General features: G+C 48.4%; 7 protein-coding genes and 1 non-coding gene across 8 annotated transcripts; 4 read left to right on the forward strand and 4 right to left on the reverse strand.

Moving 5' to 3' along the window:
- The first annotated feature begins 2,923 nt into the window (after positions 1-2,923).
- Positions 2,924-8,725, forward strand: MRPS18A (mitochondrial ribosomal protein S18A). The gene is made up of 6 exons (XM_053458577.1): positions 2,924-3,062; positions 6,200-6,231; positions 6,853-6,957; positions 7,419-7,542; positions 8,096-8,165; positions 8,442-8,725. Exons 1-6 carry the CDS (start codon positions 2,945-2,947, stop codon positions 8,584-8,586), a joined length of 594 nt encoding a protein of 197 aa, XP_053314552.1. The 5' UTR covers positions 2,924-2,944; the 3' UTR covers positions 8,587-8,725.
- A 494-nt stretch (positions 8,726-9,219) lies between these two features.
- On the reverse strand, positions 9,220-11,843 carry RSPH9 (radial spoke head component 9). The gene is made up of 5 exons (XM_053458574.1): positions 11,566-11,843; positions 11,089-11,254; positions 10,481-10,610; positions 10,256-10,402; positions 9,220-9,616 (listed from the first exon to the last, which is right to left on the reverse strand). The coding sequence occupies exons 1-5, from the start codon at positions 11,841-11,843 to the stop codon at positions 9,456-9,458; spliced, it is 882 nt and encodes a 293-aa protein (XP_053314549.1). The 3' UTR covers positions 9,220-9,455.
- A 985-nt stretch (positions 11,844-12,828) lies between these two features.
- LOC128482704 (epoxide hydrolase 1-like) lies at positions 12,829-18,155 on the reverse strand. The gene is made up of 9 exons (XM_053458573.1): positions 18,046-18,155; positions 16,945-17,152; positions 16,216-16,396; positions 15,187-15,414; positions 14,490-14,619; positions 14,089-14,303; positions 13,729-13,837; positions 13,260-13,385; positions 12,829-13,061 (listed from the first exon to the last, which is right to left on the reverse strand). The coding sequence occupies exons 1-9, from the start codon at positions 18,072-18,074 to the stop codon at positions 12,860-12,862; spliced, it is 1,428 nt and encodes a 475-aa protein (XP_053314548.1). The 5' UTR covers positions 18,075-18,155; the 3' UTR covers positions 12,829-12,859.
- A 694-nt stretch (positions 18,156-18,849) lies between these two features.
- On the reverse strand, positions 18,850-25,685 carry LOC128482703 (epoxide hydrolase 1-like). The gene is made up of 9 exons (XM_053458572.1): positions 25,619-25,685; positions 22,232-22,445; positions 21,944-22,124; positions 21,511-21,738; positions 21,134-21,263; positions 20,749-20,963; positions 19,990-20,098; positions 19,349-19,474; positions 18,850-19,125 (listed from the first exon to the last, which is right to left on the reverse strand). Exons 1-9 carry the CDS (start codon positions 25,645-25,647, stop codon positions 18,924-18,926), a joined length of 1,434 nt encoding a protein of 477 aa, XP_053314547.1. The 5' UTR covers positions 25,648-25,685; the 3' UTR covers positions 18,850-18,923.
- A 2,131-nt stretch (positions 25,686-27,816) lies between these two features.
- Positions 27,817-35,845, forward strand: LOC128482706 (uncharacterized). Its single transcript, XM_053458575.1, has 6 exons — positions 27,817-27,900; positions 29,528-29,616; positions 33,936-34,093; positions 34,204-34,445; positions 34,901-35,008; positions 35,722-35,845. The coding sequence occupies exons 1-6, from the start codon at positions 27,894-27,896 to the stop codon at positions 35,808-35,810; spliced, it is 693 nt and encodes a 230-aa protein (XP_053314550.1). The 5' UTR covers positions 27,817-27,893; the 3' UTR covers positions 35,811-35,845.
- Positions 35,846-36,190: 345 nt separating this feature from the next.
- On the forward strand, positions 36,191-44,170 carry LOC128482984 (uncharacterized). The gene is made up of 14 exons (XM_053459004.1): positions 36,191-36,195; positions 36,366-36,489; positions 36,654-36,814; positions 36,905-36,950; positions 37,666-37,796; positions 37,878-37,995; positions 38,467-38,897; positions 39,436-39,590; positions 39,990-40,128; positions 40,589-40,669; positions 41,656-42,532; positions 43,453-43,636; positions 43,762-43,925; positions 44,003-44,170. The coding sequence occupies exons 1-14, from the start codon at positions 36,191-36,193 to the stop codon at positions 44,117-44,119; spliced, it is 2,733 nt and encodes a 910-aa protein (XP_053314979.1). The 3' UTR covers positions 44,120-44,170.
- Positions 44,171-44,834: 664 nt separating this feature from the next.
- AARS2 (alanyl-tRNA synthetase 2, mitochondrial) lies at positions 44,835-59,472 on the reverse strand. The gene is made up of 22 exons (XM_053458571.1): positions 59,275-59,472; positions 58,672-58,860; positions 57,258-57,403; positions 56,346-56,537; positions 56,069-56,213; positions 55,570-55,715; positions 54,629-54,737; positions 54,466-54,504; positions 54,269-54,380; positions 53,664-53,791; positions 53,302-53,449; positions 52,741-52,910; positions 52,095-52,208; positions 51,773-51,913; positions 51,269-51,406; positions 50,847-50,956; positions 50,536-50,644; positions 48,863-48,985; positions 47,144-47,254; positions 46,505-46,588; positions 45,874-45,984; positions 44,835-45,081 (listed from the first exon to the last, which is right to left on the reverse strand). Exons 1-22 carry the CDS (start codon positions 59,470-59,472, stop codon positions 44,917-44,919), a joined length of 2,928 nt encoding a protein of 975 aa, XP_053314546.1. The 3' UTR covers positions 44,835-44,916.
- A 9,679-nt stretch (positions 59,473-69,151) lies between these two features.
- On the forward strand, positions 69,152-69,266 carry LOC128488262 (U5 spliceosomal RNA). The gene has a single exon (XR_008353691.1). It is a non-coding gene; the product is annotated as a U5 spliceosomal RNA (small nuclear RNA).
- The last annotated feature ends 386 nt before the right edge of the window (positions 69,267-69,652 follow it).

Here is a 69,652-nt window from a genome sequence, read left to right on the forward strand (position 1 = left end):
GGGCCGCCGGGGGCCGATCTGCCGGCAGGGTCTGGGTTTCTAAATGTAACAGCAGATTCCATTGATCCAATAAAACGGCTTCCAGTCTAGACTATCATTGATGTCAGCAGGAAAGCAGAAAGCTCTGGAGGCGACTTCCTACATGGGCATCTCCGCGTGTCTTCTGCCGGCCCCCCGGACGATGCGACTCGGCGCTGGGGGCGAATTTAGGAAGCAGCTGCCGGATTATCAGTCATTCCGAGATACGAGCCAAAGCGTAAGCGTCCCTAAACCCTCGGAGAGACGCGGACTGGAAACTTCTGCCCCCCCCCCCCGCCCGGCCGGCTGCCTCCGCCGCTCCGTCACGAGTCCATGAGGTCATGGAAAGTGTGGGGACGGATCTGGCAAACGAGGAGACCAACCATATGGAACCAATGGCACCCCGAGTGATTCCAGCCTCCTCTGGTCGGCAGATCCCATGCAGCACCTGCCCCGGCTCATCGCCTACTCTTTAATGTGGGAATCGGTTGGTCATGCGACCAAAACGGCCCTCCTGGCCACATCCTGGCCACATCCGCCGTGGGATTCACTTAAAATGCCCCAAATTCCGTCCAGAATAACGGGTGGGATACGTTGTCGGTTCCTTTGTGTTCCGATGTCTTTGTCACAATGTTGCGTTAGAGCGCGGCTGATGTCCTGCGAGTGCAGAGCGACCGGCCCCGCCAGGCCCCCCGATACCCCCCACCCAGTTTCTTCTGGATAAACATCCCTTCCTGCAGGTTTCAGGGGGGCCGGCACGCTGCAAGCCCCTACTATCCCAACTCGGCAGCTTCCCGCCACCTGCCAGATGTGGAGGCTGGATGTGACCTCCTTTTACCTCTGCAAACATCTGTTGGGTTTCTCTGCGGCCAGAATCCGAGGCGTGGAGACGCGGCGCCCCCTGCGGGTCACCAGTCCCGGCCCTCATCTGCGCTGGAAGATCCCAACACAGGACAGTTAACCCTTTCATTGAAGCAGATTCTACTGAATAACGGGACCTATAGCGAAGCGGGCGGGGGTGGGGAGAGGGGCATCTGCCCAGCGTGGGGACCTCTCTGGGGTTTTGGGGTAGTGGGATCGGCAGGTTTCACTCCTGATTGTATTGGGGCGGGGGTAGAAATCACCATTATTACGCATTTTCTATTTCTGAACAGCCCCGTCAGATGAATTACCGCAGACACAGCCTCCAACGCGGCGGCCATTGCGCCAGATTCAGGGCCGCGCCTCGGTGTGAAGCGAGGGCCAAAAGGGCCAGTATCCGAGCACCATTCCTAGCGGGTCGCCATGATCTGTATTATTGGTTTAACTATAGTGCTGACGTATGCAGTAGAGATGTACAATGTCAGGCAAAACATACAAACTACAACTCCCAGTATCCTTGGCTAGTGTCCGGCACAGCGCTGGCAGTGTTGGCTGCCCCATTGTCATTGTGCTGCGCTATGGAATAGGTTGGTGACAGAAGGTGAGGCTCTTGAATGAATTTAAACCCCGTGAGAGCCACGTCCGGCCCGGCAGTAAATCCCCCCCCCCGTCGGATGACGGAGATTTTCGTGCTGAGAACGCTCTGGGAAGCGCTAATGGATTCCAAACGCTCCCTTCTCTGAAACAACAAATTCCGGCTCCAAACTGTCCAAAAAAAGGATTTCTGAGAAAAATCGTGCGTCTCAGGCGTGCCCTCCATACACTCCGTTCGGGTCGTACATAACCATAACACCCATGTGTCCCTGCTTAGTGCGGCCAGTCCTTTCCCCAAATCCCAGTTTCCTTCTACCCACCCCTATACCCAGCTTTCTTCCCCTGATGCCCCTTTTCCCTCCATAGATGCCCCTCTCTCACATGCCCCTAGGTCACACAGTCCTATTCCTACCCGCTGCGATCATGTATAAGACTCCCAGTTGGTGCCCCCCCCGGTATGTTATGGGTGATATCCCTGCTTAAATGCAGGTGACTCAATTAAGTGTCTCTTTAAATAATGACAAGTCAGGGTTTCCATGACGACCGGTATTAGAGCCATTTGGAGAACACATTTTGTGAGACACTATATAGAATCTTCAATTAAAGGGTTAATATTTCAGTGGTAACGACTCCAACCTTAATCAGTCGTTTGTCTCGTCTTAGATTCAGGAGCCGTATGTCTATCCCATGCATGTTTAATACCCTCACTGTGTTACCCTCTACCACCTCTGCTGGGAGGCTGTCCCACTTATCTACCACAATTGGCTCGGCCCTTGGATATGCCTCGACATCCAGCACTCAAAGAGTTAAATGCCAAAAAAGGGTCATTGTTCTAAAATGTTTTCATTTCAGTGGAAAAATATTGTCCGCTACAATTTGGATCCCATAGCGGGCCTGTCCTCCCCGAACAGAGACACTTGGGATGTACGGCTGGAAGCGGGCACACTGCTGGGTGCCCCCGGGTGGTGTCTGAGCTCCTCTATGGCTACGATGGCGCTATATACATAAAATATATCAGCGTCTACAGGGGGAGGAAGCATCTGCTCAGTCTGCATATAGAAACCCCCAGAGCTTACAATCTACTTGCAGAGGACGTTAGTAATTAGCGATGGTAAACTCTGCCACGCCAAGTACCGGTCACTAACACTCCCATCATGCTCAGCCAGCTTATGTCTGTATACATGTGTGTTGGTCAGGGCCGCCTGCTTTGGTAGTTACTCATGGAGGGTAGCTGAGGGTTATGGGAGTCGCAGCATTGACTGGGAACCTCCATGTATGAAGCTGGCTGAGTGTGATGGGAGTTGGGGTATCGCTATCGCCGAGTGGTTTGTTGCAGGGTGGGTTCTGTGTTGTCTCTGCCCATGGGGCGTGGCTTCGAGTGAGTCTACCACAACAAACATGGCGAACAAGCATATCGGTTGCCTTGGGAGCAGGTGCCGGAAGAGGAAGTGTCAGAGACGTCACGGGGAAGATGGCAGTTTCCAGCTCTGTGCTGTCCCCCGTGTTTCGGTTGCTCCGGGCTGGGTGCGGGGTGCTGACCCGGGGGGCATGGAGTCCGGTGCTGAGCCAGAACCGAGGCCTGCGGGAATGTGAGTGACGGGGTGCGGCGACCCGAGGGAGGCGGGAGAGGCCGGCCTGGGCCACTAGGGCCCAATGTCCTTGGCATGGAGGCAATAGCGTGGGGCTAATGAATGGCACTAATGCCTCGTGCATAGAAAAGGGATATTATACCCCATATATATAACAGGGGTAAAAACACAGCAACGGGGCTATACCGCTGCCCCGTACGTGTAATGACCCGGGGTTATACCGCTGCCCCGTACGTGTAATGACCCGGGGTTATACCGCTGCCCCGTACGTGTAATAACCCGGGGTTATACCGCTGCCCCGTACGTGTAATAACCCGGGGTTATACCGCTGCCCCGTACGTGTAATAACCCGGGGTTACACCACTGCCCCGTACGTGTAATAACCCGGGGTTACACCGCTGCCCCGTATGTGTAATAACCCGGGGTTACACCGCTGCCCCGTACGTGTAATAACCCGGGGTTACACCGCTGCCCCGTATGTGTAATAACCCGGGGTTATACCGCTGCCCCGTACGTGTAATAACCCGGGGTTACGCCGCTGCCCCGTACGTGTAATAACCCGGGGTTACACCGCTGCCCCGGACGTGTAATAACCCGGGGTTACACCGCTGCCCCGTACGTGTAATAACCCGGGGTTATACCGCTGCCCCGTACGTGTAATAACCCGGGGTTACACCGCTGCCCCGTACGTGTAATAACCCGGGGTTACACCGCTGCCCCGTACGTGTAATAACCCGGGGTTACACCGCTGCCCCGTACGTGTAATAACCCGGGGTTACACCGCTGCCCCGTACGTGTAATAACCCGGGGTTACACCGCTGCCCCGTACGTGTAATAACCCGGGGTTACACCGCTGCCCCGTACGTGTAATAACCCGGGGTTACACCGCTGCCCCGTACGTGTAATAACCCGGGGTTACACCGCTGCCCCGTACGTGTAATAACCCGGGGTTACACCGCTGCCCCGTACGTGTAATAACCCGGGGTTACACCGCTGCCCCGTACGTGTAATAACCCGGGGTTACACCGCTGCCCCGTACGTGTAAGAACCCGGGGTTACACCGCTGCCCCGTACGTGTAAGAACCCGGGGTTACACCGCTGCCCCGTACGTGTAAGAACCCGGGGTTACACCGCTGCCCCGTACGTGTAAGAACCCGGGGTTACACCGCTGCCCCGTACGTGTAAGAACCCGGGGTTACACCGCTGCCCCGTACGTGTAAGAACCCGGGGTTACACCGCTGCCCCGTACGTGTAATAACCCGGGGTTACACCGCTGCCCCGTACGTGTAATAACCCGGGGTTACACCGCTGCCCCGTACGTGTAATAACCCGGGGTTACACCGCTGCCCCGTACGTGTAATAACCCGGGGTTACACCGCTGCCCCGTACGTGTAAGAACCCGGGGTTACACCGCTGCCCCGTACGTGTAATAACCCGGGGTTACACCGCTGCCCCGTACGTGTAAGAACCCGGGGTTACACCGCTGCCCCGTACGTGTAAGAACCCGGGGTTACACCGCTGCCCCGTACGTGTAAGAACCCGGGGTTACACCGCTGCCCCGTACGTGTAAGAACCCGGGGTTACACCGCTGCCCCGTACGTGTAAGAACCCGGGGTTACACCGCTGCCCCGTACGTGTAATAACCCGGGGTTACACCGCTGCCCCGTACGTGTAATAACCCGGGGTTACACCGCTGCCCCGTACGTGTAATAACCCGGGGTTACACCGCTGCCCCGTACGTGTAATAACCCGGGGTTACACCGCTGCCCCGTACGTGTAATAACCCGGGGTTACACCGCTGCCCCGTACGTGTAAGAACCCGGGGTTACACCGCTGCCCCGTACGTGTAAGAACCCGGGGTTATACCGCTGCCCCGTACGTGTAAGAACCCGGGGTTATACCGCTGCCCCGTACGTGTAATAACCCGGGGTTATACCGCTGCCCCGTACGTGTAATAACCCGGGGTTATACCGCTGCCCCGTACGTGTAATAACCCGGGGTTATACCGCTGCCCCGTACGTGTAATAACCCGGGGTTACACCGCTGCCCCGTACGTGTAATAACCCGGGGTTATACCGCTGCCCCGTACGTGTAATAACCCGGGGTTACACCGCTGCCCCGTACGTGTAATAACCCGGGGTTATACCGCTGCCCCGTACGTGTAAGAACCCGGGGTTATACCGCTGCCCCGTACGTGTAATAACCCGGGGTTATACCGCTGCCCCGTACGTGTAATAACCCGGGGTTACACCGCTGCCCCGTACGTGTAATAACCCGGGGTTACACCGCTGCCCCGTACGTGTAATAACCCGGGGTTACACCGCTGCCCCGTACGTGTAATAACCCGGGGTTACACCGCTGCCCCGTACGTGTAATAACCCGGGGTTACACCGCTGCCCCGTACGTGTAAGAACCCGGGGTTACACCGCTGCCCCGTACGTGTAAGAACCCGGGGTTACACCGCTGCCCCGTACGTGTAAGAACCCGGGGTTACACCGCTGCCCCGTACGTGTAATAACCCGGGGTTACACCGCTGCCCCGTACGTGTAATAACCCGGGGTTACACCGCTGCCCCGTACGTGTAATAACCCGGGGTTACACCGCTGCCCCGTACGTGTAATAACCCGGGGTTACACCGCTGCCCCGTACGTGTAAGAACCCGGGGTTACACCGCTGCCCCGTACGTGTAAGAACCCGGGGTTATACCGCTGCCCCGTACGTGTAAGAACCCGGGGTTATACCGCTGCCCCGTACGTGTAATAACCCGGGGTTATACCGCTGCCCCGTACGTGTAATAACCCGGGGTTATACCGCTGCCCCGTACGTGTAATAACCCGGGGTTATACCGCTGCCCCGTACGTGTAATAACCCGGGGTTATACCGCTGCCCCGTACGTGTAATAACCCGAGGTTATACCGCTGCCCCGTACGTGTAATAACCCGGGGTTACACCGCTGCCCCGTACATGTAATAACCCTGCCTGTTTAAATCCCCTCACTGCGTTGTGTTGCACGGTGCTCTGCTGTGCGGGGTGTGTTGCGTTGCGCGGTGTGGTCCTGCATGTTGCATTGTGTTGCGGTGCTGTGCATGCGCTGCCTTTACGTTGTGATGTTTCGTAACTTTTTGGTTTCCTTGCAGTGACTGAAAAGAAAGACGGAAACGTGACGGTGGTGAGTGGTGAAACGTGCGATCCCATGTCTGCTTCACGGCTGGATACGGGTGATATAGAGGCACCGGGGCAGAATAATGTATAGTTAAATCAGTGACCGGCCCCTGTATAATGTATAGTTAAATCAGTGACCGGCCCCTGTATAATGTATAGATAAATCAGTGACCGGCCCCTGTATAATGTATAGATAAATCAGTGACCGGCCCCCTGTATAATGTATAGATAAATCAGTGACCGGCCCCCTGTATAATGTATAGATAAATCAGTGACCGGCCCCCTGTATAATGTATAGTTAAATCAGTGACCGGCCCCTGTATAATGTATAGTTAAATCAGTGACCGGCCCCTGTATAATGTATAGATAAATCAGTGACCGGCCCCTGTATAATGTATAGATAAATCAGTGACCGGCCCCCTGTATAATGTATAGATAAATCAGTGACCGGCCCCCTGTATAATGTATAGATAAATCAGTGACCGGCCCCTGTATAATGTATATCAGTCTGTACGGGGTATATAGCAGTATACGCTGCATGGCGGCCCCTGTATTCGGGTGGCTGTTAGTTGCCCCCTCTGATGTGCAGTTACCCCTGGATCTGCCCCTCACCCGCTTTGTTTTGCAGCTGGAGGGTCGGATCAGTGAGGTTACGGCCGCCGTGTGTCCCCCGAACCCGTCCGGCGGGTGCCCGATCTGCCGCTGGAACCTCAAACACAAGTACAGCTACACGGTAAGGGGCCCCGGCCGCTCCGGGGTTAATGCAAAGCCCCACACCGGGTCCTGCGCATGCACCATAAAGGTTAACTCTTTAACTGCTTGGACTTAAAACCGCCATCTTATCGCTTAGAGAGAAAAGCCAGTCCTGATATCTATAGGAGAGATCTATAGGTGGTTTCTTTAACCCTTTGATGTTTTCCATGCACATTGTACATCTGAATGGAAGCATTTCCCTGCCAGTGATTGGCTGCCTCAGAGGCGAGAATCGTCTGACTATGAAGGAGAAAGGGAAGCTGTAGCAACAGAGCTGCAGCTTCTAGCATCTTCCTCTGCTCTTCAGTATAAGGAAAGGAGTTGCACTTTAAATCTTTCTCTCTCTGTCTCTCTCTCTCTCCCTCTCTCTCTGTCTCCCTCTCTCTCTGTCTCCCTCTCTCTCTGTCTCTCTCTCTCTCTGTCTCTCCCTCCCTCCTGCAGGATGTCCTCCTCCTGAGCCAGTTTATCCGCTCCGACGGAGGCATGTTACCGCGCAGGATCACCGGTCTGTGCAATGAAGAGCATCGGAAAGTAGAAGCGAGCGTGCAGATGGCGCACCGCGCAGGTGATGTGTCCCATCCCCCCCATCAAACAGGGTCACCGGTTACTCCCCAGACATCTATGAGATATGTATACGTTATATCGCTATATGTAGCTGTGATGGAGGGGGGGCTCAGAAGATACTTGAGTACACGGAGAGGAGGATCATGGGATACGTAGTCCTCAAAGAGCTCAGAAATAAAACCCTTGTCTTTATAATGGAGCAAATCCGGCATTATTTGCTTTTTGCGGCTCACATTATTCAGAAAAGTCCTATTTCGGTACTTTGGGGTCCGACGCACAGGAATTGGGGGGGGGCGGGTCCAACGCACAGGAATTAGGAGGGGGGGCGGGTCCGACGGGGGAGAGGAGCTGCCGTGCGGTATTATGACTCCCATTCACATTAATAAAAGCCGTACGCATTACAGCAAACCCGGGGAGCGATGTTCTGCGGGGCGCGTGTCTGCGGAGTGCCGAGTATTTATAACCTCGAAATTAAGTGTTTGCTGTAATTAAAGGCAGTCGACTAAAGTGGCCCCCGAGGGCCCGGCCTAAACCTCGTTATCTTCTGCCAGCAGGTCTCCTTCCAAATCACAGGCCGCAGCATTTAGAGGGGCGGACCCTAAAACCAAAGTTTCACCTGAACAGGTGAGACCCCTATGTAACTAGCATGGTGTGTGTGTGTGTGTGTGTGTAAACCTGAGAGGGTGGTAGATACGGGGACAGCATCCCAGCAGAGGTGGTAGAGGGTAATACAGTGAGAGAATTAAACATGCGTGGGATAAACATACGGCTCCTGAATCTAAGACGAGAGCTGGGACTGATTGGGGCCGATCTGCCGGCAGGTTCTGGGTTTCTGTGTCTGATAACGTGGGACAGTGTAACCTGGAATGTTCCGGATCGATGACTCTTCTCTCTTCCCAGGTATCTGACGCGATATTCCGTGACGTCTGTCAAACCCATCCTGAAGAAGGGACTGAAGTGGTGTAAAGTGCGCATGCCCGTCGGACACCCCGCTCTAAAGGACAACATTAACTACAGAAAGAAGCCGCTGTACCTAAAGCACTGAGTGAGGATGGGAATGATGTCCGTGCCCCCAAGCCCCCCCCGGTACCACAGCGTGACATCCGTGACCCCTTTTCAAGGCTGGCGGGAAATCGGCTCGATATCTGCCGGCAGCTCATGAAATAAATCAATGTCGTTTCTCACCTGGGTTTGGCCTGTCGTTTTTGGATGCAGATAGCACCCCCCCACACACACGCTGCGAGGACGTGGATAGCACCCCCCCACACACACGCTGCGAGGACGTGGATAGCACCCCCACACACACACACTGCGAGGACGCGAATAGCCCCCCCAACCCCCCCCCCCCCCGCAGGGAAGGCTGAACACGCGATATACTCTCCTCCGGTCGGCTCCAGCGCTGGCTCAGCAACCGCAGCGGGTGAGGAGTTCAGACCCGGTGCGCGGATTATAACGGGAGTTTCTCCTGCCACTGATTGGCTGTTTCAAGCAGCGAATCAGTGACGGCATATGTATGATCACAGAGAGGGGAAGCTGCAGCTACAGGGCTGCAACTCCTGTGGAAAGTAAATGTCGCCAACGATTTATATATATATTGGCCGGCGGCTTCCGCGCTTCTGGATTTTCATCCGATTACAAATACACGCGACGGAAGGAAGCTGTACTGCGCATTTATTGATACATAACGGGGTAGAAGGCGCTCTGTCCGTCAGTCCGTCCGTCTATATATATATATTTAGATATTTAACGTGTTGGTGGAGGCTCTGCGTTTATCGGCGTCTCGCCCCGTTGCCTGGGTGACGTCTGCATCCTGAATCCTGTGGATTCTCACAGAGATCAAACTCGTGAAATCTCTTCCGTTCCCGGATCCCGCAGAGCGCCGGTGACCCCCGGCCCGTGAAACACGTGGGCCGCTCAGATCATGAACGGCAAGTCGATGTTGCGCTCGCCGGTGCCGACGTAGAGGTAGCCGTGCTGCGGGGTCAGAGGGACGTGATAGAAAGTCATTCCTAACCACAGCAGGCTGCGCAGGATCGTCACGCTGCTTCCCCGCTCCGACTGCAGACTCCACGAACCTGGCGAGAGAACGGCGGTCAGCGAGCGTCAAACACACGAGGAACGCTGCGAGGGGCCGGGATCCAACACCATGTCAGGGTGAGATGGAACGGAGGGGAGTGGATAAGTGGAGCAGCCTCCCAGCAGAAGCCGCTGATACAGTGAGGGAGTTTAAAGACGCATTGCATGGTTTCACTGACGTATTTTCTCCCCGGGAGAAGCCCCCACTTCCGTTCCCACGGTTGGAGAAATATGTCGGGTTGGAACTGCCTGCGCCCGCATAAAGCTGGACACGGAAAGCTCACGCCATAAACTACACGTCAACTCTACTACACGCCTCACCGGCCCCAGCGTCCCGGCACCTGCTTTCCCGCCCCCTCCAGTCTCTCTATCACCTGGATCTGCCCCCCACCCGGTGCCCTCTCTCTGTCTCGCTTTGCGTGGCGTCCCCTGGAAGCGTGTTATATGGTGAGCATAGGATAAAGCCCATTTCCCTCGCTGTCGGGGGCCGGCAGTCCCGCTTTATCACAAGCGCTCAGTCGCTGACCAACTCGCTCAAGCTCTGCCCATGATTGCATCGACAAGCGAATGAGGAGCTCCCATTAAAGCTGGGATGTTTACTGGAAAGGGGAGGAGTTTGTGGCATGCCGTCGGCTCACCTCTGGGGACGTCGTGCTCCAGCGAGTCGAGGAAGTCCATGGATGGGGTGAGATCCGCTTTCTCCAGCAGAGACTTTGTCGGGGGGCTCGTGGTCGGCGTGAAGTGGAAGAAGGAGCTCAGCTTTTTGGCTTCACTCGCTGTCAGCCCTGGGGAGGAATAATTATATATGAGTAACGTGTATTCACTGAGACGGGCTGCGTGCTGGGTGAAACGTGCCGCCTTACCTCGGAAACAGTGATTGATCCTGACCTCTCCCAGGGGGCTCTTAACGAAAGCCCCCCGCGGGACCACAGCGGCCTCCTTGTCGATCAGCGCGATGGTGGCGACGAGACGCGACTCTTCCTTAACGTGCATCTGAAGACAGAAGAGGAATCAGCGGACGCGGCCCCCGCGAGAACAAAGAGGAATCAGCGGACGCGGCCCCCGCGAGACCCAAGAGGAATCAGCGGACGCGGCCCCCGCGAGACCCAAGAGGAATCAGCGGACGCGGCCCCCGCGAGACCCAAGAGGAATCAGCGGACGCGGCCCCCGCGAGACCCAAGAGGAATCAGCGGACGCGGCCCCCGCGAGACCCAAGAGGAATCAGCGGACGCGGCCCCCGCGAGACCCAAGAGGAATCAGCGGACGCGGCCCCCGCGAGACCCAAGAGGAATCAGCGGACGCGGCCCCCGCGAGAACAAAGAGGAATCAGCGGACGCGGCCCCCGCGAGAGCGAAGAGCCGCAAACACAGCCCCGCGCAGTAAAGCGATCCCTCCCCGCTGCGCTCGTGCCAGCGAACCGACATGAAAGGGTTAATCTATAAAATCCCATCAATCCCAGCCACGGACTCACCGTTACTTCCTCCTCGTAGGCGGCATCTCCGTCCCCCGCCTTCCTGCGGACGGTGTACTCGTACTCGTGCGAGGGGTCTCCCACGAAGCGGCCCCGGACCCCCTGGGTCTCTGCGATGATTCCGGCCGTGGCGGGGGGCAGGAGACACCAATCCACGCAATTCAGACTGCAAGAGACGGCAAGAGAGTGAGCGAGAAGAGCGTCTTCACAAGGGACTGCGCCGGCCTGTGCTCCGCGGTGCAGGACAGTCGGCAGATATACCCAGCAGGGGAATGATGCCCCCAACTGGTCACGGGTGGTGGGGCAAAAACGGATATTTACAAAACACAGAATCTGCACCGTTACTCAAGCAGGGGGTAATAACAGTCCTGGACATGGGGTAAAAGCTCTGGGATCAGGGTAGATGCCCTAGGGGTGGGGTAAAAGCTCCGAGAATGGGGTGAAAGTCTTGGGGCAGCAGCCCTGGGTCTGGGGTACCTGTAGAAGGTCTTCCTGCCCCGCAGCTGCTCGAGGCCCTCGATGCCCTGGGCTATGAAGTAATCCCCCCGGACGCCCAGGATCTTGCCCCAGAGAAGCACCCGGCTGAGCTGCATGTCTCTCCGCAGCAGGAGCAGGGAGGTCCGCAGGGCGGCGCTCTGCTCCGGGCTCAGGCCCTGGCCGGACCCGGACATCATCTCCAGGGGCAGCTGCAGGTTCTCGGCATCCATCTCCGCGTAGCACCCGGCAAACTCTGCGGCCTCGGCACCTGTCACCATGGTAACGCGTCCTCACAAGCACGGGAAGATCCATGGCAACGCCACAGACGGCAGCCGGAATGGAACATTCTACATCCGCGAGCTCTACGGGAGCCGGGATGGGACTGTCCGGCAAACTAACCTCAGTGCTGCCCCCGCCTGGTGGTACTGGGAGAAAAACCGTTCATCGATAAAGATTGTGGCCGTTCTCACGGACGTTTGGTGTCTGTCGTGCGGATAAATGCATTAAGGGGTTATTTGGGGGGGGGCAGTTAATAATCCCACCAGTCATGCTTTTTCTATACACATTAAAGGGGCTTTGAGGGCAGTAGAACCCTCTGATACCCTCATACCCCGCAAACATTCTGACCTCCTAGAAAAGAGGGAGGTTTGGGCAGAAAGAGGGACTGGCCAAATAAAACATGGACACTTGGGTGGTAGTTATCAACGTGCTACACCCGGCACTGAATGTGTTAAAGCGCTTTCCATTGCCGCCGATAAAGTCGATAAATAGATAAATGTCCGTTTTTGTTGGATTCTCTGTGGTGATTGTTGCCGTGGATATTTCTTCCTACACTGAGAGAGTGGTAGATAAGTGGAGCAGCCTCCCAGCAGAGGTGGTAGAGGGTAATACAGTGAGGGTATTAAACATGCATGGGATAGACATACAGCTCCTGAATCTAAGACGAGGCCAGAACTTCACATCTCCTTCTATGGCCTTTAATGCCAACTACAGAGAAGAGCGCGGAGCCGCAGCGGCATCTAGTGGCCAGTGTGCACACTGCATGCAGTGAAGTTCTACTTCCATGAGAATGTGTGAAGAAAAAAAAGAAAAGATCCACAAAAGGCATCGATTTCTGCTCCTTTCTGATGGAAAGGTTTTTATTTTATGCATCGCTGCGCGTTACATTCTGTCGGTGATTTTGTATTTTTTGTTACGTGCCGCGGTGTGTGTTTGTATTTTTTGTTCCGTGCCGCGGTGTTTGTATTTTGTTACATGCCGCAGTGTGCGTAACACTCGTCGCCTTCGTCAGCGTTTATTTCTTCTCCACCTTGGAAACAAAGTTCTGGACGTCTCGAGCCAGCAGCTCGGGCTCCTCCAGGGCGGCGAAGTGGCCCCCGCGGGGCATGTGGGTGTAGGTGACGACGTTCAGGAACTTGTGTTTTGCCCACACACGCGGAGTATGAACCAGTTCACACGGAAAAGCGGCGATGCCCGTCGGGACGTAGACGCCGACCCTGCGATACAAACAGAACATATCTGGGTTGCCCATCAATATGGTCCGTAAAGTGCAATGCATGACCGAGCTGCTGCCACGGCTGTGATGGTGGTCGTGTCCCATTTGCCCCCCCTTGGGGTCGATACAGTAAGTGAACACCAAAAAATGAAGCAGGCTGCCCTACATTCACCAATTCTCCTTCGTTTCATAGACTTACTTGGTGTCTGGGGTTTTGGCATAATTCCTGGGGAAGTTCTCCTTGTAGAACCTCATCGAGGACGTGATGGATCCAGTCACCCAGTAGATCATGACGTTGGTGAGGAGATCGTCCAGCGAGTACTTCCTAGGGGTAATTAATCAAATTACCGGCAGAAAATGTGACCGTAAAGCACTGAAAGCGACACACATTCTCCTCAGAGGAGACATCATCTTTGTCAGGGGGGTATTTCAGGAGAATCTACCCCTCCCCCTCAGCATAGAGCCGCCGAGGGACGTGGAAAACATTTACTGGGTGCGTAATTAATCAGCCATCATCAGTGGTTCCGTGTCCAAACACGAGGCCCAGATACCAAAAAGTTGTAACTCCTGACCGCTATTTTAGTTTAAATTTAGATGCTTTAAAGCGTATCGTTTTCTGTATTTATGTAATTTGTTTGTTTGTTTGTTTCGTTTTGTTTTGGTCGAACCTCTCCAGGCCTCCGTCCTCCAGATCCCGGAATTGAGAATCTGTCCATGTGGAGAATTTCTCCAGAATGTAGGCAGCGAGGCCAGCCGGAGAGTCGTTCAGGGCACAGCCTGGGAGAGAGGAGGTCATCTGCGTTAGTTTAGGTTCTGAGCCCCCCAAGCGATTACCCCAGATGTCCTCATAGACAAATAGCACACTACTAGGGGACCTGTCATTGCATCTATGATGATGTAGACCTCGCCAAGACCCAAAGACTTGATACCAGGGATCCTGGCCACCTCCCCCCATTCCCAATACTCCCCCCAAAACTCACACATGGCCCTTGTCCGCCTAGCTGCGCCCTACTCCCAAGGGTCCTTACCTACTGTGTCCGGTTTGGTCGCTTGTATATGTAGATATCCCGACTCCAACAGAACGGCGTAGACGTTCTTCTCAAAGTACGGATAGATACGTCTGGTGTCCTCCTTGGTCAGCCCCACCAACCAGGGCATGTAACGCCCAAGAAGCAGGGAGGTAATCATCCCCAGCCCTCCTTTTGACATCATCACAAAGTTTAGGTGGAGACCCTTCACAGATCTGCAGGGAAGGGTAAGTCGTGGTTAGGGATGTCCGGTGGGACGGTACCCCGAGTGGGTTGGATTTATCATGGCGGGAGACGGAACGCGGATGTCTGAACGCGCCCAGGAGGCAAGACAGGAGCAGGAGAGGAACAGCGTTAAGGTCTCCATACATGATGTTGACTTCAGGAGCTCATCGACTTACTCTGGCTTCATCTGGGAGAGGAGGGTGGTGATCCTGCTGCCCCAGTCGCCTCCCTGGAGGTAAAACTCCTGGAATCCGAGCCTCAGCATCAGCTTGTAGAATATCCGAGCGGCGTCAAAGGCCGAAAACCCTTTTAGATCAATTAAAAAGGACACATTCTAATATTTTACGGGAAGCCCTCGTCCTGCCCAGCACCTCATCAATACCAAGTCCTCCTGGTGGTGAGCTTAGAGGAGAAACGAGAAACCCTATTCACAGGCGTTCGCAGGGTTAATAAAGGGTCTGCTGGGAGCGAAACAGCGTCCGAAGGGCCGAGGAAAACGCAGCTGTCCAGACCTTGTTACACTCACCTATGTATCGTCATTATTATATCAGTATCTGGAATTAATTATTATTAAATTAAATTTTAAAGTGAATTACTTACCTTTAGGAGAAGCTGCAGCACCAGAGCTGAAGCCACTGACTTCTCTGTGGTCCCTCTTTGGCAAGCAAGAGATGTTTTTGGCTAAAGCAGCCAAGGAGGTGGGAGACGCGGAGAGAACCAGATGCATATATGGGGGGCATTGTGCAGAGACCCTCCATGCATGCGTGGGGAGGCGGATTATAATTTAAAGGGGACACTAAAGTGTTAAAGTGCTCACAAAGGTTTTCATTTCGTTGTCACCAGCAGGAGCCATCTCACCCCGACGGGTCTCACCTGTCTTGTGCGGCGCCTCCGAGAAGCCATAACCCGGGATGGACGGACAGATGACCTCGAAGACCAGGTCGGGGTTCAGACCGTGCTTGGCCGGCTCGGTCAGAAGCGGGAGGATTCGGTAAAACTCATAAAAGGATCCAGGCCAGCCGTGGACCATGAGCAGGGGGCGGGCCTTCTGACCGGGGGCAAGATTTGGGGGTTTCACGTGGATAAAGTGCACCTCCAGTCCTGAACAAAAAATAATGAATTTAGATTTATGTTTTACTCTAGAATTTGTTTCCATGGTAACTGAACATCCTGAATCCTGAATATTCTCGAGAACTGTTGGTTTAAAGTCTACTAAAATGTTAACCCTTTCTGTTATGATATCCCGTCTAGATCCGTTACTAACCCCCCTCTCCTGCCTCTCATCACTCCAATCCGTCCCCCCCTGCCGGACTCTTCCCGTCTCCAGGGTGCCCCCAGGTGCTTCTCCTGCTTATTCTACCTTTAAATGCTCGCTAAAGCCAACCCGTTCCTCCGTCCTCCGGCCGCTGACTTCTCCCCGTCTCCCCTCGCTACAATCACAGCATCCTCAGCCGAGCAGCCCCTCTCCTTCTGTCTCACCCCCCCTCAGATTGTAAGCTCCTAGGAGCCTCTCCTTCTGCACCAGGCTGACCTAACGTGCGTTCGTAATAAACATGGCATTTATTTATATGGCGCCAGCAGACGCCGTGGCGCTGTTACAATCAGTGGAATGATATCAAATAACAAACTGCTATAAACCCGGCTCCCCGGAGCTTAGCGCATCGCGCCCCGCGTGGGTGCAGAGAGTTTATCGAGATGGATTCGGGGATTCCTCGTTTCTGCGGATTTGGAATAAATGCCCCCTCACTCCGGATGTTTTTGGGGCAGTAAATACTTTGTATCCTCCACGGAATGTTAGATAAATAACGTTTCATTTCAAATAAATACAGAAAGTAACAGAATGTTTTCGGATCCACGACTCCTCGTCTGGATGACCGCAACGGGGGCCGGGGCCGGACATACCTTCTATCGTGGTTTTGAAGTGAGGGTATCCGTTAATGATCTTCACCTGCTTGTGCCAATCAAACGTGTTCCTCCAATAAGAGACGACCTTCCGGAGGTGGGCGGCGTTAAAACCGTAGTGGAATTTGGAATCCTCCAAAGGTGAAGCAAAGCGAGTTTTATCCAATCGCTCGTGCAGATCCTAAAAAAAAAGTCAAACGGCGACTTAACCCCTCGCGCAGCAACAGAGAAAGACAATAAATACGCGACGGAGAGACCTGGACCTCATTCAACCTGCGTTTATACGTCACAGACCCCCGCGAGACCCCAACCCATCACGCTAATCCCCAAAACAGCCCAACTATCTCCCAAGAGAAGCCCGTCTTCCACCAGACCCTCACGTAAACGGCCCCCTTTACCCCAGGACCCTGCTCCTTATAAATCGTGATATTCAAAGTAAACCAGTGAGGGGTTTTATTGGCCCCTGGGCCCCTCTAGAGGCTAGGCCCCGTACAGTTGTATTGGCTGTAGGCCTCTGATGGGAGTCGTGTCTCTGCACCCACTCCCTGTCCCACGTGAAGCCTTTTTGTAGGGCGCTGGTGGTTCCCGACTTTCTTCTAGAGGCGGCGTGGATGAACCTGAGCCTCTTTTTTGTCTAAAGATGAGACCCTTTCCTAACCTACCTCCCAACTAATTAACTAATTAACTAACTAACTAATTAACTAACTAACTAACTAACCTCTAACGTACCTTCAGGTCATCATCCAGCGCCTCCACGCGGAAAGGTCTGATGCCGGTGTCCTCCTGCCGAGGCCGGTCGCTCGGTCCCCACCATCCATCTCCCAAGTCAATGGATTTGGTCTTCCTCCTGCTCAGCATCCAGCAGGCCAGAGCACCTCCAACCCCGACGGCCGCCGGGACGATGACGCTGGCCGGCCAGTGGTAGTCAACGGCCGCCCTGCGGAGAAAGGAGCGCACGGGGCGTTCGGTGTCCAACCTTTGGCTCCATTCGCTTTTTTGGTAAAGCTTTGAAGACCTCCAGACTTTCCTGAATCTGCTCAATAGATCTCGGGGGGGAGGGTTGGGGGTCTTGTGTCACCCACATGCCACCAATCAGGCCCCCCCCCCCAATAAATCCCCCAGTGCTGGGCATGTCCCCGAATTACCCCACCTGCCGCCCGGTTCCGTGTTTCCCATTGGTTGCCGCTCTGTAAGCTTGGGCTGGCAGCGAACGAATCGTTAATATTTATTAAACGGCCGGTTTACTGATTTTTAAACATTAACTTTTTGAAGGCTGACCGGCAGAGCAGACATAGATTTATTTTATTATTATTATTTTTTTATATTTTTCTCGTCGTTTTGCTGATTTTAAGCCCTGCTTTGAGTTTATTAATAACTTATGAGATGGGGGGGTATCTTATGACGTCGTCCTCGTGGCCGTTACCCCAATGGGTGCCACACGCTGGCCGTATAATTAGCATAATCGTTAAGAATTAAGGATATTTACCATTGGTTGTTTTTCTAGCTCAGGAGGCCGAGAGATTTCCTTGAATTGAGGTGCTTTCTGTTTAATTAACCCCCCATGCGCAGGCGTTCTTAGTAGTTGGACTTCTCCTGTCTCCTCCCCCGGCTGCTCTTACTGGAAGCAGGAAGCATACCTCAGTACACCTTGCAGCAGCCAATCACACGCTTGCTATCTGAACACGCTAGCATACACGCCATTGGCAGAGGTCTTCCTCCTCTAAGTACAGAATGCCTGCACCTGTTTGCATGCAGTAAAATGCATCGGAGTCCACGCAAGATACTCTTCAACATAAAAACACAATGTTTGGGGACGGGGTCTGCTCTCACCTGCCGTGGTCCAGGAGCTGCCTCCACATTTCGGCCCCAGTGCCGCGTTCTCCTGATATGCGCACTTTGCCCCAGCCTGGGAAGGAGATTCTCTGCCCGGCTGCCCCTCCCTGCCTGGCTGCCCCTCCCTGCCTCTGCTACTTCCGGCTTTTTTGTGTTTGTATCCAACAGCTTGAGCAATAACCCTTTCCTGGCAGACACGAATTTGGGCAACTCCTCCCACGTTCCAGCTTTAGAGGGTTGGAAACGGAGTAAATATAACGCTGATTAAAGGCTCGCTAATAAGTTATCATCATGCGCGATAGATATCAGACTAACATCATCCGCAGCTTTTGGGATTTCAACAGTTTTCGGAGAGTTTTTTTGGCAGATTTGTTTGCAGCAGCCATAAAGCGCACCTGCGGCGGTCTCTGTGCTGCTAAGATAACAGGATACACAGAGCGCAACAGAAAACCGCTTCCCCCTCTCCACTGAAAACCGCGCATGGTCAGCGCCCGAAGACGTAAATAATAAATTAGTAGTAAATATATATAAATAGGGTGAAACATTTGGTGTTTTTTGTGAGACGCGGAGGGGCATTTTTTGCCATTTATTTGTTTTGGATACTCAAAATTCGACATACATTAAAAGAAAATCCATCACGCCAAGCGCAATCGTGTAAAAAAAACCCAAAAAACCCCAAAGCACTTATTGAGACCCCAAACCCCAGCCCCCCGGTCATTTTATTGCTATCCGCGTACAAAGTGCACCAAGTCTATAAAAAAGCTACGGTATAATGTGTGAATAATTTTTTTTTTCTTCTATAAATGACATTTTTTGGAGCGATCTCTCTCCCGATGCACGCGCCGTACGTTTTATCGGTGAATATCGGCGGCGTCTCATTTATTTTCCACCCGGGACACAAAGTTCTGGATGTCTTGAGCGAGAAGTTCCGGCTCCTCCATGGCCGGGAAATGCCCCCCTCGTGGCATATGGGTGTAGGTGACGATGTTCTTAAACTTCTGCTTTGCCAAAACCCGGGGGATGTGAGTGAGTTCGCAGGGGAAGGCCGCGATGCCGGTGGGGACGTACACGGCAGTCCTGCAACGCAAAGAACACGCTTAGTGCATACGGTACCCTGACAAAGCCCCCCCCAGACCCTTAGTCCCGGCATCTAATCCTCATTTCCGATACGATGACAACCGGACCACCGGATGGTTACAATTTTGGTACGAAAATCAAGAAAGAAACATTCTGGTTGAAATTGATGTAACAAAAATCCCCCCATCCCCCATTCTCCGACAACCGCTTGCATTTTATTTACCGCGATTCCGGAGAGTTCAGAAAGTTCCGGGTAAAATTCTCCTTGTAGAATCTCATGGACGAGGTGATGGATCCGGTCAGCCAGTAGATCATCACGTTGGTGAGAAGATCATCCATAGAATATTTTCTTTGATAAATGGTGAAGACGACAAATAAATATAACTTTTTTTTTTTGCTTCATTTTCAGTAAATATCTAGATATCTCAGTAGTAAAAACGCATCTTGCGTTCAGGTCTGCTAACAAGTTCCACGTTTACACCGATCAGCCGTAACATTCTAACCGCCCGCCTGATATCGCGTCGGCCCCCGTTTGCCCCGTCGAGGCGCGGACTCCACTAGACCTCTGAGTCTGCGCTGCGGTATCCGGCACGAGACGTTTAAATCCTGTAAGGTGCGGCCCCCATGGATGCGTCCCGGTGCCGCGTGTTCTCCAGCGACGCACCCGGCTCCGCAGCCCCACGCGCCACAAGCTGCGATGCTCTGCGTGTTCTGAGCTCTTTCTATCAGAACCAGCAGACTATCCGTGTCATTCACTTCACCTGTCGGCGCTCGTAATGTTACGGCTGCTCGGTTTAGTTGACTATTTTTAGTGGTAAATTCATCAAATTGCAATAATTTCTATAAATTAATGATTTATCTGACCTGTCGAGGCCTCCATCCTCTAAATGGCGGAACTCGGGGTCGGTCCAGGTGGAGAACTTCTCCAGGATGTAGGCAGCAAGTCCGGCGGGGGAATCGTTCAAAGCAGAGCCTGGGAAATAAAAGCCAAATACCATGACTGGGGGGTCGTCGTAACACACGGGGGCCACAACATTCACGGTTCCGCTACAGAATGTTACCACTTCCTGTATAACGGGGCAATCGCACACCCAATGATCCCATCCTCCACGCGTAAAACCAACCAACGGCCAAATCATTCAACCACAACCCACCCGCCCAACGCGTAAAAGGAAGAAGCCTTCTTCTCATTCTGTGTTTTGGTTCATGAGTGGAAATCTAGTGACGATTGACCAAAATTCAAGGTTCTACCGTATAATATATTTAAACTAAAATAAGTAAAATCGTATCCACGACAGGTCATGTGAACCGATTTCCAGATAGGCGACACATTATCACACTGCTGACGGAAAAACAAACTTCTAGAGAAGAGAAGTTCCTTCACGTCTGCCGCTCATCACTTCTAAAGCTTGGTAGTGAAGATGGCGGCCTCGATCCCGCGGCCTCTCGCATGTGAAGCGCCTTTTTTCTATAACATTATCTATAGGTGACAGAGACTGTTTCCCCATTCAGGTTATAGAATATATATAGAATTATCTTTCCTGGACTTATATCGCCCCGCCGGTCACACTCAAGGCTGGGTTCGGCCCACGACCCGCACCAAACGTAATTAACGCGTCTCACCCACGGTGTCCGGCTTGGTGGCCTGAATGTGGAGATACCCCGACTCTCGCATCACCATGTACACATTCTTCTCGAAAAACGGATACAGGCGCTCGACGTCCTCCCGCGTCAGGCCCACCAGCCACGGCACGTAACGTCCCAGGAACAGGATTAGGAACGTCCTCAGGCCTCCCAGGGGATCAAACACCATATTCAGGTGAAGACCCTTCACAGACCTGAAAGAAGGGAATCTCTGTAAAATTGTTACCGGTATTACATGTCGTCCTTTATATCCATGGAGGAGCCGGTTTGGGACATTCCCGCACTCGGCGCTCCAGTAGCTGTCGGCGGCAGCTGTCCGGAGGGCCGCGGGTAACGTGAAGCTACACTCGAGGCGGTCGCTTACTCTGGTTTCATCTGGGAGAGGATGGTGGTAATTATGCTGCCCCAGTCTCCACCCTGAAGATAAAATTCTTGGAACCCCAGTTTGGTCATCAGTTTGTAGAAAATTCTAGCAGCGGCCACGGCATTGAACCCTGTGAAAAAAAAAGAGCCCGACGAGGGAGGGTGAGAGGTACGGCACCGTCCAACGCCCTATCTGCTCCCACCCGTCTATGGCGTGTCCATTCAATAACATATTACAGGGGCCCTAATCGCAATTATAATTTCATCCAATGGGAAGGCAGATACACAATGTAACTAACACCCCTACCCCGTTGTGTCCATTTTATTCCTTCCCCTGGTCTCCTCCTGCCTTCCCTCCTTCCTTCTCCCGGGTCTCACCTTTCTTGTGCGGCGCCTCCGAGAAGCCATAACCCGGGATGGACGGACAGATGACCTCGAAGACCAGGTCGGGGTTCAGACCATGCTTGGCCGGCTCGGTCAGAAGCGGGAGGATTCGGTAAAACTCATAAAAGGATCCAGGCCAACCGTGGACCATGAGCAGGGGGCGGGCCTTCTGACCGGGGGCAAGATTTGGGGGTTTCACGTGGATAAAGTGCACCTCCAGTCCTGAAAGCATCGCCATAGAAATATCATAAAGATGGTGGTCATCCTACGAACAGCATTTTTATCACATATACACAATATAGGTGAATCACAACTCCATACACAGCTCGGGGGGGGGGGGCCTTCAATGGAGGTTGCCTAATCCATAATCCATAGCTGGATCTCTGGCACGGAAGACCAAACCCAAGCGTTCGCAGAGAAGACGTACCTTCTATGGTCACCTTGTAGTGGGGGTATCTATTGATGCGCTCCACCTGCCTCCGCCAGTCGAAGCTCTTCCTCCAGTAGGAGACGATCTTCTGAAGGTGGGAAGCGTTTAATCCGTAGTGGAAATGCGAATGCTCCAGAGGGGAGAAGAAGCGCGTCCGGTCCAAACGGCTATGGAGATCCTAAAATAAAAGCTCGGCATGAAGCGTATCTGTAGCGGTAGAACTTCATGTAATTCATGGTGGAACCGACGCCGGGGGGATTCTGATGTTTCGGACCCCCAGCGTACCTGAATATCGGCATCGGAAACTTCTACCGTGAACGGTCTCACGCCGGAGTCCTCGCTCTGCTGATGAGGTCTGAGACCCGATCCCCACCATCCATCGCCCATCTCGATGGTCTTCGCCTTCCGCCGACAGAACATCCAGCCGACCATCGCGCCTCCAACCCCGACGGCCACCGGGACGAGGACGCTGTGCGGCCAACGGTCATTGAAGGCCGACCTATGAAGAAATATAATAAACCTACTTAACTCCTTTAATCACCAAATATAGTAGAATTTATGAATTCTGGGGGGGTCTGCTTCAAGTTTTTTGTTCTAGCTCTCTGCCCCCCGACTTCAGACTCTCGGCTTTGGGGGGCACCTTCTGCTACGGCTCAGGACATTTCTTTATACATCCTGATATCGCTAATATTTATCTTGTGTGGGTTGTGGCCGGGATGCGGCTTCCCTCGATGATTTATGTGACCTGCTGAAAGGGGTTTGGGGTTAAAAGAGGTTCTGGCCAATCCAACCAGGGACACTTGGCAGGTATGGATCTTGGAGTTCCGTTTTTTTCTTTGTTGACCCAATAAAGGGTAACGTAACATAAGCTTTCGGGACCCCCGAGGCCTCTTCAGACTTTGGCGAATCGGGGGGGGGGCAATCCCCCCTCCTTTAGAAAGACCGAGGCTTGCACTAGGAGAAGGGATAAGAAGGTCCCCCGAGTCACCTCTTTATCTCCTAAATCTCCAGGAGTAGGCGAGATCGAGTGGAGTCGCGGAGCATCACATTGTGACACCCCGTGGGGAGAGCCGCACCAGAGAGGCTTCACAAGGTAAGCGAGTTGCTTCTATGTATCTGGATCAGTTAGTGAACCTGCGCGTGTGTGTGTGGGGGGGTGCGCGTGTGTGTGGGGGTGCGCTTGTGTGTGGGGGTGCACGTGTGTCTGGGGGGTACTTTGGTGTGTAAACGTGTCATTGGTTCGGTTAGTTTGAGCGCTCGGCTGCGTGTGTTAGTGTGTGTGGGTATCTGTCGGTGTGTGTTTATACATGTTAGTGTTTACGTGTGTTAATGTGTACGCATGTGTGTTGGTGTTGAATGTCTAGTTGTGTTGGTGTAAGTGGGTGTACTAGCATGTGTGTTTGTATGTATGTTAGCGCGCGTGTTTGTATGTATGTTAGCGCACATGTGTTTGTATGTAACGTTATCGCGCGTTTGTATGTATGTAAGCGCTCGTGTTTGTATGCATGCATGTGCGCTTGTGTTTGTATGTATGTATGTAAGCGCGCGTGTTTGTATGTATGTATGCGCGCGTGTTTGTATGTATGCGCGCGCGTTTGTATGTATGTTAGCGCGCGTTTGTATGTATGTAAGCGCGCGTGTTTGTATGTATGTAAGCGCACGTGTTTGTATGTATGTAAGCGCGCGTGTTTGTATGTATGTAAGCGCGTGTGTTTGTATGTATGTAAGCGCGCGTGTTTGTATGTATGTAAGCGCGCGTGTTTGTATGTATGTAAGTGCGCGTGTTTGTATGTAAGCACGCATGTTTGTATGTATGTTAGCGCGTGTGTTTGTATGTATGTTAGCGCGCGTGTTTGTATGTATGTAAGCGTGCGTTTGTATGTATGTTAGCACACGTGTTTGTATGTATGTAAGCACGCGTTTGTATGTATGTTAGCGCGCGTTTGTATGTATGTAAGCGTGTTTGTATGTATGTAAGCGTGCGTGTTTGTATGTATGTAAGCGCGTGTTTGTATGTATGTAAGCGCGTGTTTGTATGTAGGTTAGCGCGCGTGTTTGTATGTATGTAAGCGCGTGTTTGTATGTATGTAAGCGCGCGTTTGTATGTATGTTAGCACACGTGTTTGTATGTATGTAAGCGCGCGTTTGTATGTATGTAAGAGCGCGTGTTTGTATGTATGTTAGCACACGTGTTTGTATGCATGTAAGCGCGCGTGTTTGTATGTATGTTAGCGCGTGTGTTTGTATGTATGTTAGCGCGCGTGTTTGTACGTATATAAGCGCGTGTGTTTGTATGTATGTTAGCACACGTGTTTGTATGTATGTAAGTGTGTTAGTGTAATTGCCCCTCCTGAGCTCCCGAGGGCTCTGGATCGTCTCCTGCTGAAGAGTAAATGATCTCTCGGGGGGGCAGAGCGTTTTTCTCACTTAGATTGTAATCTCACGGGACGCAGACCCTGCCCTGCGAGACGATTTCACGGAGAGACTCGCTGCCGGAATATTCCTCGTACTCCTACACCCGCGTCTGAGGTCAGGGCGTGATGGGAATAATTATCTCCCAGCGCAGACAGGATCCGCCGCCAGGGGTGGGTGGCACGCGATGGAACCCGTTCGGTTAGATCTGCTTCACCATAACCCACAACAAATCAACATTTATTATTATTGATTTTCCTTGATTTTGGTTAAACGGAAGAGAATTAGGATTTAGGGCTCCGCATTCTAAGTGGAGCAGCCGCAGCGCCCTCGCCAGTAATAAAGAGCTGCTGCGCTCGATCGATCGCCGTGACCTTCACGCAACGTACTAAGAGTCCCAAAGGTGCCAAACGTAAAGCAGGGAGTTACAACTCTCATGACTCCTAGACGGCTGATGGCTACATTCTGTACTGCGAGGGTTCTCCGGTGCTCTTCACCTACAAAAACCCCAAACACCTCACCTGTGCTCAAGCAGAACCGCACAGTCTGGTCACATTGGAAGTCTACAGGAAGATTTATGGAGTTATCAGGGCTCATTAAGAGGGCAGGGGAGCCGGGGAACGGCCACACAGGGGGGCGAGACCACCAGGACACGGGGCGAGACTACCAGGACACGGGGCGAGACCACCAGGACACGGGGCGAGACCACCAGGACAAGGGGCGAGACCACCAGGACACGGGGCGAGACCACCAGGACACGGGGCGAGACCACCAGGACACGGGGCGAGACCACCAGGACACGCGGCGGACCCAAAAACAAAGGAACAGCAGCAGCTTCCCCCAATTCTCCTCTGCGGGGTCATAAATACCCGGAACCGCCTCCCGGGCGTAAAAACACTAAACGGCAGAGATTGGTTGGCATTTTATTTTTATATATTAGGTGCAGTTAATCAGTGATTCTGGGGCTGGGAAGGGGGGGTCTGATATAGAAGACAGGGGTCTGGGACAGAGGGTGGGGGGTCTGGTGCAAAGAATAGGGGGGCTGGGGGTACAGGGTGAGGGGTCTGGGGCAGGGGGTGAGGGGTCTGGGGCAGGGAGTGAGGGGTCTGGGGGCAGGGAGTGAGGGGTCTGGGGCAGGGAATGGGGGTTCTGGGGGTAGAGGGTGAGGGGTCTGGGGCAGGGAATGGGGGTTCTGGGGGGAGGGGTTCGGGGGGTCGTTTTTGGGTGACTCCGTTGAATCCTCCCCAGGCCGCCCCTCACCTGCCGTCTTCCAGGAGCTGCCTCCACATCTCTGCCTGCGCTGCTACCGGCCGCTCTGCGCGCGCTCCTTCCCCCAGCGTACAGAGAGAGGGGGCGGGGAGATCAGACCCCCTCCGAGCCACGCCCCCGCCACGCCCACAATCACGGTACAAAGTATCAAAAACTACATCAAAAACAAATCAAACTTCCTCCCAGAAAATGAAATAATAAAAGATTCATCACATTCCCGCCCATTCCCATACCTGCCGAGTGTCCCTCTTAGTTTGTGCAGTCCCTAAAGGTCCAGAGACCAAAATGAAAGTGTTTATCCCAAATATATAGACAGACAAGAGACAGTCACTGATTTATCTATACATTATACAGGGGGCCGGTCACTGATTTATCTATACATTATACAGGGGCCGGTCACTGATTTATCTATACATTATACAGGGGGCCAGTCACGGATTTATCTATACATTATACAGGGGCCGGTCACTGATTTATCTATACATTATACAGGGGGCCGGTCACTGATTTATCTATACATTATACAGGGGCCGGTCACTGATTTATCTATACATTATACAGGGGCCGGTCACTGATTTATCTATACATTATACAGGGGCCGGTCACTGATTTATCTATACATTATACAGGGCCGGTCACTGATTTATCTATACATTATACAGGGGGCCGGTCACTGATTTAACTATACATTATACAGGGGGCCGGTCACCGATTTATCTATACATTATATAGGGCCGGTCACTGATTTATCTATACATTATACAGGGGCCGGCCACTGATTTATCTATACATTATACAGGGGCCGGTCACTGATTTATCTATACATTATACATTATACAGGGGCCGGGTCACTGATTTATCTATACATTATACAGGGGCCGGTCACTGATTTATCTATACATTATACATTATACAGGGGCAGGGTCACTGATTTATCTATACATTATACAGAGGGCCGGTCACTGATTTATCTATACATTATACAGGGGACTGGTCACTGATTTATCTATACATTATACAGGGGGCCGGTCACTGATTTATCTATACATTATACAGGGGCCGGTCACTGATTTATCTATACATTATACAGGGGCCGGTCACTGATTTATCTATACATTATACAGGGGGCCGGCTCGCTGATTTATCTATACATTATACAGGGGGCCGGTCACTGATTTATCTATACATTATACAGGGGCCGGTCACTGATTTTTCTATACATTATACAGGGGGCCGGTCACTGACTTATCTATACATTATACAGGGGCCGGTCACTGATTTATCTATACATTATACAGGGGCCGGTCACTGATTTATCTATACATTATACAGGGGCCGGTCACTGATTTATCTATACATTATACAGGGGCCGGTCACTGATTTATCTATAAATTATACAGGGGGCCGGTCACTGATTTATCTATACATTATACAGGGGGCCGGTCACTGATTTATCTATACATTATACAGGGGCTGGTCACTGATTTATCTATACATTATACAGGGGGCCGGTCACTGATTTATCTATACATTATACAGGGGGCCAGCTCGCTGATTTACCTATACATTATATACTGGGGGCCGGTCACTGATTAATCTATACATTATACAGGGGCCGGTCACTGATTTATCTATACATTATACAGGGGGCCGGTCACTGATTTATCTATACATTATACAGGGGCCGGTCACTGATTTATCTATACATTATACAGGGGCCGGTCACTGATTTATCTATACATTATACAGGGGCCGGTCACTGATTTATCTATACATTATACAGGGGGCCGGTCACTGATTTATCAATACATTATACAGGGGCCGGTCACTGATTTATCTATACATTATACAGGGGGCCGGTCACTGATTTATCTATACATTATACAGGGGCCGGTCACTGATTTATCTATACATTATACAGGGGCCGGTCACTGATTTATCTATACATTATACAGGGGGCCGGTCACTGATTTATCTATACATTATACAGGGGCCGGTCACTGATTTATCTATACATTATACAGGGGCCCGCATGTTGTATGGCATTGTGTGAGCTCGCGGGGAGTGCACACTCTCTCACACTCTCTCACGCTCTCTCACGCTCTCTCACGCTCACTCGTTTACTCGCCGTGTGTTTTGTTCTGCCTCACCTCGTAGGGCAGTAACCAGCCGGAGGTTTCTGTACACACATTCCGGGTCGGCCGGCAGAGGATACTGACTCCCAGCGCTCCCAGCCAGCGCCCGCCATTCACATCACAGCCGCGAGATGACAGGTGAGAGAGCGTCCGAGCCCGGCGTTCCAGGGGTTAACGTGTTCAGAGTCAGGGTCTCGGGGGGGGAGGGGCAGATTCTCGGGGTCTCACAGTCTCCTCTGATTTAATGATATCTGAGCGTCCCGATTGGTGTTTTTCTCCATGCTATATCACAGCTGGAAGCCCTGCTTGAATACAGGTGACTCAATTCAGAATATCTTTACCGCCTGACGGTTTCCATAACAACCGTTATCAGAGCCAATCGGCTGCCGCCATTAAGCTTTAAGAGACGTTGCAGCAACTATAAGCGCCGTGTGTCTCGTGAAATTGGGATTTTGGGAACGTAAAGTATTCATTTTCACTGAATTGGTCCCCAGTATATTAATTAGAAAAGTTATAGACAATGAGACGGAGCCCTGTGACAAATATCAGATTACTGAGAGGGTGGTGGATGAGTGGAACCGCCTCCCAGCAGAGGTGGTAGAGGGTAATACAGTGAGGGCATTATACATGCATGGGATAGACATACGGCTCCTGAATCTAAGACGAGACCAACGACTGATTAAGGTTTGAGTCGTTACAGCAGGAGAAACGGGCGACTAGACAGGGGCCGCCGGGGGCCGATCTGCCGGCAGGTTCTGGGTTTCTGTGTAATTTAGTAAATTGGTTAAACTGAATCTTTACCTTCGTTTTCGGACCCTTATATCCCTGCAGAGCCCCTTCAATCTGGGGAGGAAAGAAGGAGGGATGTGAAGAAAGGGGGGCTTTAGGGTACAAAAGAGGAGATCAGGGGAGGAATAAAGAGACATGCCGCTACTTTAGGTAAATCGATGACAGGGAAATTTGGCTGCATTCGCCGTGTTTGCTGCAGCTCCGTTGAGATATCGCACGCAGCGTCCGGCGCGGAGTTCACCTCGGTAATTACGAAATTCCAGATCTTTATTCCTTTACCAAAACCCGACGCCGCAAATACATCGTAATTCCTCTCCTAGAGGGAGCCTGTCAGTGATCGCTTGGCCCAGCCGTGCGCATGCGCTGCCCGTGCAGCAAACTTTAATGAATGCTAGCTCTGTAGCCAAATCCTTCCAGCGCATGAGCCTTTGTTCCTCTGACCCGTAAATCAGAACCAGCCCGGAACCGGCACCCGCCAGCAAAACATCCGGAACACAAAGAGTACTCCCTCGCTTATTCCTCCCCAAACAGAAAAGGGGGATTATGGGAATCCAACATAGGGGGGCTTTAATCCGTCTGCCGGGCCCCTGTGCCCTGAGCTCCGGTTCTCGTAGGTGGTCCGTCGGAGCCATAGGACCCCCCAGTGGTGCGGTGATCACCATCTCCTTGAAGGAATAGAGATTCTCCTGGAGAACCAGCCGCTCTGCCCTACCTGATAAGGGGCCGGAAAGGGCCGTAACTGTCCCTTAGCCTTCTCAGCAGGCACCAGGGCCTGGCGGTGGAGCTCTGCGAGGGGCAGTGGAGGTCTCTGTAGCGTGATTGGGTGAGAGGACTCGGAGTGATGTCACGGGGTCCCCTACCTGAGAGCGTACTTAAGTATGCTTCCTGGTTTCAGTTGGGGCAGCCGGGGGAGGAGAAACCCCGCAACCTGCTCGGATTATACTCAGCACGCCTGTCCTTCTCTGTGTTTTTCCAGCTCCCGAGATCCATGAGGATGAACTGGAGGAGCTCCTTATCTACGAAGACCTTTTCTGGGAGTATTTTAACGACTTCCTGAGCCTCCCGGTGAGCGATAATCCGATATCACGTATAGCGTATGCTCTGCCCCGGGCGGCGACTCCCCCCCCCACGTGCCCCTCAGGCCAGCCTGCCCCTAAGTCATTAGGCAGCCGGGTTAAGTTAGTATGGCAGCCGGCGGGGATTAAGGCGGCCGTGTGCTCTGCGCCCGTTACATGCGCGCTCCGTTAGCGTGAACAGGTAGAATTAATGGCCTCTTTGTATTATGGCCGCTCCAGAAATATCCCCGTGACAGCCCAACAAAAGACTTATGTGCAGATCAGACGCATCCAATCCTCAGAGATAACAGGCATAGCAACCGCTCATAGCTCCGGGCCGGACCTTCCCTGACGCGCCTCGGAAATATTTCTACAGTTTGCAAACAAGTCGAGACTACAAAGGCCGTGACGGGAGATCGTTCCGCGCAACCCAAATAAATCAGGAATATTAATGGCTGCAAATAAAGGCGAGGCCGATAACTGAGAAACAAAGTGCAGCCAAAGAGAACACAAAGCGTCGCGAAGAACATAAGAGAAACCACAGAGTACCAACATTTCTATCGCTGCCTTACATGCAAAGGGAATATACATCCTGTACATATCCCTGTATATTCCTCATATTATATATTATATACTCCCCCCCCGTATAACTAATCCCGTCCTTATAACCCGTTATATCCTGTATATTCCTCATATTATATATTATATACTCCCCCCCGTATAACTAATCCCGTCCTTATAACCCGTTATATCCCTGTATATTCCTCATATTATATATTATATACTCTCCCCCGTATAACTAATCCCGTCCTTATAACCCGTTATATCCTGTATATTCCTCATATTATATATTATATACTCTCCCCCGTATAACTAATCCCGTCCTTATAACCCGTTATATCCTGTATATTCCTCATATTATATATTATATACTCTCTAGCCGTATAACTAATCCCGTCCTTATAACCCGTTATATCCTGTATATTCCTCATATTATATATTATATACTCCCCCCCGTATAACTAATCCCGTCCTTATAACCCGTTATATCCCTGTATATTCCTCATATTATATACTCTCCGGCCGTATAACTAATCCCGTCCTTATAACCCGTTATATTCCTGTATATTCCTCATATTATATATTATATACTTTCCGGCCGTATAACTAATCCCGTCCTTATAACCCGTTATATCCCTGTATATTCCTCATATTATATATTATATACTCTCCATCCCGTATAACTAATCCCGTCCTTATAACCCGTTATATCCTGTATATTCCTCATATTATATATTATATACTCTCCGGCCGTATAACTAATCCCGTCCTTATAACCCGTTATATCCTGTATATTCCTCATATTATATATTATATACTCTCCGGCCGTATAACTAATCCCGTCCTTATAACCCGTTATATCCTGTATATTCCCCATATTATATATTATATACTCTCCGACCCGTATAACTAATCCCGTCCTTATAACCCGTTATATCCTGTATATTCCTCATATTATATATTATATACTCTCCGACCCGTATAACTAATCCCGTCCTTATAACCCGTTATTTCCTGTATATTCCTCATATTATATATTATATACTCTCCGGCCGTATAACTAATCCCGTCCTTATAACCCGTTATATCCTGTATATTCCTCATATTATATATTATGTACTCTCCCCCCATATAACTAATCCCGTCCTTATAACCCGTTATATCCTGTATATTCCTCATATTATACATTATATACTCTCCGGCCGTATAACTAATTCCGTCCTTATAACCCTTTATATCCCTGTATATTCCTCATATTATATATTATATACTCTCCCCCGTATAACTAATCCCGTCCTTATAACCTGTTATATCCTGTATATTCCTATTATATATTATATACTCTCCCCCGTATAACTAATCCCGTCCTTATAACCCGTTATATCCTGTATATTCCTCATATTATATATTATATACTCTCCCCCCGTATAACTAATCCCGTCCTTATAACCCGGTATATCCTGTATATTCCTCATATTATATATTATATACTCTCCCCCGTATAACTAATCCCGTCCTTATAACCCGTTATATCCTGCATATTCCTCATATTATATATTATATACTCTCCGGCTGTATAACTAATCCCGTCCTTATAACCCGTTATAGCCCTGTATATTCCTCATATTATATATTATATACTCTCCGACCCGTATAACTAATCCCGTCCTTATAACCCCTTATATCCTGTATATTCCTCATATTATATATTATATACTCTCCGGCCGTATAACTAATCCCGTCCTTATAACCCGTTTTATCCCTGTATATTCCTCATATTATGTATTATATACTCTCCGGCCGTATAACTAATCCCGTCCTTATAACCCGTTTTATCCCTGTATATTCCTCATATTATATATTATATACTCTCCGGCCGTATAACTAATCCCGTCCTTATAACCCGTTTTATCCCTGTATATTCCTCATATTATATATTATATACTCTCCGGCCGTATAACTAATCCCATCCTTATAACCCATTATATCCTGTATATTCCTCATATTATATATTATATACTCTCCCCCCGTATAACTAATCCCGTCCTTATAACCCGTTATATCCTGTATATTCCTCATATTATATATTATATACTCTCCCCCCGTATAACTAATCCCATCCTTATAACCCGTTATATCCCTGTATATTCCTCATATTATATATTATATACTCTCCGGCCGTATAACTAATCCCATCCTTATAACCCATTATATCCTGTATATTCCTCATATTATATATTATATACTCTCCAGCCGTATAACTAATCCCATCCTTATAACCCGTTATATCCCTGTATATTCCTCATATTATATATTATATACTCTCCCCCGTATAACTAATCCCGTCCTTATAACCCGGTATATCCCTGTATATTCCTCATATTATATATTATATACTCTCCGGCCGTATAACCCCGTCCTTATAACCCGTTATATCCTGTATATTCCTCATATTATATATTATATACTCTCCGGCCGTATAACTAATCCCGTCCTTATAACCCGTTATATCCCTGTATATTCCTCATATTATATATTATATACTCTCCGGCCGTATAACCCCGTCCTTATAACCCGTTATATCCTGTATATTCCTCATATTATATATTATATACTCTCCGACCATATAACTAATCCTCTCCTTATAACCCGTTATATCCTGTATATTCCTCATATTATATATTATATACTCTCCGGCCGTATAACTAATCCCGTCCTTATAACCCGTTATATCCTGTATATTCCTCATATTATATATTATATACTCTCCGGCCGTATAACTAATCCCGTCCTTATAACCCGTTATATCCCTGTATATTCCTCATATTATATATTATATACTCTCCCCCATATAACTAATCCCGTCCTTATAACCCGTTATATCCCTGTATATTCCTCATATTATATATTATATACTCTCCGGCTGTATAACTAATCCCGTCCTTATAACCCGTTATATCCTGTATATTCCTCATATTATATATTATATACTCTCCGGCCGTATAACTAATCCCGTCCTTATAACCTGTTATATCCTGTATATTCCTCATATATTATATACTCTCCGGCCGTATAACTAATCCCGTCCTTATAACCCGTTATATCCCTGTATATTCCTCATATTATATATTATATACTCTCCGGCCGTATAACTAATCCCGTCCTTATAACCCGTTATATCCCTGTATATTCCTTATATTATATATTATATACTCTCCCCCCGTATAACTAATCCCGTCCTTATAACCTGTTATATCCTGTATATTCCTCATATTATATATTATATACTCTCCGGCCGTATAACTAATCCCGTCCTTATAACCCGTTATATCCTGTATATTCCTTATATTATATATTATATACTCTCCCCCCGTATAACTAATCCCGTCCTTATAACCCGTTATATCCTGTATATCCCTCATATTATATATTATATACTCTCCCCCCGTATAACTAATCCCGTCCTTATAACCCGTTATATCCCTGTATATTCCTCATATTATATATTATATACTCTCCCCCCCCCCGTATAACTAATCCCATCCTTATAACCCGTTATATCCCTGTATATTCCTCATATTATATACTCTCCGGCCGTATATAAAAGCATCTATTTGATCTGGTAGCGCGGTCTCTTTTCTCTGATTCTGGATCCGTGACGTTTGCCGATTCTCCACATCCTTGGAGGTTTTTCCCGTAGAATTTATAAAACTTGAATTTGCAGAATTAGACTTGGCTTCCTATCCCTTTATTGTTTTTCCTCCCCAGGCCTTCCCCGTGAGACTGACGTACAATCGTTTGACTGGGAACGTCCAGGAATTGGATGATCTCCTGCAGGAGAAGCCGGTGGGTTACGGGGCCGATGACCTGCAGAGAGAGAGGACTCTGTCGTGGCTGCGGAAAGAGAGGCTGCCTCTATTTAGGAAGTGAGTGGAAGCGATTTCGGGCCGCTGCGCAGCGTAACTCACCGTTTAGTGAATAAACCCCGCTGTTATCTGTGGCAGTCTGTAGTAAGATGCATTATTTTTTATCGCAGGTCCCCCCTATTCCTGGAGTATAAATTAGCCAAGTTACTGCTGCGGCCCCTGGAGGCCCCTCGTTCACTGAGTCGTTACAGAATCCATGGGTACAGTCGCCAGTCAAACAGTACGGCCTTATCCTCTCTAACCAGCAACCCCCCCACCGCCAGCCACCATCCCCGAGCCCCCCACGGCCCCCCAGAACGCGAAGCGACTCCCAGGATGCCCAGCCGCGCGCGGAGCTCGCCCGCCGCAACAGGTGACGCGCTGAAGGCTTTTTGTGGAGCATAAGCCGGAAAGCCATAATTAGAGGGAAAATGGATACGGGGGCAGAAGGGGTTAAAAAATGTTTAAAGTCCAAAGAAATCCGAGTTTAACCAATCGTGTAACAGGCTGGGCTTCTAGCTGCAACCAACCGAAATACTCCTCAAAAAGTAGCAGCAGCTCATAGCGAGCCGACTCAATAAACACCGAACGTAAAACCCGATATTTCTAATCCACTCTTCCATGTAAAATCGTGAGAGCCTCCCAGCAGAGGTGGTAGAGGGTAATACAGCGAGGGTATTAAACATGCATGGGATAGACATACGGCTCCTGAATCTAAGACGAGACCAACGACTGATTAAGGTTTGAGTCTTTACAGCGGGAGAAACGGGCGACTAGACGGGGGCCGTCGGGGGCCATCTCTGAATTACATTATTCTTCCCGTGACAGGTTACTCGTCAGAGGCGTACAGCCTGTGGCTTCTGGAGCAATATGGGGATGTGATCGGCCGTCTCTGGGGGGCTTTGGACACAGAGGTTCCGTCGCTGGGAGAGAGCGGTGAGTTGCAGCGAGACATCCCCAAAACTCTCCCGGACTTAACAAGAGAGAAAAGTAAGACATTGCGATGTATGACATCATCAATACCAAGTATGGAGTCATACACCAGACCCGCCCCCTCCTGCAAGACAATTAGTTCCTCAAATTTTTTAACGCTTTCTTTAAAGATAAAAATACAGAAATATATTGTTTTTACAGAACACCAGAGAAGCTTCAGCCGTCTCTTTCTGCTGAAATGGCAACAAAGTATCTGAACAATATCACTAAAGATTAGAATGAAAAGTCTTGTCAGAATGGGGCAAGATTTGCCCTAAATTACATCATTCTCGTTTGGCTCTGGGGAGAGATTCAGTTGTTAATAATAATATATTTTATAAAACTGTATTCAGAAAGTAGGTGGAAAAACTCGTTTTTAGGGAAAGTAAAACATTTATTTCCATAAATTAAAAGCATTTCCTCCAGAAAAGTGAATCAAATAGTTCCATTTTCCTGCGTAAAAGATACATTTTGGAGCATTCCGGGATCTTTCAGTATAAAATAATACTACAATGCCATCATTCCATCTGAAGAAGAGACCTCTGAGGCTCTGAAAGCTGACGTAACTTTACATCTTTTTCTCTGTCGGCCCAATAAGGAAAATCGGCCCCCGACCAGCGACTCCAGTAGAAAAAGGAAAATAAGCAGATTTATAATAATATGTCGTTTCATTCCAGAAATGATACCCGACGGCGAGGAGTCCCGCGGGGCGCAGCCTCCAGCCATCCCATGCTCTGAGGATACGGAGACCGTCGGGTATGGCTGAGAGTAGTAGTAGTAGTAGTAATTGTCATTCTACATACATGTCTGTATATCTTCCGATTCCAGAAACGAATCCCTTCGGGGGTTAAAACGTTAAGTGTCTAATAGATTGTCAGCTTCCAAGATCAGCGCCGTCTCCTCCTTCCGTCCCGCTAGGTCTTAAAGCGCGCGAAGACGTCTCTCTCTCCTGTAATAAAACAGAACGTAAAAGTAACGCCATTATTTTTATTCTTATTATTAATTGTATTATTATCATTATTAGTGTTGTTGTTATTATTATTAGCATTATTATCAGTAGTATTTTTATTGTTGTTATTTGTATTGTTATTAGCATTATTATTATTGTTATTATTATTAGCGTTGTTATTATCATTGATTATTATTATGAGGTTTGTTAATATTATTAGTGTTGTTATTATTATCATTATTATAATTGTTGTTGTTATTATTATTATTATGATTACCATGATTGATAGTAATAATAACAATAATAATCATTCTAAATAATAATAATAATAATAAGTATTATTATTATTCCCGGTGCGGCACTTCTTGACAGAGGCCTTGCGTGGTCCGCCACAGACGACGTCTTCCCCACCACAGAAGACGAGGCGCAGTTTCTCAAGCAGCACAATCTGACTTGGTCCTCCCTACAGCAGCTTAAAGAAGCCGCTCTCGGCACAGTGAGTATTTTTATTAGAAAGCCAGAAGCCGTTGCCCCCCCCCCATTCCATGTCCGAGTCGCCAAGAGTCCGGGTTCCAGGACCAGAACCAAGCTTCGGTTCCTTTGGACCACATGGTTCCGTATGGTCTTCACAGCGGGTGTCCGTGTCTTCTCTTAACGCAGAGAGAAGGAATGGGCAGATTCACAGAGTTCCTCCGGGGCACGTCGGGGTCTCACCTCTTCCATTTCTGGATGGACTGCGAGGAATTTAAGGAGCACACAGGAGACCTTGAAGCCAACCGTGACCCGGAGCAGTCCAGACTCCTGTCCGTCCGCCTCTTCAGGTAAAACCCAGCGACTAAAAAAAGCCACCGAGATGTCATGAGCCCAACGAGCAGCTCGGCCATCATTTTTATTTCTTCTGTTCCTTGAAGGTTCATTCATAGCAAGTACCAGATGTCCCTCGGCGCTGAAAATCTGGTAAGGCCGGCGGTTACATCCCTGCTACTAAAACCGAACCGCGTGAAATCACACAAAAGGGGAATATGGAATAAGTCGGCCCACGTCGGGCAAACGATTCCACGGAGGATTCGGACCACAAAATATGGTGCTTTAGAAGGCCAACGAAACGCTGAGGGTTTCCTTTTACCAATAACGACCAGAAGAATAAATCACTATTTGTGTCAAAAACAGAACAGAAAGTTCATGAAATTTATGACTATTTTCTGCAGTAAAATGTGAATATTCTAGACGGGGACGTCGATGCAGGGAGACCGGGTTTGACCCCAACTATAGATCCTAACACATGATGTGCACATACCTGGGAACTTCTGGGCTGGGCTACCTGGAGCTCCCGCTACCCAGTGGGGCGTGGCCAGGACTGCCCGCTGATGTCATTGGGTGGTCCCGCCAATGTCACTGGACGTTCCCACTGACATCGCAGGAAACACCCCCATTTAAGGGGCAAATGGGCAGGGAGTGGGGCGTGTCAGGACCCCGCTCCCGCGACTTGGATGATTCCGCTGTTGACCTGGAGAACCGGAGTAGCGGCTCTTCGCCCGGAGTTCTCTGGGTCAAACCCGGGGAGTTCCCAGGTATGGATGCGGAGCAGAAACGCGCGCTGGAGGACGTCGCACTCCTTTCATGTCTCAAACGCGTGTTTGTCTCTGGTGTTTCGTCTCCCCGGTTTCACCAGGAGCAGATCCGGGTGTCTCAACTGAACTGGGGCCCAACGTTCCATGCTTTTAGGAGATCCCAGTACGATGCCTTGAGACGCCTGCGCTCCTACTGGATCCCCAGATTTCTCATCCACCAACAGAGGTCACAGTAAGTCTTTAATCAACGGCGGAGGTTTCAGGTTGGAGTTGGACCGATGCTCGTCACGAAGCCACGACCTCTGTATTTCAGACGCAGAGCTCATCGCTCCGAGGCGGTTCCCGGCAGTTTTCCACCCGCTAATAAACCAAGAAGCGGCCCGGATCACAGCGAGTCAGAGAGGAAAAAGAAATCCAAAGCGCCGAGCGAGGTAAAAGATGGTTTTTTGTAACATCTGAATGACTTCATTCCACGCCGTGTCTGATGCGTAATTTTATTAGTTGAGTGCGACATCGGACCCCCAGAAGTCTTTTCTCTAGGGGCCCATAAAGTTCGAGAGCCGCCCCTGACCGTGGTGAGGACCTGACCCCCCCCACAAGGTTTGGGATGTGTAACGGAACGTCAGATCTGTTTTTTTTTTTAAAATTAATAATTTTGAAATTGTTATTACTATTTTTCTCTCTATTTTTGGTGTAAGAAATATAATAATTTCTCGTTTGTCTCCTTAGACGTTTCTCTTGAAGCCGTTAAGGTCGGTAGATAGCGGATATGTATGTAGAATATATATATATATCATCATGATTTGTCGCCACGTTGGGCCTCACGAGAAATGAATGTAAAGATTATAAATTGAGTAAAATCCGGACCCCAGGCGTCATTAAATGTAATTTCCGTTCTTCAGAAGCCAGCCTCGGGGTCTGACAGCCATGTGGGCCGCGGCGATGTATCCAGAGAGATCCGCGGGGGCGTATCCAGAGAGATCCTCGTCGGCGTATCCAGAGAGATCCGCGGCGGCGCATCCAGAGAGATCCGCAGCGCCGTATCCAGAGAGATCCTCGTCTGCGTATCCAGAGAGATCCGCGGCGCCGTATCCAGAGAGATCCGCGGCGGCGTATCCAGAGAGATCCGCGGCGCCGTATCCAGAGAGATCCACGGCGCCGTATCCAGAGAGATCCGCGGCGGCGCATCTAGAGAGATCCGCGGCGCCGTATCCAGAGAGATCCGCGGCGCCGTATCCAGAGAGATCCGCAGCGATCTGCTTCTCCGCAGGTTACATTCAGCTCTGCGGAGTGACCGGGAAGCCGGAGGGGCATTTCTTCACTACCTCAAGAGGTGACCCCAACAACAGGACAACGGGGAGATCAAATAAATACCTCCGCCGGATTTAAAGATGCAGTAAAGCCGGGGGGGGGGCATTTTCCTTCATGGGTCTCGTAAAGGGGGGCAGTTGAAATCCCTCTACATATAAGAGATCCCCAAAGGGTAAAATATCATAGAAAACAAGTCTGAGTCGCTCACCAAGGACAGACAGACAGACAGACAGACAGCTCATACCATGCCCTACGATGCGTCTCCCATGCCCTACGATGCGTCTCAGGTTTTACCTCATTCCATCATTATATCCGTCGGATTTCTGCCCCAAGGGCCGTCCAGAACCGAAACGTGAGGCAAATTCCCCTCACAGGAGGGAACCGACCCCTGTAAAACATCGTGTGACGGAATAAACGCGCCGGCAGGAAATGACCGCGTTCATTGAGAGCCGCCGGGGGCAGCCAGCGATTCGGGGCTGGGATTGTATCGCTGTCTCTCTATAGCACCTTCATATTCCGCAGCGCTGTACAAGGGGTAAATATTCCTGTTTCTCTGACAGATTCGAGTCGCCGCAGAAAGCTCGGGCTTTGCTTCTGTGGAAGGATCTGGGCGACCTCAGCGAACGGCAGTCACAGCAAACGCACGACGAGCGCCATCGGCAAGCAGCCGGATACATCGACGACGTACACCTCGGCCCCAACGCCTTCCGCGCGGGTAGGGGCCAAATTCTCGGCTCTGCGGAATTATTTTTTTTTATGTTTCGAAGCTGAAGAAGCTGTAACGATTTTTTTTAAAAATGCATAATTTTATCGTATAATTACTAAAGGAGGAGAAAAGTTACAGCAAGAGGCCGGAATCTAACACTAGAGGATCAGAGACTGAGATGGAATGCAAGGGAGTTTTACTTTACTGAGAGGGTGGTAGATGAGTGGAACAGCCTCCCAGCAGAGGTGGTAGAGGGTAACACAGTGAGGGGATTAAACGTGCGTGGGATAGACATACGGCTCCTGAATAAGGTTTGAGTCGTTACAGCAGGAGAAATCGATGGCCTGGGGCTGCCGGTGGGTTCTGGGTTTCGATCAGGAAAGATTGAATCTATTTTTTTTTTCACAGCCTCTGAAATCCCGAGCGCCGCCGGCTCATTCCCCGCCGGGACGTTGCTGGATTGGGGATCTGCCTGCCAGGTGGCGTTGGCCGCTCTGTTCCAGCCCTGGATCCGCTTCCTGCGTTACGATATCGCCGTGTTCCTGGAGTAAGTTGCGCAGGCAGAATTAACACCTTCACTGCCAGCGAGCAATTACCACGATACTTATCGGCACCGGCTGTACACGTTAACCCCTTCGCCGACGACTGGCACCGGACTCCAGACACAAACCCTTTCATATAATCCTGTGCGTGGCGTCAGGGGATGGGGGGCAGGGAGAGGCTCGATAATGAATATCACAACTACTACCTGGACAGGGACCTCAAAATATATTTTGTTTAACTGGGTGAGTGGTAGATAAGCGGAACAGCCTCCCAGCAGAGGGGGGTAATACAGGTTTAAGTCTTTACTGCAGGAAAAAATACGCGACTCCACGGGATGAACGGGGCCGACCTGCCGGCAGATTCGGGGTTTCTATGTTTGAGTTCAGGTCGGTTTACGGCAGGTTATAAATCACAAGCCGTTTTTCTCTCCCCGCTGACTCCCCACCCGGCGACTTCTGTTTCAGGTTCTGCGCCCCGACACTTTTCCAGGAGGATAAGGAGCCGGCGGGGGCAACCGGCAGCCACAGACAGCCCGGGCAGAAAAGGTATTTGTCTCTTAAAGGCAAGCGGTAATGCGAGGGTCACATGATCCACAGAAATCGATGTCCGTCTCGTCTGTGAATCTCTCTTTAGGGGATCTTTACGCGCATCTCATGTTTTCTGTAATTCGTTGACTGTGTTTGACTGTATTACTTCCACTGGAAGTCTATTCCAGGTGTCTACTACGCTTTCTGTAAAAGGTGATCATTTTTTTTTTCCCCGGCCTCCAGCCTCTCTTCACACATTAACCCCAGATGTACCAGTTTATTCCCAACGAAACAGTTATCAGAGACAAAACTCATCAAACTCAGTCCAAACTATTTAAAGCGTCCCCATTAGAAATCAATACATTTACTTAATTACATAAATACATGAAAAAAAATGAAAAAATCATGAAAAAAATAAAATATATAAATAAAATTAAATCAAATAAATAAAAAATAAAAAGAAAATTAAATAAATAAAAGCTTTACACCAAATAATGGAGAATAAAAATGGGATGAGCGGTGCTTGCGGGAGAGCGCCTCTGGCCTCTGTCTTCTGGAGTCTGGCACCAGTTTTAAAATAAGACTCAGGAGTTTAAAAAGTTATGAAACTGGCAACCAGGAGGGGGAAGCCAGGTGCAGGCTGGGAAACGGAATATTTTAAGCTCTGTATTCTTCCCCATACTAAAAACAAACGATATTCTATGGCGCCCTGGCCGTGCAGACGGCCGTCTGGTTCTGCGGTAGTCAAATATTGAATATTGTAGCCAAAGAGAAACGCTCATAAACTCTCACGTAAAGTAAAGCCTTTTATGTATTGTTGAGCAACAGAGACTAATAAAATATTTAGAAAAAAAACAGCTTTCAGTCACTTTTAAAAACATTTCTAAGAAAAATACAAAAAAAAAATTAAAAAAAATATTTATTTATTTAAAGTTGCAGTTATTAAATCACTGCTTGTTCCCGTGTTTGTGGTTCCCATCTCATGAAATATTTTATCCAAACAGGAACAAAAATGAAAGAGAACATGGAAGTTTTACCCTCCAAGGAGGCAAAGTTCATAGTAAAAGGAGAAAAGAGCGATTAATTCCTCCCCGGGAAGCGTCAGGACACGCCGGGGGTCATCGGCAGGATGCTGAGACTCTTAAGGAGATGCTGCATCACAGAGCTGTCTACAAGGTCTACAGGAACGTGGTACAAGACACAGAGGAGCCAGAGATGTTGAAGGCCCTGGAGCTCCTGCGCGCTCTAACGGAGACCCAAGGAGATCGGAGGCTGCTGGGCCTGGTGAAGAAGACGCTGGAGCTGGACGTTTTACTCAGTCCTTACACAAAGGGGCTGAGGAAGCGCTTGGAAAAGGAACTCCTAAAAGGACAGATCAGAAGGTCTACCTTGGAGGAAACCACCGGCTTCCTGAGCTCACTTCTCGCAGAGTCCTTTGGAAAGTTTTGGGCTGAGATGTCCGGGAGGCTGAAGGACTACGGCGTGGAGAAGCCTGGAGGCGAAGGATGGGCTCGGATTCAGCCAATCCTTAAGGTTATTGCCACCAAAATAGTTTTAAAGCGCCTGCAGGGAAGAAAGAACCAGTCCTGTCACCCCGTAAAGACACTTCCAAGCGCAGAAGACATAGACCTTTTCAACCAAGCGCTTCAGGTGGCAGCTCAAGGGTGGCCAACACCAGAGGTCCTACATTTCCTAAGACACCTCCAGACGCATGGACCACAGGAGGGTCTTCCCTTACTGGAGAACAACTTGCTGTGCTGCTTGGAGGTGCAAAAATATAAAAACATCCATCACCCCATGCCAGACCGTGGGCTCGTGAAGAGGAAGGTCAAGGTCGTGAAGGAGAGATTTTTGTTGCCACAGATGAACCCCGTACTCCAGGTATGAAGCTCCTAGGTGCCGAAGCTATAATCTCCCAGTAAGTCCCAATATCCATGTCCTTAGTGTCTTGCGATGTCCCTTCCTAGTCAGTTATGGTGCGAGCCTCTCGACTAGTAATCCATGCCATCAATGCTCTGACCTCATCGGGGGCCACGCACACTCAGAATGTACTAAGCATCCCCCAAGTGTGCGATGTAAAGTTATTAGCTCTGTGTCACGTGCGCCGCTGTACCTACCTCTGACGCCAGGGCTGCCTCGCCTGGTCCCGACTCCTCCATCGCTGCGGTTCCCGCCGTGCGCACACGGCGGTGTCGCGGTCCCGCATCTTCCACCTCTGCTGGGACCGCGTCTGCTTGCCGTGGGCGCGTCGGTGCGTCTCCCTCGCGTACCGAAGGGGACGCGGTTATGACGCGGCGCAGGTCCGCATCGGGCGTACCGCTGCGTACACTGCGTACGCAATCTACGCAACGTACGCAATCTATGCAGTGTACTCAGCCTGTGCAGCGTACGCGACGTACGCAACGTACGTAGCGTACGCTACACAGCTGTTTCGAATCACTCACCTATTTAAACGCCACTTTTCTCTCCTGTCTTCACCCGTTCAAAGTGTAATACTTTTTGGGTGTGCTGATTGCGTTATATTATCTTGAATTCCTTGTGTACCGACCTTTGCCTGTTTTTGACTACGATTCTCGCTACCTGCCTACGACCTCGGATCTGTTTACCCGTTTTGCTCCTATTCTGCCTGCCTCGACCTCGGACACGTTTGACCTCGCTGCCTGCCTTTGCCCTTTTGATTACGGACTGTATACTGGACTTCTCTACAGTGCTTATCTGCATAGTAGGATCCTTCCTCTCTCCCTGACCCCGTGACACTCTGACGGTTTAAGAGACCTCATTGCCTACCCTCCATGTTGCAGCTGTCGCCGGAGCTCCTGCAGAAAGCCCTACAAGAAGCCGAAGCGGCTGAGCAGTCAGAGCTTCCGCCACCAACCCTCTTTAACCATCTTCAGGACGCGCTCCGGGACTCTCTGCTTCCATTCTGGGCCGGCTTTCGGAAGACGTGGGTGAACCGATCCCCGGCTAGCGCCCAAAGGCTCCCACGTAAGCCCAATGACGACACTCTGAGGTTTTTACGGGGGTCAATGCACCCTAGGGCTGCACGTCCCCCTCCCCTCATATAATCTGATCTGTCAACGATATGATTAACCCTTTGTCTGTCACCTCAGTACTTAGAGTTCAGCAAATGCTGAGAAGGCGCTTGGCCCTCTTTGAATTAGAAGAGATTCCCACCAAGACATTCCATCTACCGCCACTCAAGAACTTGCCCACCAGAAGATTCCCATCCATGGTCACCTTCAGCTTCAGCATCAGCAATGGAGTCAAAATAATGGTAACCAACATACCATATTTCTTACGGGCGTTAGCGGTTTGCCACCAGGACTAAACATTAAAGTATCTTCTCTGCAGGAGAACAGCCACCGAGAGACTCCAACTCCACAGGACAATCGAAGGATGTCTCGGGTTGGAGAGTTGCCACCGATAAGTCAGATGTCTCTAAGAACAATGCAAATGGCGGCCACCTAACTTTGGGTTCCAAGCCGACAAACCAAGAAAATAAAATATTCTATGCAGTGATCTGTGAGTGATGCGCATTTTACCCATAACCACCAGACATATCAAATCACCAAATTAGTGGGTGGTAGATTCATCGAACAGCCTCCCAGCAGAAGTGGTAGAGAGTAATACAGTGTGGGGGGGGGGGGTTAAACATGCATGGGATAGACATACGGCTCCTGAATCTAAGACGAGACCAACGACTGATTAAGGTTTGAGTCTTTACAGCAGGAGAAACAGGCGACTAGACGGGGGCCGCTGGGGGCCGATCTGTGTGCGGATTTCCAGAGGTGTTGATGAACGTCCGTGATATAAGGGCAGGTAAGATTTAGTTCGCCGGTGGATGAAGGGATATAAGCTGGTTGTTTTTGCTCTATCAGGGTGGCAAAGCCATCGGGTTAAACCATAAAGAATCGAATAACGCGGAGACTGATTTCATCCAAACATTTTATAACAGTCTATACATAACAGCGGGTTTTCCGTACCCCCCGTGTAGACCGGTACCCCCCGTGCAGACCGGTACCCCCCGTGTGAGACACAGTCCGTGTCACCTCAGACCAGTATCCTGTTCCGGGTCGGGTGACATCATGGTGCTGATGCAGCAGCTTTAAAAAGATCGTTCCGGAGGCAGACAGGGGGGGTCATATTCTACTCCTGTGCAGGGGGGGCCGCACACGTTAGAGTTCATGAGATGAATCTCGTGCAGACCCTTAGGAGGTCTCCGCGTCCAAAGGACCCTCACCTAGTGGCGTCCGCAGCATGCGGCGTCAGCGCTTTCCGCTAGCAAAGCCCAGGGCGGATTTCATCACTGGATCCAGGCTCCGGCTCGATCCGCTTCCTTTGGCCACGGTGTCCGAGCCGCCCGCATTACCTCCCATCCCGGAGCACACGAACACGGCCCATTCGGAGGCCGAGAGGACGGACGCCAAGCCCTGCGGAAGAAAAGATCAAGTTACCAATACGAGGTCACCGTACAACTGAAATACATATCGGGGGGATTTGTGAAATTATAGCGGGTGTCAAAACGGGCAAAGAAAATGCCGCGATTTATAAATAATTTTCCAGAATGCAACAGTCTGATAACATAGATTATATATATAGAGAGAGAGAGAAGAGAGAGAGAGAAGAGAGGGAGAGGGAGAGTGGGAGTGGGAGAGAGAGACAGAGAGAGAAGGACGTCGGATCCGCATTCGCCATTTTGTGCTGTTTCTACACGTTTTTACGCTGGAAGCGCGATATTCCGCGTCGCGTCCGTCTTTCACTCGCATGCACGGCCCCCAATAAATTTCAGTCCCTACGAACGCGCTCCGGGATGCAAACATTTTATGCAGCGCATTTGCTGCGTAGCCTACATCTTATCTCATGAATGCCCCTCTATCCCTCCCAAACCTTTTACGACGGCTTCCTGGACCAATCAGCAACTTAACAATAGGGGAGAGATGACCTAAATGGGGAGGAATAATCATGCAGATCCTGAGAACAGTTAAAATCGCTGCTCCCTTACGTGTAAAGAAGGTTTGTAAGAGATATCATTTATTGAAACCCGTAAACCCCATAACACGGTAACACGGGGGGCTTATTCACGGACGGGGGCTTATTCACTGCACAGAACAGTAACATACAGGATTTGGGAGACAGACAGTTCTGCGAGTGAACAGGGAGGAAAAACCCCGCAGAGAGAATAAAACGCATCCCTGGGGTTTATCTTTTACTCCGATACTCGCCTTCGGCACTTGGCATGCGCAGAGCACCTTCCCCGACTCCTGCTGGCTGAAAAGCATCACCGCGGATCCCGGGGATTTATCACAAACCTGGTTAACCACCTTCACCAGCATCTGGCAGGGACACAAAGGGTTATTACTAATAACATAGAATCTCATCGGCCCCATCCGGCCCCCATCTCCTGCTGTAAAGACTCAAACCTTAATCAGTCGTTGGTCTCGTCTTAGATTCAGGAGCCGTATGTCTATCCCACGCATGTTTAATCCCCTCACTGTATTGCCCTCTACCACTTCTGCTGGGAGGCTGCTCCACTTTCTGATAAGGCATTGGAACTGTTTCTATCCCATGCATGTTTAATCCCCTCACTGTATTACCCTCTACCACTTCTGCTGGGAGGCTGCTCCACTTTCTGATAAGGCATTGGAACCGTTTACACCAAGCCTGGAGATGACAATATAAACAGAACCCCCCCCCCCACCCACACTGTATTTCCTGGTTAAAGTCCCCCAATAAATGCTTCTTTCCAGGTGATTCTTGCGAGGTCTGGTACGGGGGGGGGGGGGGGGTGCGTCACGCTGGCACGTCTGGAATATCCTCAAACACGAGTATTGATATGCAGTAAAAGCCACTCACCGAGAGAGACTCCACGCCGACGGCGTCTACAACAAGCGGCTGGCGGGAGTGCTTCACCAGGAGGCTCTGCGCTTTCTCTGCTGCCTGCGAGGGATGACAGGCGGTTAGAAGACCTCCGGAAGACCCCCCGCCCTCGCTCAAGGAGATGCCCAGTAAATATTATCACCAGTGCTAGGGATCAGAGGGTCTTCTGGCCCATTGTGAGGATCTCTAGTGGTCCCTGGGAGCCCCCAAAGATAGCATCTGGTAGCCAGTTTGTTGAGGGCCAGGTGGCCCTCGTGGTCCAGGATTTGGGTAAAGTGGGAATTATTGCTATACAGAATGCTATAATCTGGAACAAATGCTACTTTGTCCTCCCCGGAGGGTGCCGACGTCAACGTCTGGGAAGGCAGAAGCAGAGGAGAGCAAGGAATGAACAGCCCGTCTCCTCGGGGGTCCCAACCGCTGCTAAAACCCTCTGAAAGTGGACTTTACTGAACCTGAACCCTAAGTAATAAATACCGCAAAACCCACGGACAGCATCTCCCAAAACCAAAGCACCAAAAGTCTGCGTAATTCCAGGCAACGGAGCTGACAGTAAGGCCACCGCGTCGTGGCGTGACTCGGCCCCGATGCAGACCCCGATCCCCTCATCCTCACCTGCCGCGTCTCCAGCTTGCGGATGGCCGTGTTCGCAGATCTTTGCAACGCCTTGAGAATAACCTGCAGTTCCTTCCTCTGCCACTGGGGGACGCTGGCGTTATCCACACTCTGAAGAACCCGGGCGTAGGAAACCGTTACATATAATCCGTTACATATAACCCGTTACATATAACCCGTTACACACAACACACAACTTATCATCATCACGATCTATGACTCAAGTCTCGGGGCAGACCGGCAGGGAATACAGGAATGGTGCCGGGGTAAATGGGTGACCGGGATATAAAACAATAAATAATAATAATAATTAGGGCTGCAACTAACGATTATTTTAATAATCGATTAATCGGCCGATTATTTTTTCGATTAATCGATTAATCGGATAAAAAAAAACAATATGCAAATTTTTCGTTTATTTAAAAGAATTTAATGAACTGGATGTTAAAAAACAACTTAAAATTTACATTAACATTCTTATTTTGTTATGATGTAATAAAAAACAATATTTTCAAAGTACAAGAACCCAAACACAATATTTATGAAACAAAATAACCCCAAACATTCTGAAAAGAGGTGGACTATTACTGTTCAAGAAACTTTGCCCCAGCACTTTGCACCCAGCACTTTGCACCCAGCACTTTGCACCCAGCCCTTTGCACCCAGCACTTTGCACCCAGCCCTGGCACTTTGCATCCAGCACTTTGCACCCAGCATTCAGCACTTTGCACCAGCACTTTGCACTTTGCACCCAGCCCTGGCACTTTGCACCCAGCCCTGGCACTTTGCACCCAGCACTGGCACTTTGCACCCAGCACTTTGCACTGTGCCCCTGCACCCAGTCTCTAACTCTGCCCTGCACCCAGCCCTGCCCCCACATTCTGCCCTGCCCCCACACTCACACTCTGCCCTGCACCCACTCTGCCCTGCACCCACACTCACACCCTGCCCTGCATCCCCACCCCCACTCTGCCCTGCACCCAGTCTCCCACTCTGCTCTGCACCCACACTCACACCCTGCATCCCCACCCCCACTCTGCCCTGCACCCAGTCTCCTGCCCTGCACCCCCCACCCCCACTCTGCCCTGCACCCCCACTCTGCCCTGCACCCCCACCCCCACTCTGCCCTGCACCCACACTCACGAACCGCTCTGTGCGAATGGAGCCACTCGCACAGAGCGAACCGCTCTGTGCGAGTGGAGCCACTCGCACAGAGCGAACCGCTCTGTGCGAGTGGCTCCATTCGCACAGAGCGATTCGCTCTGTGCGAGTGGCTCTGTGCGATCCGTGCACATAGACATGAAGAATACTTACCTCCGGAACGCGTCACATCCGTCACGTAGCTAAAAGAAGGCGGAGACTGCAGAGCGTGTAGCAGAAGCGGGGAACGCTCGCGGAGGTAAGTAAAAGGAGCCGAGTGCTCCAACAACGAATTGATCACTCGATTAATCGATAACGGAAATCGTTATCGATGATTTCCGTTATCGATTATTATCGATTTTATCGATTCGTTGTTTCAGCTCTAATAATAATAATAATAAAAGGCCAGATTCCCAGGGTAGAGGAGTGTGGGGCGAATGGATAGATCATAGAGAGATTAATGAATGGGCAGAGCAACCTCTGACATTAAGTTCTGGGTTTGGGGGGCCGGGGTGGACGCGGTTTGGCGGGGGCCGGGGCGGATGCGGTTTCGAGGCGCCCGTTACTTGCCGCACTCACATCAGTCAGGACTCCCACTTCCTTGGACAGTCGGAAGGCTTCGCCGAGCGTGCCGGGTTTATTCCTGATGCGCTCGCTGATGGAGTCCACTTCCGCTGCCAGGGCCCGGCCCGTTTCTCGTGCCTGCGGGTGACGAAGCAGCAATAACATAATCTATTAACATACACTATATATACACATCTATTAATATACAGTATATATATCTAATATACAGTATATATATACATCTATTAACATACACTATATATATCTAATATACAGTATATTTACATCTATTAATATACAGTATATATATATATATCTAATATACAGTATATACACATCTATTAACATACAGTATATATACATATCTAATATACAGTATATTTACATCTATTAATATACAGTATATATACATATATTAATATACAGTATATATACATATATATATAATATACAGTATATACACATCTATTAATATACAGTATATATATCTAATATAAAGTATATATACACACATCTATTAACATACAGTTTATATATCTAATATACAGTATATATACATCTATTAACATACACTATATATATCTAATATACAGTATATATACATCTATTAACATACAGTATATATATATCTAATATACAGTATATATACATCTATTAACATACAGTATATATACATCTATTAATATACAGTATATATATATCTAATATACAGTATATATATACACATCTATTAACATACACTATATATATCTAATATACAGTATATATACATCTATTAATATACAGTATATATATATATCTAATATACAGTATATACACATCTATTAACATACAGTATATATATCTAATATACAGTATATATACATCTATTAATATACAGTATATATATATATATCTAATATACAGTATATATACATCTATTAACATACACTATATATATCTAGTATACAGTATATATATATCTAATATACAGTATATATACATCTATTAACATACAGTATATATATCTAATATACAGTATATATACATCTATTAATATACACTATATATACATCTATTAATATACAGTATATATACATCTATTAATATACACTATATATACATCTATTAATATACAGTATATACACATCTATTAATATACAGTATATATATATCTAATATACGGTATATATATATCTATCTAATATACAGTATATACACATCTATTAACATACAGTATATACATCTATTAATATACAGTATATACAGCAGCCGATCACCGGAGGCCCGTAATATACAAACGGAGGACAAGAGACTTGGAATTATCCGCATTTAAATAGGAACGAGGGCTCCGACATTGCGAAGCCGGGATGGCATTGAAAACAGATGCTGCTTAAGACGTAGGCTCCTAGCGTGTGCCATGATCAGAGTACAGACATAGGTTCCTGGCGTGTGCCAAGATCAGAGTACAGACGTAGGTTCCTAGCGTGTGCCATGATCAGAGTACAGACGTAGGTTCCTGGCGTGTGCCATGATCAGAGTACAGACGTAGGTTCCTGGCGTGTGCCATGATCAGAGTACAGACATAGGTTCCTGGCGTGTGCCATGATCAGAGTACAGACGTAGGTTCCTGGCGTGTGCTATGATCAGAGTACCAAGCACTGGCCCCACTTCTGCTCTTTAATTAACATGTGATCTACGGACCGCACCTGTTTGGCATCTTCCCCGGTCAGAGCGATCAGTCGCGTGATTCCTTTTGCCAGCGGCCGCTCCGAGGCGATCACCACGTCCTCGATGGCGCCGGTTCTGTGCAAGTGGCTGCGTGTACAGAGGGGAGACATCATATTACCGGGGTCCAGGAGCAAAAACCACAGATACGCAGAAAAAAAGAAATTCTGGGGCAAAGCTTGAGAAGCGGTCTTACTGCCATACCAACCCCTGCCGGTCAGACCGCCGGCGGCTATGGCGATAAGGACACTTTTCAGAGTCTGCAGAGAGGTGGGAAACGTGATGTCCTTACGTGCCGCAGCACAGCTCCACCGACGTCTGCAGGGCGGCGCTAGAGTCCGGGTCCAACGCGCCGCGCACAGGAACACCAACTGAAACCACGCGCACGGGATCGGGGTACGCCTGGCACCGGATCCCCCCGGAGCGGAGAGGGAAGAGGAAACGGAGAAATAAGAAAGAGAATTAAAACTAAATTACCTGAAACTCATGAATGAAATGAATTTGCTCGCCGCTAATGCAGAATTAATACCGGGGGGTGCGTAAGAGCATCACTCGCCCCCCAACGTTTCCATCCTTCGTAGTGAATTATAACCCCCCCCCCTTTTTTACCGTGCGGTAACTACATTATTCTGGCTTCGCACGAAGCGACAAAGACATTTCTTCCCCGAATGCCCCATAACCCCCCCGGTGCATGCTGGGTAAGGAGAGATGTACCTCGTCCACAGTACGAAGCCCCCGAACACATTTGGCGTCTCCGAGGGGGACCAGCGAGGTGTAGACTTGTTCATCGCGCGCGATCACTTCCTGCAGCAATTTCTCCACTTCCTGCAGCTGCTGGCTGGTAATGGGGTCCTAGTTAACGAAAACGTGAAGTCAACGTGACGTCATAGTGGTGAGGGAGGAGAGATCGGCACTAGAATGGGGGGAGCCGCCAGAAAGAAGCCTGAGCAGCGCTCGGCAGACACACGGAGCGGTTACAGTTTTTCACACCTGATGCATTTTCTTTTGTCAGAGGCTTAGATGGAACAAATAAGTGGAACAGCCTCCCAGCAGAAGTGGTAGAGGGTAATACAGTGAGGGGATTAAACATGCATGGGATAGACATACGGCTCCTGAATCTAAGATGAGACTGACGACTGATGAAGGGGCTGAACGGGTCTGATCCGCCATTACATTCTATGATGCCACGGATCCCGGCCATTCAGGACGTCTCCTTACCTTTACGCTGATATCGAATCGCAGGCGCTCGGCCGTGACGTGGGACCCTCGCTGCGCGGTACTCTCCCCCAGGATCCGGCGCAAGGCAAAGTTCAGCAGGTGGGTGGCAGTGTGCTTCTCCATGCAGGCGAGGCGCTGGGCCTGGCGGAAAGGACTGCTGTTTACTACGCTGCCGATTCAACCCCAAATTATCAGCATCCGTAACAAATGATCGGAATAGACGGAGCGAGGAGAAACCCATCGGGTGCGGCGGAAACAGAGACTCGCTTCGGTGGGCGAGTGACCGGGACGAGCCGTGCGGCTACTACTACCTGGTACATACCTCATCCAGAAAGAGCAGGACTCGATCCCCGACTCGGAGCCCTTCGGCAGCGGTCACTTCGTGTAGCACATATCCTCCAGATACTCTCACCGACTCCACTGGGAACAGCACATCCTACGGGGGGAAGAAATACAGGGTGACACCGCAGACACGAACCGCCGAACTAGACAAACGCCAGCCCGTGATATACGCTTTACTACAAAGGGTTAAGTCAGAAAGGCTATATTATAGTAAAATGTGTGACATTAAGCTGGCTAAAGCTGTCCTAACGCTTCCAGTAACAAGCTTGTAATTTAGATTGAAATTATGTCACCCTTAAAACAGATAACAGATTTTTTTTGGGGGGGGAAACCCACTATTTCCCCATATTTCCCCCAGTTATATTTCCGGTGGTTCAGCGCTGCTTCCATGTACGACGTGGCCTGGTTTAACGAATGCTAAATCTGCACAAAATGAATCCCGTGATGCCATGAACCCCTTATATAGTCCCGTTATAAATCAAAAAGGGGGTCCACCTGTGCGCCAAGAAGCCTTGGGGTTCCCCTGCTTGCAGAATCCTCAATTCCTCCCCTAAACGCGTACGGAGAGGGTAACATGTAACACGGCTGTTACACGTGACGCGTCGCCGGCTGTAGCTGCGGCTTACCTGCTGCCCCTCGCGAACGAAGTACCCCTGATCGTGGCTCTGCCCTCCCTGCTCCGCGTAGTAACAGGTCTGGTTCAGGATGACCCCGCAGTGCTCGCCTCTACCCACCTCTGTGCGCAGGGACTGATCTTTGTAGAGCATTAGTACGGTGGCCTGGATGGGACTGAAGGCTGCAGAACGAGAATGAGTTTGTAGTTATAGGGAGAACTGTCAGCTATTGATGGGTCAGCAACAGGTTTTATAATCTGTCTGCGACTACCAGCTTCACCGAGACCCCGCCACCGATAATATATATATATATATATATAATATATATATATATACACACAAGTATGACGCAGCGATTCAGTGGAAGACCCTCTGAGATACAGTGTATGAGAGGAGAGAAGCCCCCCACTCGCTTTACTGAAGGAAACATCCCCCCCGCTTACCATCCTAAAACACCAAACACTGATTACGTGCCATACCGCAGGGAGTGAGTGGAGGCGCTCACTCATTCTCCGCAGGACTCTCTATTCTAGGCTTTAGTGTTTTATGTGTTTTGGTCCAGCAGATCCTCACCGTACTTCCCGTCAGCTCCCAGGCTGTACATGTACTTCGGGGAGTCGTCGGTGAGTGGGATCCCCGCGCGTCTCAGCTCGCTGAGTGAATGCACATCCAGCTCCAGACCGGCGGGAGACTCGTCCCCCTGCTGGTGTCTCACCTTCATCTGAAGAAAAGAGAATAAGGAGACGCGTAATAATCACAGTCCCCCCCCCCCGCCGGATCCCACAGAGCAGTCCTGGTGGGTGACGGGTATAATTTGGGCAGTAAGACTGAGTAGGGTCTGTTTTGACGATTCCTGTCTTTGTTGTGTGCTTCTTATCAGAGTCATATAAGAGATATAAGATGTGTTTTATATCGGCAGATCTGCCTTAAATCACCTCTGCCTCCTCTGCTGCGAGGCGCTCCAGTGCATCCTTATCCAACGAGACTCCTTTCTCTTCCAGCATCAGCTCAATCAGATCCAGCGGAAAGCCAAGGTTTCTGTGCAAAGACCACGCGACGTCCACTGGGAAAAAATAATATAAAAAATACAATAAAGTAATTATTTGCTTGGGTCCAGATTCATGCCAAGCTTATAATTGCGTTATTTTTTTATTGATTGAATCTATATTCGATCTGTATATTAAAATATATTTATACTGTATATTAATGTATATGCGTATTAATGGACAGGTATGTATACATTGTATATAAAACTAGAAAGCAGATAAAGGGAAAGAATACGTCGGGGGAGGTGCGTGGATATAAAGCTGTGATACCACACCGCGCCTCTAGGTGTCAGCGTGATACTTTTCATTCGCTAGTGGAGAGGGCACCGGGCTGAGACCTATCTGCACGCCTCAGTACGACGGAGAGTCCGTTTCACTCGCCGGAGCCGCTACAAGTAGCACGGCGCATTAGGAAAGAAACCTTCTGGATGGTTAGGATCCAAAACACGTGACTGTCCTTAAACGAAAGCCGCCGATTATATCCCGGGACTTACCGGGGAAAGCTTTGGAAGTCTGTTCTTGCTGGAGTGTCCGGTCTATTACTCGGCGCCCCCGGTGGAGGGAGGTTAGGAACGCCTCCTCGTTCTCATTGAGAATCCTCATAATCTGATTTAAGAGGAGATGCGTTAAGATCCAGGTTCACAAACTGACGCGCAATCGCTTTGGTTACTCGGGGGTTGTGCTCACAGACCTGCTCTTGTTCCGTCTGCAGCTCGGGATAAGCCTCCCCCTGTAAAAATGACAAAGAAAACACAGATCAGAAGGGCTCTTTCTAAACAATTTTGAACCGTTACGAGGAGACAGGAAGAAGGAGTCGCAGGGGTCGGCCCCATCGCAGGAAACATGGTACCTACCAGGACATGCACGACCGCAGGCACCAGCGAGGACAGGAACCCAGAGGGGGCGTGAAGTATCTCGGAGGAAAACCTGACGGCTCTGCGCAGGATCCGACGGAGCACAAGTCTAAACAGGAAAAAAAAAAATTACAAAGTTTATGCAGAAACCGATACCCAGAACCTGCGGGCACATCGGCCCCATCCGGCCCCCGTCTAGTTTGTCCGCTTTCTCGGCTGTAAGGACCCAGACCTTGAGCAGTCGTTGTTCTCCTACATTTACCAGCCTTATGCCTATCCCATGCGTGTTACAATTCCAATACCGTGCTAACCTCTACCACTTCTGCTGGGAGGCTGCTCCACTTATTTACTACCCTTTAACACGTGACTGAACAGGGATTTTAACCTTTGATCCTGTAGTATGTTACACTGCATACATTCAAATAATATAACTTCCCACTTTTATCGGAGAAACCCCTGCATACAATGTCCAATCGCCTGTATTAACAGTATAAGGAGACGTCACACACAGAGAAGAACAGCATCTACCTCGCCCTGCTTTACATCAGATGGTCGCACATACTTTACAATTACGACCATAATAACTATAAATGGAAGCGGGGCGGAATTACTTTTATTGGTCAAAAACCTGCAGTTGATGAATCGATCAGTACTCGCGCCTTCAAGGAAGAGACGAACAAGCCGTATATCATTAAAAATGGTAATCAATCATTTATTTGGGTCCGTGTTCATTTTTGGTACACCTCGCGTTAAGTGGTGAGATCAGCGGGTTGGACGAAATAAATAAGAATATGTATTTTTTTAACGATACTTTATGTCTCTTCCTTGAAGGAGTGCCGGGGCTGCGTTACTCGTTGACCGGCGGCTGGAGGGGGGGGGCGGCTGGAGTGGGTGGGGGGGGGGGGCTGTTGTCATTTGGTTTAATAATTTATTCCGCTCACTCTGCTCCCGACATGCCGGGGTAGACGCCGTCAGCGATACACACGGAGAGCGTCCTGACGTGATCTGCCACCACGCGATAGGCCATATCGATGTGCCCGCGGTCATCTTTCCCCAGCGCACCCTGGTAGGGGGCAGCCTGTGAACCCTGCCAAAGAAACATTCACAAAAAGTACATTTATGAGATTTCATCTTTCCCTAAAACTTCAGGTTTTTTTTCTTCTTAATCTGGAAAACGTCACCGGAGAGACCCATCTATCAAATCCGTCTTTAAAGCCCGATTGGCTCCGCTAATCTTTAATGATCTTTAACGGATTCTGTTTAAAAGCCACGGTATCCAACCGCACGGCACCATTTATACCACAGGGCGGCCATTGTCTGCTAAACTCGGTTCTACAGCCGCTTCCTATCCCTTTTTTATGGGATATTACCTAATATAACACCGCTTACGGTCAGGTTAAATACAATAAAAAGCATTTAGTGCCGGTCCGGCCGACTCACCTTGTGAATGGCTCGGAGGATCGGGGTGAAGAGGTCGGTGTCGTAGTTGGAGCGTTTGCCCTGAAGGACGGTCACCAGTCTCTCCAGACCCATCCCAGTATCCACGTGGCGCTGCGGTAGCAGCCTCAGACTTCTGTCTGCTTCCCTGGCATCACAGTACATAGGAAAGAGTTAATCTTCCCCGATACCGTCGCACACCGCATCGTGAATGTACCCGCCGCGCGTACGCCCAGCGCTCTTACGGCACAATCACATCTTATCCCTCCCCGGTACTCACCGGTTATACTGTATGAACACCAGATTCCAGATCTCCACCACGTCGGGGCTGTCTCGGTTGACGAGAGCCGCGGCGTTGCGTCCCCCCACGTGGTCATAATGAATCTCGGTGCAGGGGCCGCAGGGGCCGGTCTCCCCCATTTCCCAGAAGTTATCCTTCAGCCCAAACGGCAGCAGGCGAGATGGGGGGACGCTGACAGAAACACAAGAGCGCCCGTGGGTACAGACAACGCGCTACTTCCACTTTGACAATATATATATTTTTAAGGCATTAATGTTTTTGTTTCATAAACACTAATTTTTTTATTTTTGATATTATTTATAGCATTTATATTATTTATATGATTTTTTCATTATTTTTAAATATTAATGATTGATTATTGATATTTTTAATCCTATTTTACTAGACTTTTCTTTTGTCTCCAGAGCCGCCAGGTTCAGTTTAAAAACAGAAAGCGCGGTTTATGGGGCATCAGTGACTTTCTAACAATAGCTTTACGGAGGGACCTGCGCGGACGGAAACAATCTCTAGCGCTAGTGGCTCATGCGCCGCCCACTAAAACAACGCAGGGAGAGAACAGGAAGCGGCTTACAACTTCCTGCTTGGGCTGATGGGAGGGAGAGAACAGGAAGCGGATTATAATTTCCTGCTTGGGCTGATGGGAGGGAGAGAACAGGAAGCGGATTACAACTTCCTGCTTGGGGGCTCCTGTTGCCCTGCAGATCAGACACGAGATTACTGGGTGCGACGTATTCCATGCGAATCGATTCAGGGGTCGGCGCCAACACTGCCGATGGGGGACATTTACAGGGGGGGGGTCTTTGGTGGACATTTTCATGATGTTCTATGGACCTCACACAGCTTACCACGGGCACCGGGGGCCGACCCCTGAACTGATTATTTCGCACCTACCCCATACTGAGCCAGATCTCTTTAGTCTCCTCATCTGCAGCCAGGCCCAAAGTTGGATCTCCCCCAAAATACGTGACATAGAGGCGCTCGGCGGGGATCCGGTACTCCTCGGTAAGTAGAGTCCAGGCCATCCGACATGCTTGTTCCTGGAGAGACAGACAAAGCGTGGGACCGCAGGAGAGAAAAATACCCTCCAGGGGCCAAAAGAAGCAGGTAGAATAGAAGCCGTTACTAAAGATTTTTCTACCCATGGAAGGATCGTTGCCTGCAACCACACTCAATGCTTTCCTTCAAGGACTCAGAGGTCTCTTCTTGTCGATATCCGAGGTCTTGAATGCTTATGGAATGTTGGGCCGCAAATATTCCGGTTCTGAACTTTGAAGAACATTTACCAGAAGATGAGATAACGGCGTCCGGCAGATTCATGAAGATGGCCAGAAAAATGTATCTGAATCACTGAATCCATGTGAACACACAGACACTGTATGTATATACATACACACAGACACACACTATATATATATACACACACACTATATGTATATACACACACACAGACACACACACTATATGTATATACACACACACACTATATGTATATACACACACACACAGACACACACTGTATATATACAGACACACAGACTATATGTATATACATACACACAGACACACACTATATATATATATACACACACACTATATGTATATACATACACACAGACACACACTATATATATATATATATATACACACACACTATATATATATATACATACACACAGACACACACTGTATATATACAGACACACTATATGTATATACACACACAGACACACTATATATATATATACACACACACTATATGTATATACATACACACAGACACACACTATATATATATATATATATATATATACACACACACACACACACACACAAGCAAACACTATGTATATATATTTATTTATATATACACACTGTATAATTATATATATATACATACACACACACACATACTCACACACAGTGTATATATACACACACACACACACATATATATATATATATATATATATATATATATATATATCTATACACACACGCACAGGCAAACACTATGTATATATATTTATATATACACACACACTGTATAATTATATATATATACACACACACACACACACACACACACACACACACACACACACACAGTGTATATATACACACAGACACACAGTGTATATATACACACAGACACTCACTATATATATATATATATACACACACACACACACACACACACACACAGTGTATATACACAGACACACACTGTATATTTATATATATATATGCGGAAAGCGGGATTATATTATGACTCCGTGATCATTTTGCCCGCACAAACTTCACGCACCTTAAAGTAATCGCCGAAGGACCAGTTCCCCAGCATCTCGAAGAAGGTATGGTGATAGACGTCTCGCCCCACGTCCTCCAGGTCATTGTGCTTCCCGCCGGCCCTCACGCACTTCTGGCTGTTCACCACTGTACGGTAGCGGGCCATCTCGCTGCGGGGGTCCGCGGTACCCAGGAAAATAGGCTTAAACTGGCAACGACAACATTGTCTCCTCAGTCACACATCAGCCACGCTTTGCTCTCAGTCTAAACATTCCACGTTTAATTTGCTTTTACGTATGATTCTGAAAATGCTTTGTCTCCTTTCCTGCAGAATGAGGGGTTTCGCCTCCCTTACAGGAACATTCATGCATTTTGCCTCCTTGGTCCTATCCTTTAAAATTTTCAAAATGTTTCTTTTCTCGGAATTTGTTTTTCTGATGTCACACTCTGGCGTCATGTATATAAAATGATGTCATGGCTGGGCGAAGGGGGCGTGTCAGTAGCTCATATCACTGTCATTGTGAGAGTTCTCCCCGCCCTTACACAGAGATTGCCATGGTAACGCACACACCTCCTCCGACAACCGCCAATCACGCGCGTGCGGCTTTGACGTTTCCCTTACCTGGTTCATGCCGGCATTGACGAAAAGCAGACTGGGGTCTCCCCGGGGCCGCACCGAGGAGGACGGGACCCGCCGGTGGCCGTGAACCTCTTCGAAGTAGCGGAGGAAGGTGCGCCGAACGGCTGCCGAGCTGGGGTAAGAGGACGAGGAGAGAGTACGGCGGCCATGGCCCAACACCAGCCGCCAGGGCGCCGCCATCTTACGGCTGGCAAAGTCACAGAAACCGCGCGTGGGACGTCATTTCCGTATAGTTTTTTTTTTTTTAAATTATTTGTTTAGCTTTATGCGTCCAGTGTCGCCTGACACTTAACCAGTGGCTCTTGGATAAAGGCAGAGAGAATTATTCGTTTTTCCCATAATCATTAAATAATAATATGGTTGGCGGCTGGTGATTTTCTTTCAAAGAAGGAAATTTCATACAAAACAATTACAGTCTTTTATTATTATTAATTTATTATATTTTTATTAGGTTCTGCAATTCACATACAGAAAGCGGCCCTTTTTTGACTATGAACGTTCCAGCAGCATACATATATTATACGATAAAACCAAAACAATAACTCCACCTTTACGGACGCGCCGGCCGGGTACCGGCGATTACATATAAAAGTAAAATCACCATACCGGTTCTCCGGGTCTTGACACTTGAAACATGGGGGTGTTTCCCGCTGGCCGTCACGGGAACGCCCACCGACCTCACGGGACCGCCCCCGCTGACATCAGTGGGCAGGTCTTGCCACGTCCCGCAAGGGAAGGCTCGCTAGCCGGAGCCCAGAAGTTCCCAGGTCTGAAAATGACATAATAATAATAATAATAATCACCTTTATCTCCGAGATCCGTCTGAGGATGTAAATGACCCCCCAAGGAAGCCATATTGCTGTAACGGGTCGCTGTCTCTCTAAACGCAGCCTAAATTAACTGATAATCATTTTTCCTCGGTTGCAGTGTTTTACGGGGAAAGGAAATCATCGGGGAGGGGGTAGAAAAAAAATTCTCCCTCATTTATTTACATTTTTGGATTGGAGGAAGGCCGGACTAATTTATTAGACTTGTGCAAAGGGACCAAAAACCTTTCAGATTAATTAGGTTTTAGGTCCATTTGTTTCCCGACAACGTATTTCCATTTTGGTTCTGGGAAATTCACGCTCTCTCTCGCACCGTCTCATCCTCTCTCGTTACGTGACATGTATTTATATGGCGCCAGCAGATTCCGTAGCGCTGTTACAACCAGTGGGATCATTTAAGGTCACGCACAATAACCAACCGGTAGAGGACGGCTTCCATGAGGATCAGGTGATCGAGTCAGGATGGGCCGCTGGTCGTTCAGACGGCATAGACAGGATTCTGGCTTAGAGCGTTACGAAGAACGTTTGTACATTTCTAGAAAGATGTGGGATTCAGAGATCTTTTGAAATCTGCAAATGACAGGGAAAATCTGATCAGAAGGGAGTTGTGGAATAATCGTGACTACGGGAGCGAGGAGATGTAAAGATGGGAGAAGAGAAATAAAGAAGGTGGGTAAGGCGGTATTTGGATAGGAGGGTAGATATACAGTTGCGATGAAAGTTTGCGTATCCTTGGGGAATTGGTAATATATGTACTATTTTTTTTTTAAAAAAATCTTTTTATTAAATTTTACAAATAAAATAAGAAACAAATTATGACCCCACACATACGTCCCCTAGTGAATGCCAGAGGACAACATGATTAACAATTGGTCTACTTTACATCAGTTAAAGGCATCAATAAAGACGTAAGGTCTCATAACCCCCCCAAAATTCCCTCCGTAACCCCCCCATCATCACCATGTCAGTCCAACGTAAGAAATACGTGTCAGTCGTCATGTATCACGCACACGGATTGTTACCCCGTAGCAGTTGCGCACCAGACCAGGATGTTTCACAGAAAGTCATCCAGAGTGCCAATAAAACTGTCCCATTTTTTGAATAAATTGTGCGTGTCCCTTTGTGTGTCGCGTGTAACCAATCCATTCTGAGCAAGTGGAGCGACTTCTTATGGAATAAAGACGTAGAAGGAGGCTCTGTGTGAATCCATTGCTGCTGTATGGTCTTCCTGGCCACAGCCGCGACTGCACCGACCAAGGCGTCCCCCTAACACCTAGAAGGCCAAGAACCGCAGCCTCCGGACTTATCTGCTACTCATGGATTCCAAAACTCCTGTGGACAGACCCAAAAATTATGGAATAAGTTCCGGCGGTCGTACCACATTTAAGACGTGAATCGGTGGAAGTCATGCCTACCCGACATTGTCTGTGGTGGGACAGGTGTGCTTGAGGTGCTGTCTTGTGCTGCATCTCCTGGAAAGTGCTGGCCGGGATTAGTTCACAAACAGCGAGATCCTCGCCTTCGAGGGAAGGGAAATGCGTTAACCTCGCAGTCACCCGCTTTGGTGTTTAACTGCGAAAAGACGCCGTGACTGAGGTCCTGTAAATGAATTGCGTGGACTCGACGACATCAGTCTATGTTGGCGGTCAAAGAGATTATCCCGGTCTGCTTGAGGCAATTTAGCAAAACTACGCAATTGTAAATATGCAAAACTAAGGTGTTCTCTACTAGACCTACTGTACCCAATACTCCAAGTGAAGTCTCACGAGCGCTTCCCTCTCTCTACTGCTAATACCTCTCGCTATACAACCAGCATTCTGCTCGCATTACCTGCGGCTCTACTGCATTGTCTGCCTACCTTTAAATCCTCAGAAATAATTACCCCTAAATCACTTTCCTCGCACGTGGAGGTTAGGACCGCATCAGTTTTATGCCCCAGAGGAGTTACTTTGCATTTATCCGCATTAAATGCCAGTTGCCGCAGCTCTGACCATTTTTCCAGTTTATCGAAATCATTTGCCATTTGGCTTCTCCCTCCAGGAACGTCAACCCGGCTGCAAATGTTTGTGTCATCAGCAAAAAGACATAACTTTCCATCAAGACCATCTGCAATATCACTAATAAAAATATTAAAGAGAATGGGTCCAAGTACAGACCCCTGAGGTATCCCACTGGTAACAAGACCTCGCTCTGAATATACGCCATTCACTACAACCCTCTGTTTCCTGTCGCCCAACAACATTGGGATCTAAACCCGGAGATTGCAGTTTATTTATGAATCTTCTATGTGGGACGGCGTCAAAGGCCTGACTGAAATCCAGATACGCAACGTCTACTGCACCCCCAAATCAATAGCAAGCGGCCCAAACACATTAATGGCAACAATTTAGATAAACGAAGGAGGTTGTTGGTGATCCGGTTCGTGAAGATCAGGGGAAGGCAGACATTCTAAATATTTTTTCTTGGTATTTACCAATAATTCACTCACGGCTGCAGGTTTGCTAATTCATTCTACAGAAAAGCTGGCAGCAAACATATGATTGGCTGAAAGAGGACAAAGTGCCAGATCTGCTAAATAAATAAAATAGAACAGATAATGCCCCGGGGCCGGATGGTATATACCCTCTGGTACTTAACCACTTGGCGTAAAGCAGAAGCGTTAACAATACAGACCAAAATCTCAGCCAGGGGGTTATAGACCCAGCAGTAGCGGGGACATTTTGGAAGCCGGTTAAGGGATAATATTCAAAAAAAAAACTATTTATTATTATTTAACTCAGGTTTATGAAGCAGAGATCGTGCCGGACGAAATTAATTGCTTTCTATGAAGTGTTGAGTAAAACCCAGAACAGAGAGTTTCAGTGGATGTGATTTATTCAGATTGTGTGAAAGCAGGTGATCCGGATCCACATACAAGATTATCGAGCGAATGGAAGGAGGTCGGCTTAGGGAGCGCTGCTGGGATAGAAAACTCTCCAAATGATAGCAGTCCGAGAGTTCATGGAGAATTATCCAACTGGAGAAATGGGGTAAATCAAGTGAAATGAAGAGTTCATGGAGAATTATCCAACTGGAGAAAGGGGGTGAATCACGTGAAATGAAGAGTTCATGGAGAATTATCCAACCGGAGAAAGGGGGTGAATCAAGTGAAATGAAGAGTTCGTGGAGAATGATCCAACCGGAGAAATGGGGTAAATGAAGTGAAATGAAGAGTTGGCATGTGGGCCGGGCATCATTAAAACGAGATTCTGGCTTCCTTGATGATTAGGAAACCATAGTCAAGTTTAGAGTCTGTTTGCTTTGCCCTCCATGACTTTCATTTCCTAAATTTTTTCAGTTTTTTTGCGATGTTCAATTTAGGTTTCTTCATTTTCTTCATTTTCTTCATTTTCATTTTTGCCTTTGACTTCAATTTCCGCTTTTCGCGTTGAAGTTTGGCTTTGGCTTTCTTAGATTCTGCTTTCACCTTCTTTCGCATCTTTTTCATCTCTTTGATGCTTTTTTCTTTGAGCTCTTTTTTCCTTTTCTCCATTCGCTCCTTTCTCTCCTTTTTCTCCCTTTTTTTCTTTTCCTTGATTGTATGTTTTTTCTCCCTTTTCTCTTTTTCTTTTACTACCTTCTTTTTCTCCATTTGCTCCTTTTTCTCCTTTCTCTCCTTTTTCTCCTTTTCCTTCATTTTCTTCTTTTTCTCCCTTCTCTCTTTTTCCTTCATTTCCTTCTTTTTCTCCTTTGCCTCCCTTTTCTCCTTTTGTTCCTTTTCCTTCTTCTCCTCCTTTTTATCCCTTCTCTCCTTTTTCTCCTTTTCCTTCTTTTCCTCCTTCTTATCCTTTCTCTCCCATTTCTCCTTTTCCTTCTTTTCCTCCTTTTCATCTTTTCTCTCCCTTTCCTCCCTTTTCCTCCCGTGCTTCTTTTCCTCCTTTTCATCTTTTCTCTTCCATTTTTCCCTTTCCTTCCTGTCCTCCTTTTCCTCTTTTCTCTCCCTTTTCTCCCTTTTCTTCCTCTCCTTTTCTGTCTCCATTGTCTCACATTCCTCCTTTTCTTTATAGTCCTCCTTTTCCTTATAGTACTTCTTTCTCTTCATTCTCTCCCATTCCTCCTCTTCACTCTCCTCTCCACCCTTCTCTTCATCATAAATCTTCTTTTTCCTTCTGTCAGTGTGCTCTCTTCCTGACAATGCCATCAAGTTCTGAAAGAAACTGCTGGATGTTTTAGGTTTCCTTTCAATGCTTTCTTCACTCTCCTGTTCTTGGAGACTGGAAATTGATGGACTTACTAAAAAAAAAGAAAAAATAAAAGAAAGTAAATCGGTTAATATGTTATAGATAGTCCCATGACAACGTGTACATAAAAAAACGTAAAAACCCTATGATTCCCAAGTTTCAAAGAAATCTTTCCTATAATGTGACTTTCAACCTTATTTTTCATTTTTTTAACAGTAGCAAATAATTGATATTCTATTTATATTGTGAAATCATTTCTTTTTAAGACGGGTGAGTTAAGTTCCAGCAATGAATTTTAAAAGTCCAAGTTTGATGACATCATACGGTCAAAATAAACTTATACTCTTTCTATTATTCATTATTGTTAATATATGTTACCCAAGGAAGTTAAGAAGCGGAGGGACTCTTCATCCGGTGGTCTCAGTCCAGTTTCTCCTGCATACCGTTCAGGAATGTTTTTTTGTTGTCTACAACGGCGAAACCTAAAATAAGAATAATAAACCCCGTTAAGGAAGAAATGGATTCCAGCAGCATCGGGGTGTTTCTCCCCGTGTATAGTATACATGCTGTTTGGTCATTTTTTATATAGTGCGTTGCGTTGGATGTCTCTCCGCAGCATTTGAATTTCCAACAATTTGTATAACTTACTTTACGTAGAAATAGACCACCAGTCCGGCGACCACCGCGCATGTAACACAGAAGAATGCGTTCTGCACGATCCTCAACACCGGTCGTGAATAAACTGTAGAGAGAGCAAAAATATTTCTTAGCACGAGAAGAATGTGGAGATAAATACATATTTATATAACACACAGACAGATTTCTATATTAAAGCTTAAAGAAAAATAGGATCTGCTACTAAACGAGATCCGAGAAAATGGTCATTTCTGTCCTCTTCTGAAAGTAGGACACATTGTCGCTTCCAGACCTTCCTCTCCCCGAAGGCATTAATAGAACGTCTTTTATCTCTAACGCTGCGCTTCTATCTTAGTGTAGAGGAGTTAGAAATGACGCGTTTCTTTTTCCGGGTCCAGTTACTCCACTATGAGAGCGTTTGCTATTATTGTGTAGTTTGCTATTCCATACGGTTATCATTAATGTTAAAAGAAAACACATAGCGTACCTGATTGCGCCATTCGTGTAATCAGTGAACGGAATCCTCCGATCGCCAGAGATCCTTTGTGACATAAACAGGAAAAAGGAGCGTTAGCTGCATGTTCTCTATACAATATCTTTCTATTATCCCCGAGTTACAGATAAAGCCAGCCCCAAATGACAGTTACATGAGGAGCGGATACTGTAACCTCTCTTATCTAATATTCAACATTTCATCTTTCTTACGGGTAATTAAATCACGCGTGTGCATCGCACACATACACACATAACACGGATCACACGCTTCTGAAGCATGGATGCCCATCTGAGAGACGTCTGTATCTTACCATTAGATGTTGGCTTGGATTCTCGTGGCTGGAAATCCCCGTCGGTCCCTGCAAAAAAAAAAACAACACCGGGGTCATCAACGGCCAACGAACTTCTTCATTCATAGGAACCTCGGGAAGAGACGCGCAATTCCTCTGTGTCCCAAAAACATTTCTAAATATCATATGCTGTCCGCTGTAAGGTGGAGAGCCCGGTTTTCATTGGATTTCTAACGGATTTAACTGATATTTTTCTACCAAACCGCCTCGAGTGCAGCTGCAGGGCAGCGATTCCGGCAGCTACTGATACAAAGAGAATTATACCGCTGTTTGTACTCAACAATATAACCGCTAGCAAGAAATAGTTCATGGAAACATTTGCCGCTGATCTGCTGCGGTCACCGGGAACCCAGAACCCAGAAAGCCGATATTCCCCAGTTTTATCCGGATCTCGAGTTATTCGGATTCTTTACCTTTCGGGCGCGGAACAGGAAAAGTCTCAGAAGTCAAACAGCAAATAGCAAATAGCAAAGCTACTACGATCCGCATCTTCTCTGTTAGGAGTCTACAGTAGAAGTGTCCTTCTGCTCTGTGATGTGCTGTATCTGTGTACTGCACCTGTGATGTCACAATGAAGACATGACATCATCGTGTTCCGTGATCTCAAGGTAATGAAACAATTTTGTACGTTTGCAATGTTACAAAAACACTTTTGATACAAAATAAAAATCTAGTAAAGATAGAAGAAACCTTTAAGGTGTTTTCCAGCCGGATCGGAGTCTATTGCTGGGCGCTGTGAGGATTATTATTTTCTTGTTATTTGTTCGTTTGCAGGGAATTACGGAGCCGATCCGTTTATTGTTCAGGTAATTGTTGTTAAAGTGAATTCTCCCAAGATGTAGTATTTGAGGCGTCCTGATTTGGGAAGCACCTGATACACAGGAGACGGAATTCTATTCTCTTTCTGGCAGTAATGGGGCAGACATTACGAGGGATACATTGTTACTCGCTGCTTTTTTTGCAGGTTTTATGGTTATTTTGCTGATTAGAAATGGGAATGATGACCGTTGGAAGCATTTATCACCCAAACAGATATATATTTCTGGAAAGCAGACAGCCCGGGGGGTTTCACTGGGATCGCTGGGCAATCAGGGGGCAGCTATTTGGCCGCCAATCTCTATAAATTTAGCCAAAACCTGATTTTTTGGGCTTCTTCCACCAATGCATCGCTCTGTATTTTTTCTGTAGGTTTTTGTGCAGAAATGTATTCACTTTTTTTCAGCTTTTCTTCCAGCATAGATAGATTATTAAAGTATTTTGGAAGTTATTTGTTACAGTTTTCCTCCATTTCATAAAAGGATAATGTTAGCCGGCCGCAGGATATATTCATTATAATAACACCAAGCTGAGAATGAAGGGAAGGATGTGTGATATTACTGATTGATATATACTGATTGATATAGCGCCATCATATGCTGCAGCGCAGTACAATGTGTTCTTATTAATTTAAATAGCGCCATTATATGCTGCAGCGCAGTACAATGTGTGATGTAACTGATTTATATAGCGCCATCAAATGCTACGGCGCTGTACAATGTCTGATGTTAGTTATATATATATATAGCACCATCATATACTATAGCCCTGTACAATTTGTGATATTACAGATTGATATATACTGATTGATATAGCGCTGCTATATGCTGTGGCGCAGTACAATGTGTGATATAACGGATTTATATAGCACCATCATATGCTACAGCGCTGTACAATGTGTTGCTTTTCATTTAAATAGCGCCATCATATACTGCAGCGCTGTACAAGGTGTGATGTTACTGATTTATATAGCGCCATCATATACTGCAGCGCTGTACAAGGTGTGATGTTACTGATTTATATAGCGCCATCATATACTGCAGTGCAGTACAATGTGTGATGTTACTGATTTATATAGCGCCATCATATGCCGCAGCGCTGTACAATGTGTGATATTACTGATTTATATAGCGCCATCATATGCTGCGGCGCAGTACAATGTGTGATATTACTGATTGATATATACTGATTGATATAGCGCCATCATATACTGCAGCGCTGTGCAATGTGCAATGTTACTGATTTATATAGCGCCATCATATACTACAGCGCAGTACAATGTGTGATATTACTGATTTATATAGCGCCATCATATGGTGCAGCGCTGTACAATGTCTGATATTACTGAGTGATATATATATATATAGCGCCATCATATGCTGCAGCGCAGTACAATGTGTGATATTACTGAGTGATATATATATATATAGCGCCATCATATGCTGCAGCGCTGTACAATGTGCGATGTTACTGATTTATAAAGCGCCATCATATACTGCGGCATCATGCAGACAAACAGCAGCCTGGAACGTGTTTGTAGACAGAGCGACAAATCCTGTATTTGCAGGCATACAATAATAATGTATAGAAACAGAGCATCGCAGGTAAAGAGCAACAGAATAACACGCAAACCCAGCAATGCAGGTATAGATCACCCCCTCTCTCTAGCTACCCCCTCCCTCCCTTCTCACTTTCTACACCCTCTCCCCCACTTCTATCTATTTACCCCACTATATACCCCTCTCCCTCCCTTCTCACTATCTACACCCTCTCCCCCACTTCTCACTATCAACCGTAAACCATTAACAGTACTCCGACGCTAACTGTAACTGGGCCTCTTCAAAGCCATGAGCTTAACCCGCCCCTAACCCAAGCTCTATCACCAAACCTTTCCATGCTTAAACGTTTCTAACCGCTAACTTTGGAAAGGTGGTTTAATTAGAAAGATCGGATTTGTGGAAAAGATATATTTGCTTTCAAAGGAAACAGCATCAGGCAACTTGGTATTTGTGAAGCCGATGGGTTCAGCACGCCACGATTGGAAAAAAGAGTAGTAATCAGATTCCATCCCGAAGCCTTACCCCTAACCTTGTAACGCAGCCCAAAGAATGTGTGCCAGGAACTTCTGGTGGCTGCAGCAGAAGGGGAAGTTGCGGACCCCCGTAGGTAAGCGGTGGGGGAGTTACAATCTTCAGCTTTTCTTTTCTTAACGCAAACAACATTGTTTCAAAGAAGCAACCTCGCGCCCCAGTCACTAAGACTGCTGGAAGGTTTGTTTGAGCTGCCGCCTCATTTGAATACCCATGATGCACCGAGAAACGCCCCGCCTTATTGTTAGTTTAATAAGACTTTAAAACAGCCCAATATTAAATAGTTCCAATCCCTTTGCAATTGTGTTTTGCATGTGTTAAAGGTTCCAATGATCAGGCAAGAGCTGGGTGGGATTAATTAAACACACCTTAACCTCGAGGAGCACTGCCTGTGGCCGGGCCGTTGCCCTGCGGCATGCATGGGTCTACTTTGGTTTCTCTTCAGACCGAATAAATCTTTTGCCTTTTACTAAAGAGTTCCATGGGGAGGAATGACCGTGAGTCTTAATCAATTTTTTGATGCCTGGCGTTTGCTGAGCTTCTTTGCTGTTGTTAACGATAGATTGAAAAGATTGCTTGCTTTAGTCGCAAGCTTCTTCCTGGCTAAGGACTGCGTAGCGTCCAGAAGCGCAAAATATCCTGCCTGTGTCATGCTATGTACTGTTTGGGGTTGTAGAAATGCTTTAATGAGGCAGAGTTAGACCACGCCCTCCATACTGTATGCAAATAAGCCTGTACATATGCTTTCAAGCATATTCCCAATTGTTCTTTATGATAATAAACAAACCAAAAAAGAAAAAACAACTGTCCTTAAATGTTTAGCATTGAGATCTCTGTTCCTCACATGTGCAGTCGTATTATTCATTTCCTCAAATATCAATAGTGAAACATCTGGAAAAAGTACTCACCACACGCTTAAGGGGCCG

The sequence above is a fragment of the Spea bombifrons genome, chromosome 3 (assembly GCF_027358695.1).
Source record: "Spea bombifrons isolate aSpeBom1 chromosome 3, aSpeBom1.2.pri, whole genome shotgun sequence".
NCBI lineage: Eukaryota > Metazoa > Chordata > Amphibia > Anura > Pelobatidae > Spea > Spea bombifrons.

Coding starts and splice junctions, on each gene's coding strand:
- MRPS18A (XM_053458577.1), top strand. CDS start 2,945: ATGGCAGTTTCCAGCTCTGTGCTGTCCCCCGTGTTTCGGTTGCTCCGG. Junction 6,232..6,852: donor AAGACGGAAACGTGACGGTG/GTGAGTGGTGAA, acceptor TTTGTTTTGCAG/CTGGAGGGTCGGATCAGTGA. Junction 6,958..7,418: donor AACACAAGTACAGCTACACG/GTAAGGGGCCCC, acceptor TCCCTCCTGCAG/GATGTCCTCCTCCTGAGCCA.
- RSPH9 (XM_053458574.1), bottom strand. CDS start 11,843: ATGGTGACAGGTGCCGAGGCCGCAGAGTTTGCCGGGTGCTACGCGGAG. Junction 11,255..11,565: donor GGCAGGAAGACCTTCTACAG/GTACCCCAGACC, acceptor CGTCTCTTGCAG/TCTGAATTGCGTGGATTGGT. Junction 10,403..10,480: donor GATCAATCACTGTTTCCGAG/GTAAGGCGGCAC, acceptor ATTCCTCCCCAG/GGCTGACAGCGAGTGAAGCC.
- LOC128482704 (XM_053458573.1), bottom strand. CDS start 18,074: ATGTGGAGGCAGCTCCTGGACCACGGCAG. Junction 15,415..16,215: donor CTTCAAAACCACGATAGAAG/GTATGTCCGGCC, acceptor TTTTTTGTTCAG/GACTGGAGGTGCACTTTATC. Junction 14,304..14,489: donor CTCTCCCAGATGAAGCCAGA/GTAAGTCGATGA, acceptor CCTTCCCTGCAG/ATCTGTGAAGGGTCTCCACC.
- LOC128482703 (XM_053458572.1), bottom strand. CDS start 25,647: ATGTGGAGGCAGCTCCTGGAAGACGGCAG. Junction 21,739..21,943: donor CTACAAGGTGACCATAGAAG/GTACGTCTTCTC, acceptor CGATGCTTTCAG/GACTGGAGGTGCACTTTATC. Junction 21,264..21,510: donor GGAGGCGCCGCACAAGAAAG/GTGAGACCCGGG, acceptor TTTTTTTCACAG/GGTTCAATGCCGTGGCCGCT.
- LOC128482706 (XM_053458575.1), top strand. Junction 29,617..33,935: donor ACGACTTCCTGAGCCTCCCG/GTGAGCGATAAT, acceptor TTTCCTCCCCAG/GCCTTCCCCGTGAGACTGAC. Junction 35,009..35,721: donor TCCGTCGCTGGGAGAGAGCG/GTGAGTTGCAGC, acceptor GTTTCATTCCAG/AAATGATACCCGACGGCGAG.
- LOC128482984 (XM_053459004.1), top strand. Junction 37,996..38,466: donor AATCCAAAGCGCCGAGCGAG/GTAAAAGATGGT, acceptor TCCGTTCTTCAG/AAGCCAGCCTCGGGGTCTGA. Junction 38,898..39,435: donor TTTCTTCACTACCTCAAGAG/GTGACCCCAACA, acceptor TTTCTCTGACAG/ATTCGAGTCGCCGCAGAAAG.
- AARS2 (XM_053458571.1), bottom strand. CDS start 59,472: ATGGCGGCGCCCTGGCGGCTGGTGTTGGGCCATGGCCGCCGTACTCTC. Junction 51,407..51,772: donor GATTCGATATCAGCGTAAAG/GTAAGGAGACGT, acceptor TTCGTTAACTAG/GACCCCATTACCAGCCAGCA. Junction 47,255..48,862: donor AAGTGGGAGTCCTGACTGAT/GTGAGTGCGGCA, acceptor CGGGTTCTTCAG/AGTGTGGATAACGCCAGCGT.